Consider the following 60,046-nt stretch of genomic DNA (forward strand, 5'->3'; position numbering starts at 1 on the left):
CTTTCGGCTTTAGCTACCATGTTGCTCCTTCCAGCTTTAGCTACCATGTTGCTCCTTTCGGCTTTAGCTACCATGTTGCTCCTTTCGGCTTTAGCTACCATGTTGCTCCTTTCGGCTTTAGCTACCATGTTGCTCTTTAACTTTTAGCTACCTTTTAGCTTCAGTTTCTGCTCTGCTCTATTTATCTTTATGCAACATTTCTGCTCTTCTGATCTTTAAGCTTTCGTTCCCTTTGTTTCACCAACTCAGCTTTAGCTCCTTTAGCTGTTATTTAGCTGCTGTTCGGCACTTAGCCTTCATACCTGCAGAAAACTCCAGTTTAAGCCACCATTTAAACAACAATAAGCAGAAAATAATCATCTTTATTATTATTTTCAGCTCATAAAAACATTAAGTGGCTCATGCTCCGCTCTTCCTAAACTCTGCGGTTCTTATTTTTTGCGCGCGCGGCCCGCAGAATTGCATTCTGGGCCGCGCTTGTTTTGTTTTCGTCACCCACGTCGTATCAGCCTCGGCTCGCTTTGCGCCGACCTTGGCAGCCGCCACCGCCGCCGCGTTTGTGATTCAATCTCACAATGAATATTTTCATCTCATCTTCAAACCTACCAATAAAACGCGTCGTTAGCAGCAGTTCAGGGAGCGAAAATGTACGTATTTTTTTTGTAATTTAGCGTCTCCAGCTTGTTGCAGCCCCGTCAGATTCAGGCTTCAGGTTTGAGGAGGACTCCGTTTGGTTTCAGGCTGAAATAATTAAAAATATTTCATATTTTCAGCTTGTGAACAGAACAGTTTGTCATCTATAAACATCCTCTTCAACACATTTAATAATACATGATCTGATTCTGCTGCTCTGTGCTGAGATCAGCAAAATATTAAACAATAAATCAATTATTGACTAATATTACTGAGTTAAAGTATTATTTGTTAAAGAGCAAAGTCAGCTCTAGTTGGGGGGGTGTTTAACCATTCGCTCGCCTTCAAAACAAAGTTCTAACGTCTTTAATAATAAAGTCAGATAAATCCAGACGTTTCCATCTTCGCTGCAGTCAGAGGACCTGAAAGGCGTCACATAAACACAGCCGGGGAGCAGAAAGCCCTCGCCGTCCGCAGCAATTAAGACTCCAGCTCATCTAATAAACAGCGAGAGATTCAGACTCCGGGGGAAAAAACAGAACCAAAAGCAGCCTCGGCTCGGAGATAATTTCACAACATAAACAGAAGGAAGTGCTCGTCGTCCATCCCCCCCCCTTCCGTCAGACGATATGAGATTTACAGCAGAGCACCAATAAACCACTTCATCACCCAGAAAAAGGGTTCGAATCCAGATTTGTTTATCGAATTATTCAGCGTTCAGGCTGTGAAAACTTCTGCTGACTCTGAATAAACAGAATATTGTTGTTAAAAAGATTTTCAGACAATAATGTTTTAAATTTAACTTCACAGCCGACATGCAGCCACTTCTTTAATGTGTAACTTGTGGACTTTGACTCCAGGTGAGAAACACTGCAGCCGTAAACCTTAAAGTTACGGGAAGTCGTGCTCGCAGTACGTGTTGCGAACGACTCTCAGCTACGACCACATCAGGTTTCAGATCGATTTCTGCAAAAACAAACGAGTTTTTGACGATTTCCAGCTGTTGACGTACATCCAGTCGTTGCTTTCTGAAAGTTTAATTAACAGCTGGTTCGTGAGGTGTTCTGAGAACAAAAACATGATTGCCCTCCCGCCTTCAGAAGGAACGATAACATTCTTACACGACGATCGAATCGAACCAAACAGCAGCGTCGTTAATATCTGCAGGGCTTCGATTTGATCATAACTTCTACTTTGTGTCGTTTCTAAGAAAAACAACTAATCTTTAGCTTTTTGCTCACTAATCAGGTGATAAACACGACTGATATTTAACAATAAAACCCTAAGAAATGCTGGTATGGGTTAAAAGAACGAACAACAAACAAAGAGATGCAAATTAAATGTTAGGAAGTTTGTTTTGAGTTGTTTTCTTATGAAACAGTATATTATTCAAACACTTAAAGCTAACCATGACACTTACTTTTGATTTAGTCTGTTTTTGTGTCTGTATTTTATCGAACGATGCAGCTTGTATGTTTTTAATCGCACCAATAAACGTGACATAAAACTGCTTGATACCTTGCCAGCATGACAACAAGGAAGCTCAGGCGATAAAATATTACAAAAAAAAAAGTGAAGTCAGTTTATTGAGTGCATCTGAAAGCAAGCACAGACCAAAGTGCTGCACAGATTATAGATAAAACAATAAAAATCAAAGCTGAGAGTAGAAAATAATCACGTTAAAGCGCTGATGTTGTTGCTTTCAGCACCAGATATTGGCTGAAATGGTCTGATTTTAGAAATTTACCACCTTCATTGGAGTAAATGGGGTTACGTAATGATTAAAAACCAAGGGCTTCCAGCTTTGTTAGTAATTCAAAAAGTAAATAAATAGACATAATCTGATAGCACAACTACTGTTTGGTTCAGGAGGAGGAAATGAGATCTAATCTTTTGGTTTTGGACACTGAGCCAAACTATTATCTAACAACAGCTGATATGTTGGCGCCGTATTAACAAATTACTGCAGGTGAGAGTCACAGATTTAAATAAATCATGGTCCAAATCACTGTAAATGACAATGAGGCTTCAATAAAAAAGGACCTATTATTCCCCTGAGGGTTTACACAATGCACAAAAACACTTTGGTTTTACTTTATATGATTAATGTGGATGTATTTGGAAAAAACTGCAACAATCCAGTCAGCTGTTGTGTTTTATATGAGCTAAAAATGACCGGATTTGTTAGTTTTCTCCCCCATCCAGAATCCACTGGAGAGCCCCGGCTGGGCGGCAGCCACCGTCCCCACCAGACTCCATTCAGATTTTGGCGAATTTAAGGTTTTCTGGGATTTCCAGCGCCGCGGCGACGTGTGGCCAAACCCGAAGCCGATAAGACGCGAGTGCTCCCGGGTGGGTGTTTAACATCAGCCCTAATCGTAATTAACACCGCGGGACAAAGGGGTATTAATCGGTGAGGTTGCCGTTCGGGGGTGTAAACGCTGCTAGCCGAACCTGATATCCCACATAAAAAATAATTACCTCAAATTTAAGCGTTAAGGAATGAAAAATAAGCGATTTTTTTTTCGTTTTGATACTCACCAATTACGACATATAACGTAAATCCAGCCCATAAAACACGCCTGCATACGTTATTCAGCCATCTGGGCTCCATTATGTTGTTGTAAACAGGAGTAATTCCTATGATTTTTTTTTTCCTCCACCTTTACCGTCCCAGTCTTCTCTTCTTCGAACTGCACATGCGCCGTTCTGAGAGCGACTGCTGCCCCCCGCAGGTCAGCCCGGGAACTGCAGCCGCCTCATTCAACCACACGGGAGGAGGAAGATGCTGCTGAAGATGCTCAGAAAAAAGAAATAATAAAGTTACATAACATTTACCGTACATGTAGGCTGCATCAGATTGTGCAGTACTGTGAGAAAGTTTTAAAACTATTCTAATTTCTAATTTACAGGTCTTTATCAACAGCTCTCTAGGCTCTAGGGAAGCTCTTTCAACATTTATAAACAGCAGATATTAATTGTTCATTAACTTTCCACGGAGCCCCACTTCAAAAGATCAAAGCTATTGCTTTAATCTCAATAAAGTTGAATTTAAATCATCATTAATGAAAATTTAAATTGAACATAAATGCACTGGTGCAGTATTTTACATGTTTTTACTTCTTCCTGCACCAGTTCAAACATATCCGAGTTGTTTTCATGTAAATAATGTGTATTTTTTGAACACTCTGCTGTTTTAGACATTTATATATCAAAACCTTCAGCTCATTCAGGAGATAGGTGCTGTAACTTTTGGGTTTCTGTAACTTTTATACGTTTTAAAAATATTTAACTTTAATTACAACTAATTTCCCCATAGAAATGCATTCAGATCTCTTGAATTCCTGAAAAAACATCTAAAATCTGCTTCTAAACTAATTTTCTCTAGTCTCTAGTTTATTTTTATTTTCTACTTCTTTTATTGTTTTTTTCATACCACGTTTAAACAAAACTAATCAGATAACGATGGTTTCAGTTTAACCTGAACAGCTTTTATATAAAAGAAATATTTATATTACATCGTGTAGAAATAAATAACTCAGGTTTTCTCTCTCAAACCTTCAACATAACTTCTGATTTCAGGTGAAAAAGCAAAATGTTTTTTTTCTAAATGTCTCCACTCAAACACGGACACAAGAAAACACTGTTTACCTACTTACAATTAATTAAAAAACAATTAAATAATTGGTTTATAACACATATCTGTCAACATGCTGAATAATAAGCACCTCCTAATTCCACCCATAAAAATGAACAAATTATTTAATTTAAGTTAATTAAATTGATTTTTTTAATGGTAATTGTGTTGTGGTTCCCTGTAATGTATTTATCGTTGTATTGATTGTATTCTCATTTTATAAAATTGTGTAGTTATTCTAATTTTGCTGCATAACCTTTGTTTTTAGCAACACAAATTAAGTTTTTTCCAGGGACAACAGATGAAAAATAGCCTTTTGGCCGATTCTGGTGCATTTACAGAATGTTATTTAATGTGAATTGTCCCGACCAAATAAATAAATAAATACCAAAAATAATTTCAGAGAAAAAGGAACAAATATAAAACCTTTATCTAATAAAACATGATCAACTTCTTGTACCTTTCATGGAGCTTTTAGGAAACCAGCTCAGAATCAGACCCAGTTTTTCACAGTTCTGGAGAGAAACGATCCGTTTTCCGTCCCGACGGCGAACACAGAAACCCAGACACTTTGAGGTCATTTAATTCAAATCAATTCACAGATAACACAAGTTCTTGTAGTGATGAACAAATCATTTCATGACAGTTTAGTCAAGACAGAAGTCAGAGGAAGGGGAAACAAACTTCTTTTTGGGTTTTAAAAGCTGCCCACTAAGATTTAAGATCTTCAGAAAGACATTAAGATCCTCAGTTCAAGGCCAATTTTAATTTGTTCAAACTCACCCGAAAAATAAACATGAACTAGCATCTCTGATTATTCTTCGACAGTCAGGAAAAATAAAAAAATAAATGTTTTCACAGCCTTAAAAAGTGGAGGGTTGGGCTTCTGTTAGAGCAACAAAACGAGCAGAAAGCAGTTTAGGATGTTTCAGAAATGGAAGGTATTGCTTGCGTTGTGTTAAATAATGTGCAAGTATTTTTCCGTCCTTCATCGTGTGGTTTTTTTGTCGCGGGGAAAGGAAAAAGGCGAGCCAGCGGGTGGACCGGAGCGATTATCCGCCGCTTTGAGCGTGGTGGCGGCGGGGAGAAAATTTGAAAAAGTGCTTCAGATGACAAAAACATTTTTGGTAGAGCTAATACAGACGGTCGTATCTACAGTAGAAACAAGACACAGGAAAACCACCGCGGAGGGGGCGGGGCCTCCACCCCCTCAATCCACAGTCAGACATTTTGGTTATTTACATTTTTTTTTTTTTTTTTTTTTTTTTAGTGTTCTTCTTCATTATTCTATTCAGGATGTGTTTAGAGACTTGAAATGTACACAACTCGTGCCGGGTCCGTCTGTTTCCTTCTTCCACAGTGGTCCTGGGGGGGGGTCAGATAATAAGGTCACCGGGTCAGGAGAGAGAAAAGAGAGGCGTGGGTGGATGGAGGGGTGGAGGCAGGCTTCATAGGTCAGAGGTCATCATGTGTCTGGAAGCTGGTTGATGTCAGTCAGGTTGGTGTCGTTGAGGATCGCTTTGATCCGGTCCAGTGACTCCGCCTGTCGTATTCGCTCCAGCTGTACCTGGGAGCGGAAACACACACACACGCGCGCGCGCGCGCGCGGTCACACATCTGCCCTGCTGGTGCTCGGGCTGTGCGTTTGGGATGACTCTCAGCTGACTCCACACCCAGCTTCAGCTCAGTATCTCCTCAAAGCCGTTTGAAAACTTATTTTTACTCTCTGGACTTTAACCCAACAGAGACTTGATTTTATCTGTTTAACTGCGTCGTTTTTTTATTTTTATGCTTATTTTATTCATTACTGATGTTCAGCACTTTGTTTCAGCCGTGGCTGGTGTTAAATTAAAGCGCTATATAAATAAAGTCGATGATGTGGCGGCCATCTTGAACTGGGCCGACTCCAAATGCTAAGGACTTTAGGACGTACATGCAGTGATTACTTCCTGGTAGCGTCATTAAAAATCTGTCCAGTGGTTCACAGGATATTTTGCTGACAGACAGACACAAACAGTTTATACGTGTGGTGCTCAGGGCACGTGTTGGCGTTGACTCTCGGCTACTACCACACCAAATCTGACCTCAATAACTGCGAAACTGACTGCGTTATGGACAATTATGTGTTAGCTGAGGCGGCCATCTTGAATTGGGTTGGTTCCAAAAGGGAATCAGTTGTAGACGCACATTAAATGATTGCTTCCTGGTAGTTTCACTAAAATCCACCCAGTGGTTCATGAGATATTTTGCTAACAAACAGTCATTTTTATCCGTATTAGGACCCTGTATTGTCTTCCACTCTAACCCTTGACCCTAAACCTAACCTAAAAATGACGTTCCACCACATTAGAACCGGGCTTTGGTCCCCAAAAGGACTACTGGTGTGTATACCAGGGAACAGAACCAGAACCACACAAGCAAACACAGACGGGAGCTAAACATCACCTTTCAGAGGCGGGCGGTAAAAAAAAAAAACGTAACACCGTAATTCCCGCTGACCTGAAGAGTCTGAGAGAGTTTGACGAAGTCCTTCTGAACGTGCTCGCTGACGTCCAGCTCCGTCTGCAGCCGCTGGGCTTTGTCCTTCTCATCGAGGACCTGGCTTTCCAGCGCGCCCTGCGGCGGACAAAACACAAAACAGCTAAATCAGTGGTGTCCGTCACTTTCTCATCAAATAATCAGCTCGACTCGTGATGCAGAACGGTCTTTGCTTCACAGCAGCTGTCGTGACACATTTAGTTTGTGAGTTAGTCGAACTATAACAGGTGGATTAGATGCTGTAAATGATATAATAATCTCAGGTTTTTATATTTTTTTTGTTTTTACCTGCGTGTCCAAACCCTGACACTGACCTTCGCACTGGTGACCTCTTTAAGCTGCTGCTCTAGGCTCGTCTTCAGGCTCTGGATGCTCGCCAGAGTCTCCGTCTTCTCAGCTAAACTGCTCTGCAGCTACACACACACACACACACACACACACACACACACACACACACACATTAACGATGATAGTCAGTTTATAGCTGAAGAGCAGGCCAGCAGGCAGAGATCAACTCGGCTTCTTCTGACTTGTTCAAAGCATTCGGAGCACTTCAGAAGCACAACATAAATAAATAAAAACGGCACAACTGGTTTTAAGCATGTTTATAAGAACAGAAGCCAGTTTTCTCCTCCTTTCTGAGACGATAAAAGCGAAAAAATACCTGCTCCTTTTCTGCTTTTATTCTCTCTAGCTCCGTCTTCAGACTGGAGAAGGACGCTGTGGAGAACGGAGATGAGGTTAGAGGATCACTCGACTCATCCGGAGCCTAAAAACTTTGTTGCTCTCTCTGGGACAATCATTCGGGAGCGTCAGTCTCGAACAGAGAGACGAAGCTGCTCTGCTGAGAGACGCCGCGTGCTCGGCCCAGAAAGAGATCTAAACGGACCGAAACGACAACAGTCCGAATATTTAGTCCCTTTAAAAGACAAGAGAACTGATGCCACAGTCATCAGCTGTATATCATTTCATAGAAAACCTTTAAAAAGTCAGAATTTTCCTCATTGTTTCCAGAAAAAGGTAACTTCAGCAGCTAAAACAGATCAAATTTATTGAATTTCTTACTTTTCCCACCTAAATACAGATTAATTTACAGTCTGTCATGACCGCAAAGATTCACAGCATCTACATATCACCTAAATATCTGCGTCTTAGACCAAAAAATGATGTTAATTAATTAGTTAATAATCGCAGAATACCACGTGTGATTTGTATGATGTTGACTGAAAGGTTGGAGCACAGATTTGGACCGAAATGATGCGTAAAAAACAGCCAACTGTGCTTGTTTTAAAGCTTATTTGAGCAGCACAGAAAAAGTCCTGCTACTTGTTACACCTTTAAATGCTTTGGCTGTAATTAACAAATTATAGGGAGTAAAAACTCCCGAGTTATGCTTTAATTACAGAACAAAGGAGAAGTATAAAGGTGTCTTATTGTTGTAAAGTCTGATTTATGACTCTCCTAAATGAGATTTTTAATCTCAGTGAGTTTTCTCCTGGTAAAATAAAGGATATTATAATAATATATACAATATTTAGATTCGTTCAGATACCCTGAAAGGCCATCAAACCCCATCCTCAGCTGCTCTGTTACTCGTCAGCAGGACAAACAAAAACATGAAGTAAATCGAAGAATAAGAACTTTCTAACAGCTACATAACAGCTGTCAAAAAACACACATTTTTTGCATGTGTATCATCTGTGATAATAAATAACCACTAAATACTCATTTGCTACCAAAAATCCACCAAATAATTTGTTAATAAATGAGCAAAATCAGCAGTCGGGTTTTGTTGACAACAATTACGCATCGTTTGTTTACATCCGAGTTCATTGGACGAATATCGAGTCGGTGAAATAATCGCTGGATGTAAAACAGAGTCGGAGGGAGAACGATGGATTCGGAGACGCCAGGTGGGAGGAGAAAAGGTGAAGTTCTTCTTCTACTGAAAGGAAGCGGCGACTAAAAGCTTTGAGGACGAGAGGAGACAGGAGAGCGTTAAAGCTGAGATATTCTGAACTCTAACAGGAGAATTTAATAATTTAATGATGTAGAAGTTGATAATTCAAGTCCAAAACATTGAAAAAGTGCGTATTTTGACAGCAGTTATGGCTTTAAAGAACGTGTGAGGGGAAAACCAAGCTCTATGTTATTTTATTTTATTCTCTCTGCAGTCGTTAGTCTAACAGCAGCGCTATTAATTACCACACGCAGGCAGGTTTTCATACCTTCCAGGATGTCTGTAAGACAGTGATCAGTAGAGATAAAACAGGCAGAAAAAGAGAAGAAATTTAAAAAAAAAAAAAGCCATTAGAAAATAAATCTTGAAGATGTTTTTCCTCGGCGCTCACCGATTTCCTCCTTACAGCCCTCGATCTCCAGCTGCAGCGTGTCCTCCAGGTTCTCCTTCAGGCACTGCTCCGCCTGGATCTGCTCCTTCAGGAACAGGATCTCGGCCTTCAGCTTCTCCTCCACGTGATCCGCCGACGTCCGCAGCGCCACCGTGTCGTCGCGCAGCTGCAGCACCAGGCCCTGCAGCTCCTGCGGAACCGTCACACCGAGCTTCACAAACCAGCGACCAAAAAAAAAAAAAAAAAAAAAAAAAAAAACACAGATTGGATCGGCCGTACGGTCGATGCGATTGAAGCCACCTGCACAGCGTTGGGCATCTGGAAGTCCTCTTGCTGCTGAAGCTCCACGTGCAGCCGGTGTTTCCCCTGCAGGCTCTCGTTGTCTCTCTGCAGTCGACTGAGCTCGTCTGCCACCTGCTCTCTGGACTTCACCAGCACCGCCTGAACACAAGCAGATCACCTCAACTCACCGCGCCGTCGTTCCCTGAACACCGTTTGAACAGAAGCCAGGCAGAGCCGGCGTTTTTAATAACTTTCCACACAGTGTGAGATTAAAACATCTTAAATAAAGCATCCAGCATCTTAAACAAATCAACGCAGCAGAATATTTAGTACGAAAACAAGTGTTTCGTATAATATTGTCTTTTTTTGGGGGGATAACGAGCTTTAAAAATGGTAAGAGAGCTCATTTCTTTTTCTTAAATTTACTTTTAGGATGTTTTAGGGAAAGGGAAACGACTGAGATGAGATGAGTCATAAAAAGCACCGAGTATCGGGTCAGAACCTCGAGCCGCTGAGGACCAAACGGAGTATTTTAGGTGACGTGAACTAGAAACAGAGGAGCTGCCTGCATTTATTTACTTATTTATTTATTTGTTTTATTAGCTTGTTGGTTTTTCTAAAAAAAAAAAGTGACTCTTATTCACTTTATTTCTTGGATTTAAAAAAGAAATAACACAGCAAACCTGATAAATCTGTACCGATTAAGACAAAAGTGGAAAATAAAAAGATAAAACTTTAACTTCTCTGAGTTTCTGAATGCTTTCAAACAGGAAACCTAATTGTACGATTGTTAGACTTTATTAACGCATTTAATCCTGTTGTTTTACCTCTGGTAGTAATATCATGTTTTAGTAGTTTAGATGTCCTGTACCTTTGTCATGTTTTAGCTTAGTTATCTTGTCATGTTCTGTAACTCTGTAATTTTGTTCTTGTGTTGTAAAGCACTTTGAGTCGCCTCGTGCTGAAAAGTGCTATATAAATAAATGTACCTACCTACCTACCTCTGATTTGTAGTGTTTTCCATATTTGTACTCATATTTTCAGTCTGCCTTTTAATCTGATATCAATCATTTCTGAGATCAGATGGTTTTATGGATTTCAAGCCTTGTTTTTAAACTGTATCATGACTCCGTCTGTCTTTTTACTGACATTCAAACGTATTTTATAAACAATGTCTTCAGTCAACCAGAGCACAATCCTTCCAGCACACTCCATTTAGTTTCTGATGTTTTAAAGCGCTTTACGTCTCTATAAGTAAAGGCGTTACAGTGAATATAACACCCAGGAAGCCACGAGCGCCATCTTGTCAGCTTATGTTTCTGGTTTGTGAGGGGCAGTGATGGGAGAACACCAGCAGGCAGGCTGCAGCCCACAAGCTGCCACGTTTTGTTTTTTTTAAAAGAAGAAACCGACGTTGCTTTCTGAACAGGCTGCAGCCCTGACGCTTTGTTTGTGAGGATATATTTATTAAAAAAAAGCAACAAACAAACCGATCCGGACGCGTCTGCTCACCATCTGCTCCTGCGTGTTCCTTTTAGCCTCGCCGAAGGCCTGCTGTAGTGTGCTGAGCAGCGTTTCTGATTCCTGGACTCTCTGCATGAGGCCCGACACCTTCGACACGCAGGGAGAGAAACAACAGTTAGACAAAAAGTATTCACACAGCGAGGCCGGCTGAAGAGAAAGCCTCCGGTTTGAGCCAGGTGTGAACAGCTTCTGACTAAAATTAACCTCTGATTTAGGAAGTGACAAAAGGCTCTCTTACGCTATTTGGTTAATGTGGCCGCGTGAACGAGCTAAAACTCTGACACAAAAGTATATCATGGCAGAAACATCTGCAGCTTCCTGATTCCTGAAACTGTTTTAATGAAGACAAAAAAAAAATGAAACACAGGTTTGCAATAAAACGTTATGACAGAAAGGTTTGGCTTTTTGTTTTGCCGGAGGCCCGACCCACCGGAACGAGGCTGGATCGGGAAAAGCCATTATCGCAAACTGTCTGTGGGCTCGTCGGTGGTTTTAGGGGCAATTAACGATGAAGAGCGACGCCACCGGCTCCCCTCATCCCATTTTAAAGCACCTCTCTTCAACACTGTGAAAACTCTGACTCTGTCACTGTTTACAAAAGCTCCTTCAAAACTGCAAATTATGTCAGTCGGACCTTAATTAAGTTCAGACTCCTCAAACACAGTCCTGAAAGCACCTGAACGAAGAGCTCAGGAACCAAATAATCTGCCGCTCCTGGACGCCACGGAAAAGCTTTCAAGGTCTCTGCATCGCTGATCAGATTTTATTTAGCACAGTGCAGAGTCGTCCACAGAGAGTCCAGGACTTAACGACAATAAGCACGGGAGTCTTTCAATTAATCACAGCAACATTCGATTTAATTCAGCTATGCCACCATTAGTCCTCATCACTCATCACATTCATGCATCCAAACCAGGTGTGTCACAGCAGAGAAACACCTGATAATATAGATTCTTTGACACACCCGATTCAGATGTTTTCTCTGATTTTCAAACAGCAGATCCCCCCCCCCATCCAGCCGTCGAGCACCGCTGATGTAAACAGAGAAATACGATGCTTCAGGCTCCATTTTTTCTTTTCCTTCACTGACCAGCTAGAGAATATAAGTCGTGCTGCTGTTGCCACGGTAACCTGCAGTTTGCTGCATGCGGAGAGTCGACCGACGGGGACGGAAGTTCCTGACTGACGGACTTTCTCGCTGCGACACGACGTTTACGCCAAGTTACATCGTTCGATATACCACCAGCAGATCCGACGGGCAGCGAAACCCCGACGGTGACGCTGGAGAGGCTGGACATCCCCTATCTGCAAATATTTTTATATAAAACAATCTTTGTTCTGCTTTTCAGCAGTTAAAAATAAAAGAAACAGTTCATTTTTGTTAAAAATGTTCCAGCGTCACTGAGCAAATGTGAGCATTTAACACATAAATTAATTACAAACGCATTAAAACGCTGCTTCTTGCAGCTTCTGATCAAACGACGAAGTGATAACTGCTGGCTCCAATCATCAGAGTGAATTTTAGTCTCAGATTAATGTGACGTGAACACCAATCAGTGAAAGCAACGACAGCATGAGTTTACAGCAGGTCCACTCGGCTAATTGCTCTGACAACAACACAGTTAGGAAATCAGAATAATTAACAATGAGCCCAGTGTTTCTGTGGCCTTTAGGTAACGCACCTGCAGGCAGAGCTCGTGTCCTCAACAAACAGGAAGTTAATAAATTCAAAAGTGAGGCTGACAGATGCTTCCTCGCTCTCACTGAGTCACGGCACCGTCAGACAAAAGAGGAACCAGGCTTCAAGGCCCCGTGTTAGCCTGGAAATCTAAGCTTTTAACTCTGAATACGGAACAATTCAAGGTAAAACACACCTCCAAATCACAAACAAGCATGAATTATTCAGCCTGAATGTGAAGAGACGAGTCAAACATCAGTCCTGATGAGTCTGAGCAGAAAAAAACAAAACTGTTGCATCTTTCTGTGCCGTGCAGATCGCGCTGATAACCAAGGAAATTATGAAAAAGCAACTCTGGTAACGCCGGAATCCGCCCACCGAGCAGAAATGATCTCAGCCAACATGGAGATGAGCCCATTCGGTCCAACAAGTGGTTTTAATCACAGCTTCAACAGGTTCCTCGCGCCACCAAAACACGTTCATTCCAGAAAATAAAACAATCACTTTGTGGAGAAACTGAACGCAGAATAAAAATGTGTTAAAGTAACCTGGTTGCAGAAACATTTAAGCCGAAAATGACAGACTTTAAGTTCGCTGCTAATTAAAAATCAGCATTTTAAATGTTAAAAAAGTACAGCATGAGGTCTTCAATCCAAACTGTTAGTAACTTTAGATGTTTTTTCTTATTTAAACAAAATAAATACAATGAAATGCAAACATTGGGCCACTAGATGGTGAGAACGTCTACATGAACGACAAATAAAAACACAAGAAGAACATTCTCAGCTAAAGATCGGCCCAGAACAACTGCAGCTTGTTTTGCTGTTTTGATGCTGTTTTTAAGTTCCTCTATTGTTATAAACCGTTGCAGAATTTGATTAAAGTTTGACAACGACGGGATCGAGATGAAGTGAGACGGACGCTCCACATGGATCCACCAGAAACAGGAGTTTTAAATAAATCTCTGCTTTGGAAGCGTTTCTAAAAGCATCAGTTTTTTCCCACTAAAAGTAGTTTGGATGACGGCCTCAGCCCTGAACTAGACATCAGTGTAGTCGTTTCATTTTCAGCTCTTTAAAAGTTTGAACGGCACAGACCTTAGCGGCGGTTTCCTCGTTCCCTGCTTTCACCGATTCTTCCAGATTCTGTTTCTCCGTCATCGTCCTCTCCAGCTGATCGTTGGCCTGACGCAGCATGACCTGCAGCTTCTTCACCTGGGGGAGGACAACGGCAGACATTTGCCTCCTGTCAAACGGCTGATCACACACACACAGTGCCTTGTTGCTGCTGCTGCTGTAAATGCAGCGACACACACCTGGTCTCGCGTCTCGGCCTCCTGTCCCTGAATGGCCTGCAGCTGCTTCTCGTAGTTCGAGCACATGTCGCAGCGCCGGCCAAGCTTCCTGCCCGCATTTTTCACCTGGTAACGCACCGAGAAGCACAACCACACGGCACCAGTTCACAATCGTTTCTCAGCACCTTCAGCACGGTTCACGTTTGGAGTTCCTCAAGGCTCCATTCTGGGAACCGCCCTGTTTTCATTATTTATGTGGCATAAAACAGACAAATATATTTCACCTTTCGCCTTTACTGAATCATCTTAATGACATCAAAGCATAAATAATAGGTACTTACTTTGTTTAATCAACTTCCTGTATTATAAAAAAAAACAGTGTAACTTACGACAGCCTTTTAAAACTGATAGCAGATGAGAGATAACTTAGATTACAAAGGTGCTCCTACAGAACTGCCTAAGTTAATGAAATTATTCCTCTTTTCTTCCTAAAATAAATATTTATAAATGCAAACAGATAATTAGGTGATTTTGTATTGGATTAAATGTTTAGTGAAGAGAAAGGTTCTGGTGCACCTCTTGCTGCAGCAGGTTCCACTCGGTGTCGCTGACGAGCCGGTAGCCTGCAGGCGGTAAGTAAGCGCTGTCCGGAGCGTGAGAGATGCTGGACAGCAGCGACGCCGTCTCCTCCTGCTCCGGCGTCATGGCTTTGATCGCCTTCTCCTGGTCTTTAGTCAGCAGGAAGTGACTCGCCGTCAGCTTGATGGAGCTGATGGACGAAGTCTCACCAAAACTAGTGTCCGTCGCCCCGCAGTCGGCCCCGACCAGGGGCCCAAAGTCCGACTCGTCCAGGTTGCTGGCCGACTTGGCCTTGTGGTTGTGACCGCCGAGGCCCTGCTGGGAAGACAGCGACGAGCCGAGGCTGTCCGTGGACTGGACCCTCCGCAGGTTGTCCTTGTAGGTGTCCGTGGGGCCCCCGGCCACGACGTCAGCGTCTAACGAGTGCATTGAACCGTGGGCGCTGTGGTTGGTGTGAGGCTGGAAGAGAAAAAAAGAATAACTGCTAAGAGCTCCGAGGAAAGTGTAACAAATGTGAGTCTATAACACAGAGGCAAAAGAACAAGGTAGGGAGGTAAATAAAAAACAGTTTGTGTTGCATACATGCAAAAATAAATGAATAGGAACTACAGGAAACGGTTACAAGAACTAAGAAAAAGACTCAAACAGCAAAAGCAGAAATCACTGCAAGAACTAAAATTGAAAAAAGGCTCCCATGATCCAAAAGCATTACTAGAAAGGGTTAGAGCAGGGGTGTCCAATCCTGGTCCTCAAGGGCCATCATCCTGCATGTTTTCCTTGTTTCTCTGCTCCAACACACCTGATTCAGAGGTTAAACCACCTCTTCTTGTTCTGCAGAAGCCTGTTAATCAGCCATTGATTCAAATCAGGTGTGTTGGAGCAGAGAAACAAGGAAAACCTGCAGGATGGTGGCCCTCCAGGACCAGGATTGGCCACCACTGGGTTAGAGGAACAAAGAAAAGGCTCCTGTGGTCCTAAAGGACTACCAGAAATGATTATATGAACAAACAGCACCACGATAAAAAAAACTAAAGAAAAGGTTCAAGTCATCCTAAAGAATTAAAAATGGTTCTCATGACCTGAAAGCACTGCTGGAAATTCAAATAAGAACCAAGAAAAGGTTCCTGTGGTCTTAAAGCGCCTATTCTCTTATAGAGGGTGTATTTTAGAGTCTGCAAAAATGTTGATTTCCATCAGCAGGAAGTGACAAATAATATCATGTGAATGCCGGATTGCAGGTCTTATATTTGCTCCAAGAGGATCGATGTCACTCATCCTACATGTTAAAATGTGACGGCTTGATAACAAAATCTGCATCATTTATTTAGGTTAAATACAGAAAAATAAAATAATTGATTTTCTTCTCCAGTCAGCTTTTCAACACAAAGCACATTTGTAGAAAATCCAGGACTCCCGAGCGACGGAAACAGAACATCTGTGAGGATTTGAGCCACAAAAATATGTTTTTTTTTCCAGTTTCGAGCTGCGGGAAACACGTCACACAAGGACGAGCGTGAAGGTCAGGCTCGCGTTACTCCCCGGGGAATAAAATATGACGTAACACGGAGACGAAGCGTCGGATTACAGGAAACACGAACCTCCTCGATGCTCAGCCGGAGGAAGTCCTCCAGAGGCTCGGTGTTGTCTCCGCCGTCGTCCTCCTGCAGGTCCTTCACCTGGCTCAGACGCTCCTTCTCGTCCTCCTCCTTCAACGCAGGAAAGAAAACTTCTGTCAGAACTTGTTGCATTTTTTATTCCATCCAGTAACTCAGATTTACCCTCAGTGGAGCGATTATTAGATAAAACTGGGAGTGAGACACAAAATCTGCTTTTATAACGACATTAATCTGTGGTTTAATCTAACAGAAGGTGGGAATTTCTAAAAGATTAAACAGTTTCTTACAATCCAGGTATTTCTTTTAATTCATTTTTACATAAATAAGTAACTGTTAATGTTGAAGCAACACTTTTTAAAAATCCACACACTTTTATAAACGTTATAAATGCTCTTTTCTTTGTTAAAACTAATTAAAGAAATGTGTAGTTTAGCAACACATGATTTATTAGCAAATAAAAGTGTGGCAGGTGAAGGTATTCCACTTTATTTTAGTAATAATGTATTGATGAATAATTTAAAGGGACGGTGCACATTAACCCACAGAAACGCTTCAGTATCGTGTAAATACGTCAGATTTAATCATTCATTTGCACCTCTGGACTAAATCAGGGTATAAATTAAATTAAATCCACAATGAAGTGAATGTTTTTTGTCTTGCAAGAGCAAAATTTAAAACATCAAAACGAAACAGTGCCTTTTACAACTGCAAACCTGATTCTTTTCTGTATCAAATACATAATTAACAAAAATAAAACTATATTTTGGCAGTTCAGTTTACGACACGGCTCCGACTAGAACCACAAAACATTTTATTTCAGGGCTTTAACTTTGACTTTGGTGCCGTTTTCAGAGAATCAAACTGTGGAAAACTTCTGAAGGTGCCCCGTGGAGTCAGGATATCAGCAGCGAATCGTTCGGTTTTTAATTCGCCTCCTCTCAGATTACAGCCATCAGGCGCTCGCTCCGCCTCGACCAGGAGCCTCGGCTTCCTGGAAACGTTCCACCCCGTTTCATCGCTGCCCCCAGAGACGACCGGCCTCGTGTTTTTAAGAGTTGGAGGCTGAGAACGAGTCAAACCACCAGCCTTCCAGCAGCTCGGTTTATTTCCTCCAACCTCTCTTTGGGAACAGAAATTAATAAATCGCCTGTGGAACCTGTCGGATTTGAAACCTGAAAGCACGTTGTCCGGAGGACGTAGACCCACATCCTGTCTGTAATCGTGCCGAGCTGCCGTTACCTGGTCTTTCTTCTTCATCTCCTCCACCTGGCGGAGCTGCTCGGAGGACAGGACGCTCTCTATCCTCTGCATGTCCCTCATGAGGAGGCGCTGGGACTCCAGGAACTGGTCGTTGGCTCGCTGCCACGTCTGTTTCAGCTGGTTGTGCTGCTGCCGCTCCAGCTCCAACTTGTGGCAGACTGAAAAGCGTCAGAGAGGCGTGGAAGGACTTTAATCTGGATTCAACAGGATTCCAGTAATAGTGTTTGCATGAGCTGCACAGAAAATATTCAATCAATAAGTCGTGCCCAAGTTACATTCCTCTGCGCCACGCCAGTGTTTGCGCTTATCCAAACAATGAATAACTTCCTTATCTCCCAGAACGTGTTTTTCTCTCGTCCCAAAAGTCTGTTTTCTCTTTATCTGCAACAATACAGTTCTGGACTGGCTGACCCTCCGGAAGCAGCCAGGACTCAAAAATAGACTCGGAGCAAGGCATCTTAATAAAGATGTGCTGAAAGTGGGTGTTTATTGTAAGGAGGCGAGTTCTGTCAGGATGAAATGGTGCAAAAACACTAAGGTTTATGTGTTCACATGACGCAAATCAAACAGGACCACTACACCTCAGAAAGACTTATCCTAAAGGTTAGTTTTCATTTTAAACGTGAACTTCCTGCCGTAGTTCACACAGGAAGCTTTAGAGGTTACCATCATGAAGCTCTTTCCGTAGTTTCTCAGCGTCTTCCTGCAGGACGGACTTCTGGGTGTTCAGCACAGCCACGTACATCTCCAGGTCCGTACGACACGACTTCTCAGCCTCCAGGACGTGATTCAGCTCCTTCACCTGACAAAACAAAACAAAAGCAAGCTCCGGGTTATTCAGCCGCCAGAAGTGACCACATCTGGACAAAAGAGTGGAGCAGTGGAGTGAGACGGAAACCTTATTGGACAAATATTTAGATAATTGAAGCCTTATATCTACTGAATATTAGAATTAGGTGTAAAATGACTGTCCGCGCACCAATCAGAGGAAGCAAATTGAGCTAATGAGACCATAAAGACCTAAAGGAAAAACATTCTTCACCGTTTCACGACGTTTTATTTCTAAATGAGACACGTTTTAGAGCCAGGTGACAGCAATCAATACATTTAAAGCCACCGTTTGTGTGAATAACCTCCGAAGAACGCAAATCCACCACGACACGATCAGATCAACTAAACTAGAGCTGAGACCTGAATGACGGCTGAAAGAGCAGAACTAAAGCCGGCAGAGCCAGAGCTAAAAGCTAAAAGAGGCAAAACAGTGGCTAAAAGCTAAGGGTAGCAGCTTTCTTCCTTCGGCTGCTCCCGGCTGAAGGGGTCGCCACAGCGGGCGAACTCGCCGGATGCTGTTCCTAACGCAACCTGGGCCTCGAACCCGCAGCCTCGGGATTACAAAACCGAGGCGATAACCGCCGTCCGACCGCTCCTCAGCAGACAAAAAGCCTTCAGCTAAAATTACCTCAACTGTAGCTGAAAGCTAAAACGGAGCAGTGTTAAATGTAGCATAAAAAGTCAGAAACAGAGCGAAAGATTTCAAACAGCACCGAAGGAACTCAAGTATTTCGACGAGGAATTCTGTTTAAAATAAACCCAAATATTTTGAAAACTATAAAAGCTACAAAAATAAAAGCTCATAGCATTTCATTCCTAATCTAGCTGAACGTTTTAATGGTTAAAAAAAAAAACAAAGCATAAGGAAAATATTTTATGTCCAAAAAACTCTAAACAGAAAAACAAGGATTTGAGCTGAAGCCACTGAAACGCTGCAGACTGTCAGCAGACGTCTGCTTCTAGTTTTAATAATAAAATCACCAATTTCACATTATTATTACCACTGAAAGAAATTAAATCTATAACTATCAGCTTTGATGAAAGTGTAGGAACAGTCTTCTTGTTGTCTAATCAATCGGTTTGATTTGTCAGAAAGAGAAAGAGAGGCTGCGGAGAACGAGTTTGACGACTAACCTTCGAGGCCTCCAGCTCCTTCACCCTCTCCTCGGCGGTGCTCAGCTTCGCCTTCAGGGCGGTGATCTCCTGCTCCATGGGCATGACCACCGAGCGGAGCTTCTCCGCGTCCTCCTGAGCCTGAGGAGAACGTCACGCCGTGAGACGCCGAAGCAGACGGCAGCTGCAGAGATCGCTCGTTTCTCCGGGAACACGGTCACCCGGCGCGATGACGAATCGAACCCAGCGAGTCACTAACCTCGGGCCTTTTGTTTGCATTTTCAGCACAGACTCGAGTCACTTCAGAAAGACTCGTTTGAAGTTACACAATGCTCTATAAAACATCTTTAATCCTTTAAAAGAGGAATCCAAACTGCCCACAAACGGATGCTGATGTGCAAAATGTCAGATCAAATCCTAAATCTGAGTCTGTGTCGAAGAGTTGAGTGAAATTTATTCACATATTTCCACTTTTCCTGCCTGGAACAGACGACACTTCAGAGTTCGCATTAATATTTCTAAAAATAAAAATAAAACCTTGATGGTTGTCGTATCAGGTTAAATTAAATCAAATTATCTGGAGTTTGGAGCTCGTTGGGGTCCGTCTTCTCCGTCCTCCACAGCTCAGGGTAACAGGATGAGTGAAGGTGGTGTGGGTGGAAAACAACAATCCGATAAGAATCTCCCTATTCTGCAAATCTTTCCGTGTGTTTTCTGCAGACTTTATCTTGTATCGAATTGTTCAGCTCATTCTGGGAATCGATGATCTGACTTTTGGTTTTTGTCACTTTTATACTTTTTTAAAATATTCACTTTATTTTCAAATATTTTGCTCGAAGAAACATAAAGATCTTGATTCCTTCAGAAACATTGTTCTCCTCGGAACAAACCGGCTCTATTATGCTACTGTTAGCTATTAGCTACAGTTCTGTTACTGTTAGCAAACATTCTGCTAAACTTAGCTTTCAGCTAGAACTTTTGCTACTTTTAGTACTTCCCTACCATTCTTCCATGTTTAGCTTTTAGCTATATTCCGCTAATTTCAGCTTGTAGCTAGCCTTGTGCTACTTTTAGCTTTTTGCAAGGTTTTTGGCAGCATTTACCTGTAGCTACTTTTAACTTTTAGCTGGTGTTTACCTACTGTTAGCTAGCATTTTGCTCCAAAAATACTGTTCTGCATATTTTAGCTTTAAGCTACAGTACTGCTAAACTTAGCTTTTAGCAACCATTCTGCCAAATTTAGCTTTCAGCTAGCTTTTTGCTTCTTTTAGCTCACAGCTACAGTTCTGCTACTTCTGGCTTTTAGCTCGAACTTTTGCTACTTTTAGTTCTTTGCTACCATTCTGCCATGTTTAGCTTTTAGCTACAATCCACTACTTTCAGCTTCTAGCTAGTCTGGTGCTACCTTAAGCTTTTAACAACATTTACCTTCACCTACTTTTAACTTTTAGCTGGTGTTTCCTGCTGTTAGCTAGCATTTTGTTACTTGTAGCTCTTAGCTAGTGTTTTGCTCCAAAAATACTGTTCTGTATCTTTTAGCTTTTAGCTAATGTCCTGCTCCTTTTAGCGTTAACGACCCAGTTTCAGATTCTTCAGCAGTCGTTCGGCGTTCTCCGTATTTTCACAGAAAACGTAATTTCTCTGGTTAAACGTAGCAGCAGCTGCCAGCAGCTGAGAGCCTCAGACTTCAGCTGCGAATGTTTTCTGAAACATTCAAACCGGTCGACCGTTCGGCTCGATCATTCAGTAATTTATGTTCTTATCTCTGGACTTCGTCTTGTTTTTCTTTTCTAAACTTAGAAGAAAAAAACAAGAAAGTCGTAACTCAGTTCTCCGTCTCGGAGTAAAACAGGAGCTAAGAATTTAAAAAGTCTCGTACTTTCTTCATCTCGTCCTCCAGGTTCTCCTCCTCCTGACCCTCAGTGAGGCGCCGCCTCAGGTCTCCCAGCTCCCGCTCCATGGCCTCTCGGTACTGGTTCCACTGGGCTCGCTCCTGCTCCAGGCGCTGGTGGAACTGGACCTCATATTCGCACACCGTGTCTGTGAGGGAGACGCACAACGAAGCCGCGCTGACACAAAAAATCAACCCCGAACTGCCAACTGTGCAATAACTGAAAGGTTAAAGACGCTCCGCCGTGCGTTCGCTCCAATAAAGTCAGATTGTGCAACATAATCATATAAAACCTAACTTACTGTTTATGGGATGTAACAGCAAAATTTAACTTTTATATAATAAAAAATTCTCACTGCTAAACTCCAGGGTCAGCTAGGTTTTAATCCCACTAAAGTTGTGACAGTTTTTGCCTTGTTAATGAAACTCTCACTGGATGAAAATCTACAACTGATAAACTTTTAAGAGCACATAAATGGCCGTGACTCGGTAAAATCTACGTACATCGAGCTGAAGTTTGTCATGGTAGTAGCTGAGAGTCGCAGCTCATGCTCTGAGCGTGACATCTTGAAATATCGCGTGAGATCAGGCGTAAGGTTTGAAGTGTTAAATGCGAAGTAAAAGAAATCAGCTTCACGTTTAAATCAAACAAACTGAAACACCTTTGCCGTGAGTTCATTTGGACACTTTAAGGCAAACCCATTTTCTTCTGATCTTCGGTGAGCAGAAATTTAGGAACAAAACAAGAAGTCGGGCAAAGATTTAAACCCGAAAAGAGGAGCCGACGGTTCGAAGTAACTGACGTGTTTTTTCCAGCCACCTACGCCGTCGACACACACGTCACACAAACAGCGTAGCCTGAAAACGTCACACTCCGACAACAGGAACCAGTAAAACTACAAGCAGACGACTGTGGTTAGGACTATAACTGTGATTCAGAACTGGAACACGTTTCTGACGCTTGTTTTGGCAGTTTTTTGCTCCAAAGGGCAGACTGTAGAGCAGCTCAGGAAAGAAATCTGTGCAGTTATTATTATTTTACAACCAGTAATGATTCAGTGAGACAAACAGACATATTCTGGAGCTCCACTGCGGCGGCAGCAGCTCTGATCACCTTTCATGATGGCCTGCAGAGAAGCCACTTCCTCCTGCCACTGGCTGCGGACCTGGTCGATCGCCTCCTGCTTGGTGTTTTCCGACACAGTCGCCACGGCTTTGATGGTCTCGATCTCGGCCCGGGCCTGAGCCAGCTGGGCCTCAACCGAGCTCAGCTCGGTATGGGAGTTCTCCAGCGCCAATTTCTGCCTCTTCAGCTCCTCTGAAGGGGGGGGAAGGAGACGGATCAGAGAGCAGAAGTGTAAGAAAAGACATCAGGGTGGACAGAAGACGAGTGCAAAGGGTCAAACGTCGCAGCGTGGAAGGAGGAGCCGCTTGTTTATGTGAACTTTACGAGTTTTTAAGACTTCAGCAGAACCAGAAAACTAGAATTTCTAGCTACTCTGTGCCCTTTTGTGAATGATTTATCAAAGCCAAGATGCTGGCTGACAAAGTTTTAAGACTTGCCTTCCTAAAAAAAGAGAAGGGTGGAATGGGTCTTCCCTGTTTACAGGATTATTACCATGCAGCCCAACTGAGGCCTTTAGTCTGCTTGTGTTCACCATCTTACACGGCAGCATGGAAGGAAATAGAAGGAACAGCAATAAGAGGAATCCCAATAGCAGCCCTACTGAGCGATCATAAGTTACAGGAAGAACTACAGATCCCTGAAGACTCCATATCAGGGAGCTTCCTCAAACCCTGGCAGGAAATAGCTAAAATTTGCAGAATAGGAGAAGTATCTAAATTTCTGAGGTGGTGTGCCTATGATTCAGATTTTACTCCAAATAAAATTGACAACAGATTTAAGACATGGGTCTCAAAAGGCTTGACTAATTATTATTCATTTGTCCACAAAGGAATATTTAAGAGTTTTGAGGCCTTACAGAAAGATCACGGACTGGAAAAAGAGGATTTTTTTAGGTACCTGCAGGTGAGGCATTATTTTAATAAAAATTTGAAAGATCTTTTGGGGAGAAGTGGTTCAAGTTTCATGGAGGCATTTCTATCACTAATTAAGCCAAGATCAGATTGCAAAATTATTTCCAAATTATATCAGGCTACACAACTTTGTAAGCAGGAGAATACGGAATATATAAAGAAAAAATGGGAAAAAGAAATGAATGTAATAATCTCACAAGAAGGTTGGGAAGAAATATGTCAGCTGCCGTGGGTCTCGACCGGATCAAACACTTGGCGGGAGTTTTGCTGGAAAAACGTCACGCGATTTTTTGTTACACCTGTTCAGAGACGATTTACAACCAACGGGGATGCCTGCTGGAGACTGTGTGGGTTCAACGGAGCCGACCACCTCCATGTTTTTTGGGACTGCCAGGTATTGAGACCATATTGGGAAGAGATCCACAAACATATTGGGAATGTCTTCAATGTGAACCTCCAATTCAAATGTGAAACACTGTACCTGGGCAACCTACAGTTGAACACATGGACCAATAAGGACAAGAAACTGTTGGCTATTTTGCTGGCAGCCAGTAAGAAAGCCATCACCAGGAAATGGCTGAAGTCAGACCCGCCCACAGTGGATGAATGGATTGAAATTGTTTATCAGATTTATGTTATGGAAAAGATCACCTTTTCCCTCCGTGTGGAAAGAGAGAAATTTTACAAGATCTGGTCCAAATGGACTGAGTATGTGAAACCAGTAAGATCCGAGTTTATATGATTGTACTTGCGAATCGTGTCGATCCCCTTTATGTTCTTTTAGCTTTAATTGTAATTCAACAAAGTGGTGCAGTCCCCATTCTATTTTATTTGTTTTTCCTTTTTTGTTTTTTGTTCAATTTTGTTAATTCCTGTTATTGTTTAAATGTGTAACATGTAAAAATATTAGAAAGGCAATAAGGAGGATCTGAAATGGAGGAAGTTGTAACTAACAAATGTGATTGGAATTTGTCTTTCTCAATAAAAAGATAATTACAAAAAAAAAAGACTTGCCTTCCTTGGACAGGTACAGCTCTTTGAATTTGGCTCGTTTCTGGTTGAACTCGGCCTCCAGCTGCTGCTTGAGTTTGATGAACTCGGTCCTCTCCTGCTCCAGAGCTGCCACTCGCTGCTGGAGCAACTCTTAGACGACGAAGAAAAACAAAACAGAAATAAAAATTTAAAAATGAACAGAGGGGCTGGTAATCAGCTGTTGATTGCATGTAATTAAAGACGTAACAAATCAGCAACACAGCCCGCAAATTCAATGTATTTAATCACCTTATTAAGCTCAGTAATCAGGTAAAATTAGCAAGACTGTGAATTAAAGAAAGGACACTGATAAATAATCCCTAATATAAAACCAATTACTCAGAAAACAAACATAAATTATCTTTTTTTCTGCCATTTCGTTCCTGTTAAGGTAGAAAACTGAAAATATTCAACATCTAAACATTGTTAGGGTGACAGTTTGGCTTTCTTATTAAGCTTAAAAATACATTTTTATTTATGTAGACTAATAAACAACCTAAAAAGCAGCATATATATTTCATTAGGGCTGTATATAATGAAGGTTTTTATTACTGGTTGCTATAATCCAACAAAAAAAGAGCTTTACAAAACTTTAAACCACAACAGTTATTTCAAAAAAGCAGAAAAAAATTGTAATAAGAATTCAAAACAACTTACTGTTCATGGTTACTTAAATCAGACAAAACAAATCCCTAATTTTATTTGTTCCCTGTATTGTTTAAAGTTTAAAATAAAGCATTGGTGGCTCTCTAATATACCTGTAGGGTCAGACAGCAGCTCGAACCTGATTCAGTTCATCTGTTATTTAAAAGCAGACAGACGGCGACGTCCTGCAAAAAACCCAGACGGACAAACGGAAACATTCACAAGCAACGAGCAGCAGCACGGCTCGGTCACCGTCATGTGACAGCTGAGCCAAACTCGGCAGAAATTCCTTCTCTGGATTCACGTTGACGCTCCTTCCCAACGTCTCACAAGTGAACTGAACCTTATTTTTATAGCTACAAACACAAGCTGGCTGTTCTGAAAGGTTTAATTAAATCATACTAAAAAAAACACTAACATCATATAAATAAAAACTTTGTAAACAAGTAAAGCCCTGAATGACCCGAAGGTCGACCGACACCGATTTGTCAAGATGTAAACGCTGATAAAACTTCGTATAACTTGACTTTCCAGCCGCTCAGAAACACATTAACGTCTAAAACCAATCAGCTGAAGCACAGGATGAAAAACGAGAACTTTTAGTCTTTAAAAAAAACACTTTCAAGCGAATTTAAAAAGGTGCTTGAAGTCAAACACAAAAGGTTTATCTGCAGTTTGAAAGAGTAGTTTTTCCATTTAAATTGATCTGCAATCCTGAAACGCGGGTATGCACTCAATGTAAACAAAGCACTTTTATCTTTGTGTGCTTCACTCAACATATATGAGCGTGAATAATAACACCCAAACGCCGTTGTTGACCTGTTTTCAGTCACTTCGGCCGCTTCTGGTCGCTGACAGCTGCTCACAAACTTGAATTTAAGGACACATTAACTATCGTTGTGAGAAAATAAAATGTCCAGGTTTTGTTTCTTCTTTAAGAATCCATTTGACCGGTTTTCATGACTTTGCACAAATTAGATCAAACATATGCTGTAATTTTAACCTACGTTTATTACTGTGGTGTCAGAGATCATTTACCCTGTTTAATCTGTGAAACACGAGTTCTTAAAAACAACAAAACACTGCAGAAAAACGACATCTTTAGTTAAAAACTCGACATTTTGTTGTTCATAGGAGCCTAATAGTGTCATATGCTGAAAGAGCTGCAGTTTATTTGTCATATATATATGTGTTAGGGAGTTTAAAAAAAATAAACTGAGATATTAAACTCCCTAAAATAAACTCACAACTTCAAAAGTATTACGTTAGCAGTCCTTTCTGTCACAAACATCACACCGTCAGCTGATTTTGTATTAACCTGAATAAAAACAGATAAAGAAAACTAACAGAAACTATACATGTTTACCCCGGTTTCTGTACCCTTCTACGATTTTATGGAAGCGTTTATCAGGAGGTAACTAATATCTAACAGCTGCTTACTGATGTGTTTTGGAGATGATAAAAATCACAGATTTAGATGCTAAACTGCACACAGCAACAGCTGCGGCTGCAAGTTTGGAAAACTGCATGAAAATGCAAAGTGGCGTTAATTTGAGGAGGTGGGTTTTGGAGGATTTGCAGTAAAATGTTGTCAAGGGAGCTGCTAAATTGGACAGGAAAATCTGTGCTTTTAATGCAAAGGTGTGAAAACTTACAGGACATTTTACAAAACAAAACTTCTCAGCCAATAAGACATGAAGAAGTTGGTCCCTGATGTCCAAACTCTGGAAGTTTAAATGTTGTATAATGAATATCTTGAGAGATTAACTGGTTTCAACAGGAGCTTTGAAGTTACCTAAATAAATGTCTTAAAGAATCTGAAGCTTGATTAATGCATGATTTCCCTGCAAAACAAACACAAGGTAAATAAATGTGTTGGGTCGAGCCTCCAAGGTAGGACATAACAAATAAAACAGGGCTGAAATGATCCATAAAACCCGCTTTATAGGCTGTCAATCCAGGACCAAACCCACCTTTGGATTAAACTAGTCATCTAGCTCAAGCTACCAGCTAAAACAAGGCTTTGTTTTGTTGTTAAATATGACAAGACTGCTGCTCAGCAGCTCACAGCCTCGGCAACTCCAGCCTGGTTTAAGTAATATTCTTAAACGCACACAGTGCGTGATAATAAATGTTCAATAAGAGCCAGTGACAGCAGTGACACGTCGCCCTGATGATGCTAACTGGCTAATGTTGTCAAGGATGCAGAGGCCGCTGCCATCAGGGCTGCCAACCTTCAGGCTCTCCCGCCCCGAAAGGCGTCAAAAGCGGGACATTTACCGTCATGTCGGGACGACGGAGGGGATCCCGAGGCCTCCTCGGCCATGGTTTCCAAAGGAGGGCTTACGGGGTATTACCAGAAAGATGGAAAAAGAGCTAGGAGTGTCCAAGAAAACAGGCTAACATCACAACCCCTGTTAAGCTAGCGCGAGAGGGGAAAGCGCTTTCCGGTTGTAGTTTCAAAATAAAACAGGCGTTCGCATTGAGGGGGCATTCGTTACGAACTATGACGAAACCCTATAAAACAGCATAAAACCTACAAAATATTTAAGCTCAGCTGCGATGTTTTAAAGTTAATAATAAACCTTTGGAAGCGATTTTTATTACTTCGCGCCTTTAATGTATTATTTTTTTATTTTGAAAACAACAAACGCACTTCCTGTTTGCGTCCGAATAACACAAGTTTCTCTGTTTCCGGTGCCGTCGTTCAAAATAAAAGCAGACACTTTTGACATTTTTACATTCAAAATCAAGTCTGCTCCTTCAGGCACAGAAATATGTTTCATTTACTTGCTTTAAATTAATCTAAAAAGCCCACGCTGTTCAAAAATTACTTTATGACATATTTGCAGCTGTACATAAAACACATTTTCAAATCCCTAAAAAGTAGTGAAACATCAAACTGAAATAAGCAACTGCCAATAGGAGCTACCTGGACGTTTATGCAATATCCTGTGCTGGTATAGACACTATTTTCTTTGTTCTGTGGAAATTATGTATGCATACACCTTTAAAAAGGATATTAGATGGTATTAAATTTTACAGATGAAGATTGTTTAATTTTCAACCGTCCATTATAGCAAGTAAATGTACAGCAGTTGACAAAAATGGTCATATCTGGACTTTATTTATTTTCAGTACAACAGTCCAAAAAATCATCATTGTTGTGGTTTAAAATTACAAATAGCTAATAAGTTATTTGTAATAATAAATTCACAAATAAGTTCAGGTATCTGGGAGTCTTGTTTCCAGTAATGGGGGCGTTGCTTCGATTGGTCGTAGTGAAGAAAGAGTTGAGTCAAAAGACAAAACTCTGGATTTCCTGCTCCATCTACGTTCCAACCCTCACCTGTGGTCCTGAGGTTTGGATTAGGACTGAAAGAAGGAGATCCTGGATCCAAGCGGCTGAAATGAGCTTCCTTCGTAGGGCGGCCGGGCTCAGCCTTAGCGATGAGGGGAGGTGATCCGTCATCCAGGAGGAGCTCGGAGTAGAGCTGCTGCTCCTTCGCATCGAAAGAAGCCAGCTGAGGTGGTTCCGGCATCTGGACACCACCCTTTGGAGGAGACCTCAGAGCAGATCCAGAACCTTCACCTGATTTATTTAAACAAAATTATGCTAAAAAATAGTTCAAAAGTATTTGTTTAGGTGTGATTCAGATGCTACATTTGATTCGTTTTAGCTCAAAAATCTTGGTAATAATCGAGTTGTGGCATCAGTTTTATTGGTTAGACTTCAACAGCTCATTTTTACGGTGCATCTTTAGCTTCTCTGAGCCATAAAGAAAGTTGTGTTCAGGGTTGTGCAGATTTACTTCACCTCAAACAGACATGTGGTCACCGAAGCATGGCGGAGGGTGGGGGTGGGATGTTTCAGCCACTGCGTTTCTTCAGTTACCAAAGAAAATCAGAAGCAGTTATTCAAAGTTTCAGTACACGATGACTGCTGCCGTTCACTGATATCCTACTTTCAGCTCTAATTTCCTGAAACCGCTGCCGGATTTTAGCTCAACTTTGGAGCCATCAGCTGCTTTCTAAAGGAGGTAGGGCGTGCGCTCATCATGTTTGTAGTTTTGTGTGAGGAAAATAAGACTTTGACATCCACTTCATGACCAGAAAAAGTTAAAACATTCTGGAAGATGTCATTCTGAGAATCGCAGTATCTGTGTTAGGAAGTTGTCAGGCAGCTGCAGACAGAGGATGTGGGGCAAAAAGAAAGATAAACAGAAGAACAAGCATTTTGATCCATCTGCTCATGGAGATATGTGGCAGAAATGTGTTGTTCCAGTTATAACGACCAGCTGAATCGAAAGTATCCCCCCGTTTTCATGTTCCTGTCAAGCTCTGTGTCACATTTTTATTGCTGGCAGTGCAGGCAGCAGACTTCCTCCTCAGAAGAAAAGTCCCTAGAGATTGTCAGGAGGCTCGTTTGAGTCTCTCAGAGCAAAAATTAACACCAAAATAACCTTAAGACTTAGTCAACGCCCCGAAAAGAGGAAGTGGTCAGCGCTTTTCTTTCCAATCTCCAGCTTTTTATACTGAAAAGCAACTCATCAAATGTTGTTTTACCAAACTGTGAGTGATTAATCTCTCTTTCTCTTATTTTTTATTGTTCGTTTTCTGTTTATTTTTATCCAAGGCATCCAGCATGACTCTGTTACGCAGATACATCTGGGTGATAGTGATAATCGGAATGATTTTTTGCTCTTTGGTGGTCAGTCTCATCTTCCTTATTATCAACAAATGCATATCCAGAAAAGGTAAGCTGAATGTCTTTGCTGCACATTTACCAGAAGTTGTATTTGCATAACAGCCTCTAAAATACTTATTACTATTTCCTCTTTTTGCCCTCACACCTTCTGTTTCACTTATTATTTTATGACACAAACTTCAGGTTAGACAGCTGCCAGAAGGACTTTTAAAGTTCGGCACCTTTTCAACCTCGGTGACACAACTCTAGCACAGCGGTGCGGAAACTTTCTGGCTTTTGACCCACAGAGCGTTAGTGGCAGAGGCTTGTGACAAACCTGTCGCTGTTCAAAGTGAACAGACTTCACCAACAACTCGTTTGAATCGGTTTAACGACGACACGAACAGAATATCATTTTTATTTATCAGATCAATCTTAGCAAAGACAAAAAAAATGGCTACAACTCAGCCAGCTTTACAGATATTGGGCTAAAATTTAGTGTGGTGGTAGCTGAGAGTCATTCACAACACATACTCTGAGTCCTAACTGATCAGACAAGATGGCCGCCACAGCCAGCTGACCTTAAGAAACACAAAAATGGCTATAACTCTTATATTGAACTACAATTTGGCGCGGTAGTAATTGAGAATCGTCCTCAACGCGGTCTTTGAAGGCGTTAAAAACCTTGACGTCAACTTTTACAGTCAGCTCTGTTTGTCTGTTAGCAAAATATCTCACGAGCAACTGGACAGATTTCAATAAAACATCTCAGAAAGTAATCGCTGGCTGTTCACCTACAGCTGATTCGCTTTTGGAGTTTATCCGATTCAAAATGGCCACAGCGGCTAATCAATTGTAGCGTAAACGAGAAATGGCTACAACTCAGTCAGTTTTATAGATAATGAGCTAAAATCAGGAGTGGTAGTAGCTGAGAGTCATTCAGGACACAGACTCTGAGCTCTAACAGATCCAAACACCTTTTGTGTTTCAGGTTTTATGGTGATGTGAAGCCAAAGGCAAAATTCCACATTAGTTTCTCATCTTTGTTTTCATATTCGTAGGGTTTTTTTTTAGTTTAGACCAAAACAGTCACAACTGTGAGTGATATGCATTCCTTCAAGGAACAGTTATGGTGAAAATGAGCCATAAGCAGCCATTTTTAAATGTACGGTAAGTTGATATCTGCAGTTTATCTGAGGACCCACACCGGGTCCCGACCCCGACTTTGAAAACCACGCTACAAAGTATTTATATCGCTGTGATGAACCATATATTGGACAAAGAAATTAAACAGGAAATAGATATTAAAAATGTTTGAATTTTGAGTCCAAGTTCTTATTTTTGGTCAAAATCTGCAGCAAATTGCATTGAAGATTCTTCTAAACACTTTCTGAATTCAGAAAGAAATATATTTACAGACACTGAAGTAAATACTTTTGTTAAGATTTCCTGTATGTGTAAAGATACAGATGTGCAAAATACAGTAATTAAAATATATCTTAGTACTTCATAACAAGCTTATTTTACAGCTTTATTTATAGACAGATTATAAATAAATTATATGCAGTAAAATAATTTATGATACCAAAGATAAATAAAAGAAGTTTTTAGCACTTTGTGAAAGTTTTGGCTTTGAAATGACTCAGAGGTGAATCAGTCGCACTCGGAGGATGTGTTCTGAGTGACTCTCAGCTACTACCACACCGAAGTTTATATCAATGTCTGTAAATCCGGCTGAGTTATAGAAATGTTTGTGTTTTTGGCGTTGTTTGGATTGGGCTGGCTCCTGAAGTTAATCAGCCGCCGATGCAGATCCAGTAATCATTTTCTGAAAGTCTTGATTAAAATCCGTCTGGTGGTTCACACACACACACACACACACACACACACACACACTCCTACAGATTACAGCAGGTAAATCTCCGCACTCAAAGTCCTGTTTGTGTAAAAGGCAGAAACATAATGAGCAAAACACACCAGACATTTTATCACATGTGATGTCAGGGGAGGTGTGTGTGTGTGTGTGTGTGTGTGTGTGTGTGTGTGTGTGTGTGTGTGAATCTGACTCCTCCTGCTCAGATCACCTGGTTTTAGGAGCCCTGAAGTCGGCTTCAGTCGCTGATTAACCAACATTTACCCCAAACTGATGTAAACAGGGCAGCTGATCTATATTTACAGTGTTTATATATAAAAAATAAAAGCATAAATGTGTGACTGATATTAGTTTAAATACTTTATAAACTACAGTTTAGTGCAGTCCTTTTTTTAAACCTTCCCAGATAAACGGATAGATTATCAAATATTGAAAACCTTTCTCTTCAGACCCAGAGTGAGTCGTCGTCTGTGTTTTAACCTTTACCCTTTTAACTTGTAATATTTGAAAATTTTTTGTAGCTCCTTTATATCACCTTATAGCTGCTTTGCTGTTTTTAAAGTGCTTTAGAAATAAAGTGGTTTGGTATGAGTGAATCATGCCTCCTCTGCCTTTTAAAGGTCATGTTGTTGGTTTTTTAAACAAAGTTGGCGCCAATTGAAAACCAGTACAAGTGGTTGGAGAAATACTTTTTTATCCGCTCGAATACTCAAATAAACTTTCTGTTCTGTTCAAAACACGTTTTGATCCGTGGATGTAGGATTTGTTGCCGTAGAATTAAAATCGTTTGAGCAGCGTTTAACTCTCTGATTTGTGTCAAAGTTGTTTGTGTGGGCGTATTAATAGCATGGAATGAGAATAAAGCGGTGACGTTACTTTCAAGCGGATGCATGAACCTAAAAAACTAAACGCTTACTTCACTGTCATATTTAACCAGAGGCAGTTTCATGGACAAAAAAAAAACATCAAGCAGAAAAAGAGAAGTAGACACAGTTTCATTTTCACTCTTAATAACTACCTGGTTTTTTAGGTTAACTTGAAAACCAAAACATGAACTTTTTCCACCAAAATGAGAATCTAGAAGAGGAAGAAGGAACATCCTCATCCTGTCGCTGCAGCTGGGAGAGTACATCTCACTGCAGCCCCGAAGAAAAGTTATTATAATTGTATGAATTGCTATAATTAGGGACACCCTGTGGATTTGATTGGCTTAGATGAAACTTTAACGATCCCTGCGGTGAAACTGGGCTGCAGCGGCGCGGAGTTGGCCTCTGCTCCGGTTCAGTGTATAAACGAACAGAAAGCAAATAAAGGGAACAAAATATTGCATCAAAGCTTCAGCGTTAAGTCATTTGGAGACTAAATAAGTCATGTTTTTTAAAGACGTGAACACCGAGGGTCATTTTAAAATGTCAACATGCAGTACGAGTCTGTTTTGTTTACGCTTTCCACCATTGCTTTTGTGTTTTTTTGTCATTTTACCTTTGTTTAGAATTAATAATATCTGTACTTGCTGCTTTTGTTCTCCTGTTTGTAACGTCTCCCAGTCATCACAACTCTTAAATGTGTTTTTCCAAGATTTAAATTTGTCTTTGGTTTTATATAAGTCACAACTAACTTCTCTTTCTTTTCTTTTCTTTTTTTTTTTTTACAGGGAAACACAGAATTTTGCGTCTTCAGGAAAGATCTGACACCAACATCGAGTAATGTTTTTATATTTTCTACACGTTTCTTGTTTTGTTTTTGGTAGCAAACTGGTCTGTGGTCTACTGAAAACAGGAACGGTTCTGCGTTTACAGAAAAACAATCCTGACGAGTTCCATTTACCGTAATGTACATATGGCATCATTTTAGAGTGGCTTGAATCTTAGACGATGATGCAGCGCATATGCTAATTATATTTTCACACCTTGCATTTCACAAGTTCGACTGCAGCCTTCTCGTGCAATTCTGCGCAAGAAAGCATTTTCCAAGGATGAAGAACTGGTCATCAACGAGGCTTGAGAAATAAACGACAATATTTTCTTGTTTTTTTGCAACGTTTCAGGAGCAACAAATATCACGAGAGGAACCTGGATTCCAGTGGTCCTGCACCGTCTCTACCTCCTCGGACGCAGTTTCTCACAGCAGGTGAGACTCCACTGGGTCAGCTGGATCTGAAACATCTACTCACTCTGCTGATTAACTCAAGAAGGTTTAACTTATAACAGCCAATGACAGCAAATTCTTCAAGGCTCTCAGGCAAAGAGAAACCCAACATGGCTGCTTCTTTTCATTGGCCTTTTACCAAATTATTCATCTTGCACCTTTTTCAGATGATTACATGCTTTTTTTTCACAAGATGTCATGATTTCTAGTATTCTTGAGTTTATTCTTAGTTATTTTTTATTTTAAAATAAATCACTCAGTTTTGAAATGAGTCTGCACTCCGGGTTTGCCTCCTTCTCCACCGCCATTGACACGAGACTTTCAAATGAGAGGAGTTGATCAATGAACCAATCAAACTGCAACAAACTTTAACCAAACCACCGTTCTGTTATAAGAGGTCATTACGAACTGCCTCAACAGGAAGTCTGTTGTTTCAGATACCCCGGGCTTCGAGCAGGCGGATGATGAACACGACTACGAGCAGATGCCCGACTGCGAGCAGAGCACGGACCAACAGCCTGATTACGTGAAGATGGAAGAAGAAACAAAGACGATGTCTCCTTCTTCACTCTGCAATCATCCAAATCCACACAAAGGAGATCCTGCTTCGTTGGGTCAAAGCTACGAAAACCTGGCCGGGGAAAACGACTACGAGGAGTGCATGGACCAGCAGCCTGACTACGTGAAGGTGGAAGAAGAAACAAGCCTCCTCCCTCCTCCTCCTGCTTTTTACAATGATCCGAGTCCACAGATAAAACTCGATGCTTCGTTGGGTCAAAGCTACGAAAACCTGGCTGAGGAAAACGACTACGAGGAGAGCACGGACCAGCAGCCTGATTACGTGACGGCGGACGATGAGGCTGAAATTTTCCCTCCTCCTCCGCCGCCGCCATTCTCCAATGATCCAGATATGAAATCTGATGGTTCATTGGCTCAAAGCTATGAAAACTTGGCTGGGGAACATGATTACGAGGAGAGTACGGACCTGCAGCCTGAGAAGGAGGCAGCAGATCCTGCAGCAGACGACTCCTCTGAGGACTACGATGATATCAGGAGCGAAAACGAGGAGGACTACGATGATATCGGGAGCGAAAACGAGGAGGACTACGATGATATCGGGAGCGAAAACGAGGAGGACTACGATGATATCGCCTAAGACGACATGAGACAAGGATGTTTGGGACTCTTCTTAAACCTGCTGAGCGGAGATTTCCTTCGTTATGAAACAGTTTTTTAAACTGTCCTTCAACGAAACAAGAATAAGAGATCCATCGAGAACTGCTGGTGGTGTTAAGGCACCCATTTTTAAAAAATGTAATCAATGGTTTGTCAAAATAAAATGGCACTTTTTTCTGTTTCTTCAAATTTTTAACCTTGTTTTTAGTAAACTATTTGGAATTCTTTTTGGTAAACATAGCCAGGCTGATATTGAGAACAGTGTTCCTTTATTAATGTAACCGACAGCTATTTGTTGTGTGTTTAAATCTTTTTCTGACATCACTGAGATATTGATAGTACAGGCATAAATCCACAACTAAAAATGTAAATATTTATAAATAAAAATACACAAGAAAAAGCTTACATTTTTTTGAGATGTTAGTGGTTTTCTGAGTTTTTCTCATTGAGTATTTTTGGCTTTTTGAATCAATTCTTTTTTAAAAAGATGCATTTTTTTTGATAATTCTGGCATCAAGACTTGGATAAGAGATTTTTTGTTTTTTCGTGTGATCCTAAAACTCACCCATTCTTTGTTTAATGTGACCAGTTGTGTAAAAAGCAGCATTATCGTCACCTGCCTTTAATATCAGGGCTTCAAACTCGTGTGTAACGAGTAGGAGACATAAGGTTTGTTTTTACTGTGTGACCCAGAACTATTTAATCTGGTAATTCTTCAGGCTCTCCCGGTAATTTCAGCCCTGTTGGTAATAATCAACATATTATATTAATAGACTGATCTCCCTGCCTTCTCTCATTGTTGGGAATGGATGCCAGCAGAACCTAATGTATGGGAGCTGCCATCTTATATTTTTGGAACCAGAGTCTGTGCACCAGGAGTTAGAGGATTTAAGTCCCGCCCACCTCCCTGCACACAATCACTGTGTTGCATGACTTTTATTTTAAGCATGAAATAAGTACAAGTATCCAAAGTGTATTTTATTTATGTTATTTTACCAAAAGCAACATCTGGTTTGTTTACAAGGAAGGGAACTGACAGACAGGGAAGGTTTGTCTAATGGACACAGGAAACACACACAGAAAAACAAGAGTGACAAGAACACACAGAAACACAACGACACGAAACCAGGCTCCACTACGAGACGGTATTAATAAGAAAACAAGGAACAAGCTAAACGCATCACAAACATGAAATCAAATACAGAAAAATAACTCAAATCAAGGCAGCAGGTCCATCACAGGGCCATGTTTAAACCAGCCCTGATCGGCTGAAGGAACCCTCTCCTCGACACGCACGCCTAGCTGCACAAATGAACCAACCGCCGATGGATGGGGGTCACTCAGAGTGGCTGATCCAGGGTCAGACAGTCCTGATCATAAAGTCAGAGGTAGCCAAAAACCAGCTGCTGGCCAGAACCATTGTTCAAGACTGTAAAACTTGTCACACATCCTGGCATCAACAGGACACTGAGCTTCTGGTTTTTACCATCTGCCACCTGAACCCTCAGATGTTCATAAATCCCCTGAATGCAGTGAAGTAAAGCCTTCCCAATCGAGCGTTTCCTCCTCAGACTCTGAAAAATGCTCCGCTTCAGACACATTTAGTGTTTTATTAATGAGCCGAGGGATTAGTGAGAAGATTAGGAAAAATGTTTCTGGTGGATTTAGTCTGAAATAATTAGTTAGGTGGAAGCAGAAACTCTTAGCGGCATTTACCCAGTGAATTTTAAACCTGAGTTATTATTTGGTGCGAACAAGGGAACACATTTATTTATTGTAGTGACGCAAACTGCACGGCAAGAACCTGCAGCTGCATTAGTTTAGTCCTCTGAGTCATGACGTTTTATTTTTATTAACCCAACAGTGATTCACCACTGTCTGTACTCAATATCACTACATTAAATGTTATTCAATTTCAGTTTTTCCCACAGAAATTCTGCTGTGCTCCTATGAATACTAAATGTGGTGTTACACCTGGAGCTGTTTTTCCGACTCTTGTTTAAATACGCTGTCTTACAGAGCGCTGCCGTTCAAGCGAATCATTGACAATGAGTATCAGTGACCGTTTTCTAAAACTCTGAGCTGGTTTAAAGTTATAGACCAGAAAAGGAAGAAGAAAAAAAGTTTGCAGGAAACTGGGTTAGTGCAAGCCGAACCATCATCCTTCAATGGAAGTCCTTAAATAACAACCAAAACCACTCACCAAAAACACAACATTACAAACATTCATTATATTTTCTTTGTCATGGGTGCAGCAGGCAGTGAATTCTTGTTAAGATGCCTTTTTGTGACTCATTTCCAGGAGACAAAGATAAAGCTTTTAGGTCATATGTGACTCTGAGAGCTGGAAATAAAAACATTTCCAGTTATGGTAAAAAGGCATTCTTGTTCCACAGATCTAAAGAAGACACCCACTGCTCCATTTATACATAAAATTATCCATAAAATGTAAAGTTGACTCTGAATTATCATGCCACTCTGAGGAGGAGTAAAGAGTCAACAGCATCTTCTATCATTTCAGTTTGGATCTCAAAATAAAACCTCTGTCAGCAAAACCTTTTTGTTTTGAACAACAGGAGTCGTCTCATAAATTCTGTCAGAGGTTTCTCGGGCAGAAAGACAGAACTTTCTAGTCACGACAGGCTCGACCTCAGTCCGCATGAAAAAGAAAGAGATCTTTGTCTGCTCCGAACCAAAGTTCACCGCTGTTTGGCAAAGATCGAGCAGATGTGGTGAAGTTGGTCTCCTGCTGCCAAAGAACCCAAACCGGTTCGTTTTCTGACTCCTGTGAGGTCAGCAGTACTTTCAGACCCAGTTAGCCTGAGATGATTTCTAAAAACAGACATTTATGTGATGGAGGAGGCCTAAAAAAGGCACATCAGAAGAGATTTAAACTATTTTCTGCTGAGAAGTGATAGACTTTTGGTCAAACCTTGTAAATGATTCAGAAATGTGAGATTTTGAGAAATGTGTCTCAGCTCAGCTTCTTCATTTTTGTTTTTCAGCTCTTCCCTTTATAGGTGTCCTCCTCCATCTAACTCTGTCCTCTGTGTCCTCTGTCCTCCAACTCCCTCCATGTCCTCTCTAACTACATCCATATATTTCCTCTTTGTCTCTAACATCCTTCTGTCCCTCCTCTGGACATGTCCAAACTGTCTCAGTCTGTCCTCTCTAACTTTATCTCCCAGTCCTCCAACCTGTGCTGGACCTCTGATGACCTCATTCCTAATCCTGTCCATCCCCGTCCCTCCCAAGGAGAACCTCAACCTCTTAAGCTCTGCCACTTCCTGTCCTGTCTCCTGTCTTTTTGTCTCCAAACCAAACAACATAGCAAACGTCTGCTTGACTCTCAGCTACTACCACTCTAATATTAGCTCAATATCTATAGAATCATCTGAGTTATATCCAGTGTTGGCTAATGTTCACTCTGAATGTAAATCAGCTATAGAGGAATGTCCGATGGTTTGTGAGATATTTAATAATAAAAGGATAAAAGGGAGGTAAAAAAAATAGTTCAGTTTAGTATTTAAAAAAGAACAAGAACCAACAATGGTCTTGGGGGCCCCCTGGTGGCTGCAGGGCCCTCAACACAGGTGAGTTACAGCTAACCAATTAACCAACTAACTAAAGAAAGAAAGAAAATGTGATAAAAGCAAATAAATAACCAAACCAGAGTTCTTTAAACGGTAACTTTTCCATCTCAGTGACCACATAACAGCATCGTGCCAGGTGTCGATCACATCTCACTCCGGGTTTAAATAGTTAATAAAAACTTTATAAAAATAAGTTGATTTCCCCTCAGTCATAAACGAGAAGTCAGTTTGATCCCTTTCAGCCTGTTTTACTCACTCCTGCAGCCATAAACACCATAATAAAGATTATTTTGTCAAATTAAACCCTTATTGTGACTTCAAATGGTTGATTTAATCATTTAGGGCTGGTTTCAAATGAAAGCCGGACATTTTATGAGTCCTTGAACCATATAGAAGACACATCCTGGGCGATGGACAGCCTCACACGGTTTATATTCCAGCGTTAGTCTTTGTTTAATAAGATTAACACACACCAACCCCGGGGCGGCATATTCCTCATTAGATTATTCTGAACATAATGCATGGAGACAGGAGGAGGGGGTGAATAAAAGGGGCCTGGGGAGTCTCTTTGTTCATGACGGCAGCATAATCCCATTTTGTCTGAGTCCATGTGTCTGTTAGCGAAATATCTCATGAGCCACAAGACAAACTGTAATGAAACTTTCATACTTTAACCATTAGATGAACTTCTATAAATTAACATTTTGAAACAACCATCTGACCACAGAAAACACAAAAAAATGGCAAGAATTCAGTCAATAATGCATGTAATCATCTAAAATTTGGTGTGGTTGTAGCTGAGAGTCATTCACAATTTACAGTCCAAGTGCTATTCGGAGTCAACCCTGTCTGTTAGCAAAATATCTCAGATTTGAGTGAGTAAATGCACATGGATGTATGTCTGCAACTCATTATTTTTTAGGGCAATCCAGTTTAAGATGGCCGTCACAACTGATGGACTCCAGCCAACACAGAAATGGCTCAGTTTCACAGATACTGAGGTGAATTTTGGCGTGGTAGTAGCTGGAGAGTCATCCCCAACACACACTCTGAGGTTGATATCTCCCGATGTTATTTTCAAGGTTTGACCACAACTTTGTCATTTCTCATTGTCAGATGATTGTTTCAAAACTGTGGCATAAAAGACAATGCAGTTTGACATCATTACCTCCGCCGAGGAGGTGATGTTATTGATAGCGTTGGTCTGTCTGCCTGTGGACAAGATTTCTCAAAAAGTTACAAACATATTTTCATGAAATTTTCAGGAAACGTCAAACATGGAACAAAGAAGACGTGATTAAAGTTTGGTGGCGATCCGGTCAAGGTCCAACTCTGCAGCTGTATAACAGGAATATTAAACTCCACAGCTCGACACCTCATGGGTCAAGGGTGATCACTGTTGATTTCATGGTCATGGGGTCAAAGATCAATATCACAGCTGACCTAGTGTTCTGACTCTGCAGCGGTGCAATGTAGGAACGTCAAACTCCACAGCTTGACACCTCGTGGGTCAAGGGTGACGCCTGTTGATTTCAGGGTTCGTGGGGTCAAAGGTCACAGGTAACCCATATTTGTTAAAATCTTGTCTGTGCTCCTAGATGTGACCCTTCTGTTTCCGGTTGTGTCCTTTGGTTTGTCTGTCTGTCAGAAAAAGATCTGGTAAAAACTAAAGGTTTTTTAATCACCTTCAAGTTATTATTATTATTATTATTATTATTATTATTATTATTATTATTATTATTATTATTATTATTATTATTTAATTTTTTAATTTTTTAAAAGTCTGGTTGCCCATTCTGACCCCTGCCTGCAGTTCAGGTGGTGGAGTTTTATTTTGAAGGCGGCGCGGACCGGAAGCGCAACTGCAGCCCGCTCGCGGCTGAGGTCGCGCGCAGATCGCGGCGCATTCCAACGCGATCGAGAATGTGACGGCGGCCGTGCGGAGCGGACCGACATTCGTGCTTCCAGCCCCGCGTTCAGGCGCGCTTCGAGCGGACAAAATGTCCACCGTGAAGGAGCCGAACAGTTGTCCCGACGGGTACCGGGCTCTGAGCACCGCGGAGCTGCGCGAGCTCCTTCAGGACGACGACAAAATGGACAAAATCATCCGACTCAATGAGAAGGTAGGTGTCCTCCTCCTTCTCCTCTTCTTCTTCTTCTGTCAGCCTCGCGACCTAAAAGTGCCGTGAGAAATTTGCGTTAAATGTCTCTCAGCTTTTTACTTTTTAATTTAACCCCCCCCCAAAACGTGTCTTTTTTTTGTTGTTGTTGTTGTTTTCGGTCCATCGTGGCTCATTGATCGATCGTCTTCGTGGCGAGCCGTTCGGGTTCTCCCCATTCATAAAATCCTATTTAAAATAAAAATAAATAAATAATATGCGAGGAGGAATTATTCACGACCTAAATGAGGTTAAAACTATTAGCAACTATTAATGTGTGCAGGAAGCATCGATCCATGCATAAGAAGGGACAGTTAAATCCGTCTTAATCAAATCTTATGAATAATAATGAGCCCGAACTTTGGCGAGATCTCGCGAGACCTGTCAGCGGTCGGACTATCTGTTGGGAATCAGTCTCAGCTACTATCACACCAAATCTCAGCCCAGTTGCTGCAAAACTGACTGAATTACAGACGTTTTTGTGTTTCCTGAGATGAGTTGGCTGTGGCGGCCATTTTGAATCGTGTTGGCTCCAAACGTTATTGGGTGGTAGATGTGCATCATGTTATTGCTGTCTGAGAGTTTCATTAAAATCCGTCCCATGGTTTGTGAGATATTTTGCTAACAGACGGAACAGCGTTGGCGGCAGTGGTAAAAGCCAACATTTTATGGCGAAATTTTCATCCACCGTCGAGCGCTCGGAGTACTTGTTGGGAGTCAGTCTCAGCTACTACCACGCCGAATTTTAGCTCAAAATCTTCAAAATTGACTAAATTACAGCCAAATTCATGTTTACTGTGATCTGCTGGCTGTGGCGGCCATGTTGAATTGGATTGACCCCAAAAGGTCAGGGGTTGAAGACGCAGAGATTAGTTTCTGAAAGACTCATTAAAACCCGCCCAGTGGTTAATGAGATATTTTGCTAACAGAGACTCAGGATCGATTAGCTCTCAAAGTATAAGTTGGGGGTGACTCTCAGCTACTGCCGCGCCAAATTTTAGCTCAACACCAGTAAAAGGTGTAGTTTGCTTTGCTGTGGCAGCCATCTTGACTAGGATTGCCTCCAAAAGTTAATTCAGTGTGAGTTTCACTGAAATCTGTCCTCTGGTTTAAAAGATATTTTGCTAATGCTGCAGTCAAACAAACACAGAGGTGCAGGAAAGAGGTGTTTCATTTCACATTTATTCCAGTATGTTAAGGAACGCATGTTTGGGTAATTTTGCATTTAAATAAATAATTTTAAAAAACTGCATGTTTTCTAAGTGAATCCTCCTCGCCGCAGCCGCCGCCGCCGCTCCTCTGACCCCAAACTTTGTCATGAGCTCCATTTCTGAGGTTTCCCCCGGACAATAAGAGGCATTCAGCCGGCTGCGGGGCTGAAGGTTTGCTCGCAGCGATAACCGCAGCCTGTGCAGCGAAACCTAACCAGCGGTGGTTAGTCATCCTGCAGTTCTGTGACGACGAAAGATTTAAGAAAATCCTCTTTGTGCTGCTGCCGGGCGCCGTGCCTGATTCACCTTTCATGAAAATTAAGAGCTTGTCCATCTTTGGAGTTGCTGTTTCTTAAAAGAGAATCAGTGGTGGGGGTTAAGAGGGCTGGGTGTGATTATAAAACTCTTACCGATGCCTCCGTGAGCGCAAAATCTGTCAAGAAACTAAATATTTTCCTCTGCACTGCAGTTTAAAACTAAATTAAAGCCATACTGGCTGCCAAAACATGCCGTTTCTTTATATGTGCGAAATCTAAATAATGATAATCTAAATATAAATCATGGTCTACCAAAAGTCTGCAGCATAAATGAGAGAAATCAGCAGTCAGGTTTTGTTGCCAACAATTACGAGTTGTTTGTTTATTGAGGCGGTAAAATAATCCCCGGGTGTAAACAGAGTCGGATGGAGAACGACAGAGTCGGAGACGCCAGGTGGGAGGAGAAAAGGTGAAGTTTTTCTTCTTCTACTGAAAGGAAACGGGGACTAAAAGCTGCGAGGACGAGAGGATACAGGAGGGCGTTAGAGCTGAGATATTCTGAACTCTAACAGATCATCAAATTTAGATGTAAAGAAAGGAATATTTACTGTTTTCTAACCCTGAAGAGTTTGGGTTAAATTAACCCACAATCTTAAAAACTCAAATCAAAAACATTGAAAAATTGCGTATTTTGACAGATGTTGTGGCTTCAACATAAAATGAGTGAAAGTGCTGACGTAAGATTCTGTGGCGTGGATGTCTTGATGACGTCATGTGACCCGCTTTCCTCGGCGTTTCCTGTTTCTGGTCCTGTTGGAGAGCGTGGGAACGGCCGTCTGCGTCTTCATGGTGTCCGACTGGACTGCTCCTGCTGGGGACTCAGAGTTGCAATTTTTTAATTTAGTCTCACACGACCAGCGAGCCGTGAAATTGGTCAGTTTTGGAAAATAACATCCCCCTTTTTTTTGTGCGTTCACGGCTCGAGAAGCTGTATTATTCATTTTGGAGACTCCCTCGCGGACTCCAGCAACAACCGTCAGGTTTCTTTTTTTCTTCGCCTTGCATTCAACATCATCTCCCTGCTGCGTTTCCCCTGGCGTTATCCAAACCCTCCCCCCCTCGAAGGTCGTGGCATCCTGTGAATTATTAAAAGTCTGAAGGAGTTCGCAGCCGCTCTGAGGGCTCCTAACACGCTGTTTCTGTGTGGACGCCATGCTGAAACGATCGTCCACACGAGAGCTAAAACCAGATCTGATATTAGAAACTGACTCGCCGGAGGAGGTCGCATGAATGTGACTCAGAGCTGTTTTATTTATCCGTCTTTGTTGAATAAACCGGAACCTGTGTGGATCCGATCAGCTGGATCACTCCGGGCCGACACGTGGAAACGGACTGGATGAAGCCGTGTTTCCGTCCTGATCCTCTCGTCTCATTAGCCGCGGCAGCAGAACACTTCATTAGTCGTGTTAATTATGAACGTTATGTAAGCCTCCAAGTTTTAATCACAGACGGTGAATCAGAACCACGACTGCTGCAGTAAAACTGGCTGCTGCTGATGCACCCAGCAGCACTTCACTCATCCTCCTTCTGATTTCTTTTATTCCCCGAGGAGCATAATTAAGACCTAATAGTTTTTAACGCCCGCTGCTGGAAGGTGAAATGTTCTGTGTGTCTGTTGCCATGATACCTCCTGAACCAACAGACTTGATTTTAATGAAACTTTCAGAAAGTCATCGTTGGACGTCTACGACTGGTTAGCTTTTAGAGTCGGTCCCATTCAAAATGTCTGCCACGGCCAACTGATCTTAGAAAGCACAAGTTTTACAAATAATGAGCTAATATTTGTGGTTGCAGCTGACTGGCATGAGGTCACACAAAGATATTTTTAAAGTTTGACCAAAACAGGTAAAACTCTTAGTCTGAAACTCTGACATGAAAGGCAGTGGGTGATAGAGTTTTAAAGTTTTTATCTTTTATTATCATGTAAGTCAGACCTTGTTTCTAAAAGACGCTGATACTCGGCTCTGGATTTCTGCCACGTGACAAATTCTCTTTCTCTGAGGAGATTCTTGGGCTTCCAGGCTGTTTTAATTGACGGTTTCAGACTCCGGAAGGCTCGTTAGGCTGCAGACTCGTTTACGGCGAAAGAGAAATGCCTTTTTAGTGAATTTCACGAGGCCAGACGAGTTGAACCACCCTGAACAACAGCACAGTGCTGCGCCTCGTCTAACTGGGGGAGGGCATTATTTGTCCTTTCTGGCCCCATAACTGCAAATAAGTAAAGAAAACTGGGAATGAATCACCAAAAACCATTTTAAATTCCATTTAAAAGAGTCCAAATAATTGAAAATGCACGGCGAGGTAAATGAAGAGGAAGTACTTTGTGGGGCTGAATGTTTTTCTGTTTGTTTTGTTTTTATGGACCCGCCACGCCTTTCAGGGATTATAATAAATGCTGTCAGATTTCCCCTCTCAGTCCTTAGTCTGAGGACACTCCATCCCTAAAGACAGTCGTTGTCTGATAAACTCGTTGGACCAGAAAAGACAGGAAACGGAGTGTCTGCTTTAATTCCTGCCGAAGGAAAATGGGCCGGAAAAATAGGATGCAATTCTGACACAATCCGTATCATCTTTATTTTATTTGAAAGGACATCAGATCAGTAGTATTTTATTTTATTTTCTTTCTTTTTTTTTTTTTTTTTTTTTTTTCTTTTTCTGAAGGCAGAAATGTCCCTGCAGGGGACATTGTGCAAATTCCTCCAAACTTGGGACTCATCCGTCGTCTTAACGACCCGTAAAAATGTGAGACAGATGCACCGTACCGCAGCAGACTCAATGAAACGGCCTTTAGGCAGAAAAGTGACTGACTCTCAAAGGGAGGCGGTCGAGTAGGAAAAGTATCCGTCTGAGCTGTCTCGCAGGAATGCTGAGACCGATGGAACAGAAGAAGATTCAGATTTTTTTTTTTGCTTTGCGACGCTCCCGACGTGGTTTCGTCTCTGCGTTTAGGAGACGAGCCGACTCCATTGTTTAGCAGGACCTCGGGGAAAGGCATTCGTTTTAATTATTTATGGGTTTTTTTATGGTCTAGTGACAGTGTGACATGCTGCACCCTTCCCCCCAGAAATCCCAATATTCGAATCCCCCCCCCGGCAGCGTTACAGCTGCGTTTATCTCCACATTCCCAAAAAATGATCTCCTTTTCACCCTTTTTAAAAATTCTTCCTGTTTCGGACATTAGATGCATTTGTCTTCAGAAGCTACAGGCGGGCTTAAAGTAAATCTTTCTGTTCTTTAAGCCAGCTTGGCTTAATGGGCGGTGATTTTAACAAGAACCAACAAGGCTTTATGTTGGTGTCTTTGTTCTGTCTGCAGGCCGGACTTTCCAAACGGCTTATCGGGGCATTAGCCAGGGCCCCAGAATAATATTATTGCTTTTAATGAACGGGTGTTTCCCCAACACTTTATTTTGCTTTTTTTAATGATTGCTTGGACACAATCCTGAAAACAAAACCCTCTTTTTTTCAGAACCTGTATTTGTCTGCCATAACAAACACACGTAGCTGAAATAATCTGATACTTTCCCCCGTTTTTAACCACTTACACACTGATCTTTGCTTTCCTCCCGACAACCTGCAGACTGATGAAAAGATTTATTATTTACCATAAAATCAGGTCCATCATTATCTGTTTGAACCACATTTGTTCCAGTTTTCTTCCTATGAAATCAGCAAGTATTTGTGGAGACAAATGATGTAAAAATATCAGCGAAAAACAAATTCCAACTCAATTACAATTCATTTATCTTCATTTGGAAACGTGGGAATAACCTACTTGTGTTCTGCACTGATGCTGCATCTTTATAAAGTACTTGTACATCATGTATGTAGTACTTATACCTGATTGGCGTGTTTTCAAGGGTTAATAGCTGTAATTTTATGAAAGTCAATGCATCAGGATACATTTGTGTCTAAAGTAGACAAATGTGGAAAAATGTGTCAGGCTGACATTGTGTTTGTAAAGTTTTGCTAACTGTGGGGAAAAAAGAAAACATTTTAGTGTGTATGCAATCATAAAAAGTAATTTATTGGAGCCAATAAGCTTTAGGTTTTCCATTAAAGCAAATAGCAGCGCTGCTCTGTGTGACGAGAAACCTTAAATATAAGGTGCTCAGTGTTTTAATTGGTATGCATTATAAAAATAATGTTGATAGAGTCCCAAAAAAAGCTTTAGCCTAAGGGCCAGGACACCTAAATCCTGTCCTGAGCACATTTCTGATTACCTAATAAAATACTTCTTTACTACAGTGCTTAATAGCTGCAGCTGTAAGTTCATTATAAACAAAAAAAAAACCAAGAGGATCCAGACTTGTTGATGCTTTTAAAGCGGCGTCAGTATCTTTATAGTTTGTGGGTCTTGTATGAAGAGCGATGTTCGTTTTTTATCACACTTCACCTCTCCTCACACGTTCACGAGCAGAGAGGGTGAGAGAAACGTTAAAGAAAACGAGAAATGGCTTCGTTACGCTTCACGTTTCACAGCCGGATCAGCTGGGCTTAGTTTCACAGCCCACTGCTGCATTTTATTGTCTTTGACCCAGCAGCAACTATGTTAATATTAGCTTTTAATTCAGTTTACGACTTCCTGAATGGTCATAAATTGCCCCTGGAAAGTAGCAGCAACTTTGCACGCTGGTGTGAAGACGGGCGGTGGTTTGATAGGATAAGGAGCGTGACCCTCCTTCCCTCCTCCAGCTGTCGAGGTGCTCCTCAGCTGGTTGACGTTTAGAAGATGATGCGACTAGTTTTCCACCCGCCAGCAGCCGGTGATAAGGCTGTGAGTTTATCAGGCAGCTCCGGGTACCCTCACACATTTCCGTCTTTGAATGCGAGCAGCTGCAGCAGGTTTTCCTGTGTGTTGGGCTGCAAGGGGCACAGATAGCTCTACAGCTTGTTTTTCATCCGTTTCCTGTCAGACACCATCGTGACTTTCCTGTACCTGTACAGATGAGCTTCACAGGATATGGTTTGTCGCTCGTAAATCTGTTTGCATGAGCAGAGTCACAGAGTATCCTAAATGGAGGTGCTCAGCAGAAAAGTTTTTCAACTCTGGCTGAAACATTTAAGGACAATCTTGTGTCATTTATTACAGATCTACAAACCAATCTGACAAGGAGCACTTTTTAGTATTATAAACCATGAAATCAGACATAAAAAGGTTATCCTGAACTTAGCAGTTTTCCAGATATATTCATAAGCAATTCTGAAACGTGGGTACGTACTCAATGCAAACAAAGCACTTTTATCTGCATACTTTACTCAACAAATCTGAGCATAAATGTGTACTAACACACCAAAACTGTTTGACTTCTCGGTCTGAAACAGCTCCTCCATAGCCGTCTTCATAGATGACCTATTTTCAGTCACTTTGGCTGTTTTTGCAGGTAAACAAACACACGTGGTAGCTGGCAGCCAGTCACAAATTTAGCTTACAAGTTTGGACTCATTACTTGTTGTGAGACAAAAAAAAAAGGTGCAGATTTTTACTTTCTGATTTGTTTTGACTGGTCTGGTCTTTATGATATTCCAATGAGCCCCTTTATTCTCCGAAACTCCTTCTTGTTGTTTCAGGCTGGAGATGATCTGCAACAAACACTTTTGGATTAAAAAAATACATATTTTAGCTGGTATAAATATGTGTGGAATTTACAAGATAAAATTACCCAGATTGTAATTTAATGGAACTATCTTTGAACATTTGTGATGAAAGTGTCAGAAACGGGTTTCAGCCACATCAAACCGGTATTTACCGCATTTAATTTAATCACTGTTTGCCTTTAGAACAGCTTTAGGTACGGCTGTAGGTGCTCTGAAGACATGTTCCTTCAAGAATCAGACGATTGCCACGGAAGCCTTTATCGCCTTGTGAATATGTGTCTGTTAGCAAAATATCTATTTAAATATGAAATGAAACTCCCAGACGGACAACCACTCTGATCTACTTCAGCAGACACACATAAATGTTTTAATCTTTGTCTGGTAGTAGCTGAGAGTCATTCCAAATGCATGCTCTTATTGCATGTTATGGCATGTGGGATGACGGGCGATATGCATTCCTTCACGAAATTCTGTTTTTATTGAGTTTGAACAGATTCGAGGCTTTTTAGATTCAGGCATGATATTATTATTTATTGGGTAAATGATCTTCTTATAGATGGTTTTATATATTAAACAGTAAAAAATAATAAATATTTAGTGTTATTTACACTGACTTGACCTTATGAAGCTGGAGAATGATCATCGGAATAGTTGCAGGTTTCCTTTTTTTTTTTTGTTTTGTGTATTTTTACGTGGCAGGGTTTTATAATCTCTGCTGCTACTGCACAGATGTGTCTCACGCATGGCAGACTCCTCATATGAACGCGTGTCACGCTGGTAGGAGGAAACAAACGGAAGCTGATCTGACATTTTCTGCTTCTTTTTGTCCAGTTTCAGGATCTTCAAGTGGACAGGGAGATGCTGCAGACCTCCAACCGGAGCCTGGCCGAGGAGAGCCTCGCTCGACGGCCCCGCCTCAACAACGGCAAACTCCAGCTGGCAGAGAAATACAGGAAGCTGTCCAACCTTGTAACCACATGCTGGGAAAAACAGAGTCAACTGGGTAAGTTCACCTCACCGCCGGGGAGCCAGGGAGGGGGAGGTGTTTCAGGTTTCATGTCGCTCTGCAGACTCCTGCCATGATGGCAGATTCTAAAACCGGACTGATTAACAGATTTTCTAAAACCCCAGTCTCAAAAATTGTGTAAAATGTAAATAAAACCAGAATACTATGATTTGCAAATTTCAGAAACTTATATTTAATTCACAATAGAACATAATAAACATATTAAATGTTTTAACTAAGAAAAAAAACACCCAGAATTTTAGAATTTTATGGCAGCAAAACATCTAAAAAATGTGGCAACAAAAGGTGTAAAAGTAAGGAAACAGCTGGAGGAGCATTCTGACACTAATTAGGTTAATTATCATCCAGTCAGTAAGAGGACTGGGTATAAAAAGGAGTAAAGATGTGCAGAGGTGTGGGCAAAAAACTGTCTAAAATAGTGGAACAGTTTCAGAGGGAACATTGAGAAGACTTTAATGTCCCATCATCTACAGTTCATTGATTAAAACTTTTCAAGAATCTGTAGAAACCTCTGAGGTCAAAGGTCAAGGCTGGATGTTGGTGATCAGGTTCTGGTTCTGGTTCTGCTCAGGAACACTTCCACTGATCATCGTCTGTAAACACAGTTCACCGTGCCGTCCACAGATGCTGCTTAAAGCTCTATCAGGCAAAGAAGAGCCAGATGTGAACAGATGTGTCTCCTCTGGACCAAAGAGGAGAACTGTTCTGAGGTCTGCCTGCCTCTCTGATGGTATGGGGGTGCTGTAGTGCCTCTGGAAAGGATCTCCAGGTTTTAGAACAACATCTGCTCCCATCCAGGACTGTTGAACAGACAGAATCCTCTAAAACCTCCAGCAGCTGCTCTCCTCATTTGGTGCCATAAAATTCAAATTTATCTCTTTTTTTTTTTTTTTAATTGGATGCTTTCTTAGTTTCCACATTTGTTGCTGTTAATAATAAATAAGGGCTTATGAGATTCGAAAGTCGTTGCTTTCTGTTTTTATCTACTTTTTACTCAACATCCCACCTTTTTCTTTGGGTTTGTAAGTAAATTCATGCGGCTGTTCCTTCGGTTCCCAGGCCACAGAGGTCTGAAAGGATTCTGTGAAATCACTCAAAGAGAAGGTTGTGTCCCAACCACTCAAGGTTCAAACTAATTACACATCCCGCAGCGGCTCCTCGTTGTCTTCCCTTCTAATTGCAGATAGACACTCAGCCAGGATTCCTCAGTTTGAGGCGTCGAAAGCACAACTATGTTTGACTGTCTGACTGGTTTGGAGGACGGGGGGAAGTTTCACATCAGAGTACAGAAAAGCTTCGGAGTGTCAGAGAGACGAGCTTTCATCTGCTCAGTGAACGCCTCAGCATGACTTGGGTTTGGTCATGGGAATGAGACGGAGCATATCAAATGCCAGCAGGAAGCTTACAGCAGTTGTCAAGGAATTTGTGTGTGTGTGTGGGGGTGGGGGTGNCGCCTTTGTTTCGTGAAGTCATGCTTCAGATGGAGCAGCTAGCTATAGGGCAGCAGAGGATGTCTTCTAATCCTTGGTACTAAATTTAAGACCTAATGTTTAAGCTGTTTATATTCTCACACCGTAACACAAATCAAGAACAGGTGCTGCAGTGAATTTTTTTAATTTTTACAGTTAAAATGTAAAAATGCAAAGGCCTTGCCAGTTTTTTTTTTTTTTTTCTGCCTCGGCTGCAGGCCAGTGATGGAAGTTGGGTGGAATGTTAAACTTCCTGTCAACGTGTGCGCAGATGCTGTCCCACCTCCCCCCAGCGGAGCAGGATGGGTGGGGGTCCGTCCTTCCTGCGCAAAACATCTGATTCTTATTTGGCGCTGAAAAGATGAATGAGTCGGGTTTCTGTGACGCAGAAAGAGCTGGTCTCGTCTGAAGCGTCCTGCTGTTCTGTTGGAGGCCTGAGTGAGATGTTCTCCCCAGGTGGAGCAGAAGCTTTTCTGCCTTAAACAGATTTCATGACAGAAACTACTGGTGTCGGTTTTCACAGACCTCTTCTTTTCCTGTTGTTTTCCTGTGACTTAAAACGAGGGCTGCAGAATATTAGATGAGATCTTGTTGACAGTATCAGCTGCAGTTAAACCACTTTCTGTCATCACAGCGTTCACAACATTCCCCACGTGAGTCTGGGTCCGTCTGAGTGTCAAATCTGCATTATTTTATTTTTGCACACAGTTTGTATGCGGCTGTTTGGAATCGTTTGCGATGTTTGATATTGCAGATACAGATATTGCAGATATTACAGTGGCCCCAAATGTGTACCCATATTATAGGGAATTTATAATATCTGTCTGTATTTTAAGAATTAAGCTTCTTTCTTATTTCTTTACCAGTTTTGTAAGCAGGTCTGTGGTTGAAGGTTGGTGCACAAATCCCACAACCTTTCTTAGTCTTAAAGTTCCTGGTAATTTTTTCTAACAATAATTTAAGTATTTGCAGGTACATAAACGTTAAGCAACCCGTAGACATGTCTGGTGACAAGCGAAAGGTTTGTTGACGGGGTTATTTTAGGTAAATAAACTCCTGATGTTCCAACAGGCTGGAGCAGGTATTTCTGTTTGTTCTTCTGAGGTCTGGTTTCCAAGTCAGAACAGCTCAGATGGTGACGAATTCAGATCGTCTGACCTATTTCAGGCGCAGCTGCTATTTTAAACATCAACGCTCAGATGTGTTGTCAGGAAAGAGCTGAAGTTCACTGGTGCTTTTCTAAAGTTAGCACTTTGTCTTTATTTTAATAAAAATAGCACGCAGATACAAGAAATGACAGCTGCTTTAATTAACAACACAAAGTGTTTGTAGTTATTTTAAGAGTTACGTCTCTGATGACAAATACATTAAAAACTATTTCTGTTTACGTTTAACATGTTTAAAATGAACTCAGAGTTCCCGGCTCTGTTTGATTTACGCGTCAGCAGTTATTACTGTTACCTGAGACACTTTCACGTTTTATAAACGAATTATTTCGACCACATCCTGATGGCCTTTTCTGCTGCGACGCTGAAGTCGAGCAGGTTTTAAATTTCCTGCTCGAGTCGGTGTAAAAGAAAACAAAACGTGTTTGCTTATTATTTAGCCTTTTTTGTTTTTTTGCATGAGCTGGAGAAAAGCCTGGTTCAAGTCTTCGATGCTTTACTCTTGAAACAGGAACCTTCCTGGTGTGTTTATGGGATTATTTATTATTTTTTTAATATTGCATCAGATCAGGAAATTCAAACTCCGATTTTCTTTAAATGAATCTGAGTGACGGAGACTTTGAACAAAAGGTTTTTTTGTTCTCTTTCTTTCGAAACTGGCTGCACACATGATGTCTTTTTGTTTGGGACTTTCCATCTTCAGATTTGAATGAAGGGATTACGGCCTTTGACTTACAATCAGCGAGGAACTTGTGGGTTTAAAAGATCAGAATACGTGCTCGTATTTCTCCTTGTGTGCCGTTTTACTCTCCGAGTGTGTGAGCTGGCTCAGGGATCCATATTTTATTAATTCAGAGTGGTAGAAGAGGATACAAAGCGAGTAAAGATGCTGAGGGTGTTGCTGACAGTTGGCAACACTTCAGTTAAACTGCAGACCATCTGTGAGTCCATCTCTAAAGACTAAGATATGAAGTTAGCTGAAGGCGCTTCCAGCTTATTGTTTGCAGGGATTAAAGCTTCGTTGTTTGACTTTAAAGCAAAGCAGCTGCACGGTTTGTGGTGAAATTACTTTGATATTAAACCACGAGAGGAAACACGACAGGTTAAACGTTTCACCTGCTTATTATTTATAAAACCAGTGTCTTTGAAAAGGGATAGCTCAGATCTTTTACCTGCTGCAGGTTGCTCTTTGTACCTCGGTTTGGAGAAAGTTTCGTTCTGATCAGATCGACTGAACGAGGGGGAAAGACCAAAAAGAGGACAAATAAAAGTTATTTACATAGAATTTTATGATTATTTGCCAGCACCAACAGTGTCACTTCCAGGGCAGACTGCAGGAATATCATATTTCTGCAGGAATAATTGTGTAATACAAAACTGACAGTGATGTGAAGGTTTATAAGGTGAGAAATCATCTCTATTTCTCCATACACAAACCCTAACTTTAAAAAGTCTGAACTTTTGCTTTAAACGGATAGTTTGGCCATTTTTGAAATGAGAAGAAAAGGGCAGAAGTCTTCATCCAGGACCATTTAAATCATTTTTCAGCCTTTTAAACTAACATATGGACACCGTTTGTTTAGTTTGTTGTTGCTTTTTTTTTAACTGCTGGTTTTGTAAAGTCTTATCTTATATTCTGCAACGAGAAAGCTGTGTCTGATGAAGCTTAAAGGTTTTCTCGGGGAGCACAATAAGCTGCGGTTTCAGCTGCTGATTCCTGACAGTAAATGAGCGGTTTGTCTGCAGTCAAAGCTGCGACTGTCTGTGTCAGTTCAGGCCGTATAAGAAGTTTATCAGTAAGACAGGGGAGAAACAAACAAGCGCGTTGTTTAAGCTTCTAAAAGGGGAAACTGGAGAAAACCCTGACTATAGATTCGATAAGAAAGAGTTTTCTGTTTGTAGATAAATGAGTTGTGTCGACTGTAAGCTGCCTTAAAGCCAGCATTAACCTTGTTAGAAGTAAACACTGGGGCTCAGTGTGCTGAAATAAAATCATCTGCTAATGCAAAGACAAGAAAAAAACCTTTGGGCACAAAATATTTCAATACTGTTGATTTGAAATGTTGTGTTTTGTTCTGCGACGTGAACCCGTTACCTTCAGTCGGTGGGGTTTCATCAGAAGCTGTGAAGCTGTTATCACACGTTTTGTTGGGTGTTGTTTCAGAAAGGCGCTGCAGGGCTATAATTCACTGCTGACGTGTTTGTTGATTTTTTTTTTTTTTCGAGCCTCGGGTGCATCCACGTCCGTTTGGAGCCCGTGTGACCTCCTTCTGTGTGTAAACAGCAGCTTATTGCTCACATTTCTCCTCGTAGCCCTGTCCGTGCAGTAGAGTTGGCAGGCTCTCGGGCGGAAACAACCGCGGTCATTATCATCGACCGATGGTATCTCTGCGCCGTTTCCAGCTGCTGCTCCATCAGCGAGCCTCGTTGGTATTCAGCTGCCTCTCGACCGGAGACGGTGTCACCGGCAGTTCAAGCGTGCAGCTCTGTCGTGTTTCTGAGGCAGAAAACCTGATGTGCTGCTGATCTTTTATCCACATTCCTGCTGCTTGCATGCAGCACTCCAACCCGCTGACCTTCTGCATTGGCTTGGCTTTGATCTCAGATTGCAAAACTGTAAGTTGTTTTTGCCCACCGCCAAAGGCAAAAGGGTGATAATGTTTTTACCTGAGTGTGCGTCAGGGTTACCAAGATATCTCATGAACCAGCGGAAAAATGTTAAAGAAGCTCGCGCAAAGTGATCATTTCGCATACATGGAGTCAATCTGATTCAAAGAACAAACCAACAAAAACAACTGATCTGATCTTCATAAATCACCTGAAACGTGAATTCATCTCAATCCAGTAACAATTTACAAATACCAAATAGGCTAAAATCAGCAATTTAAAAGAAAAAAGGAATAAATTTTACTGAAATGTCAGTGAATAGGAACAGGAATGTTCTCATTCTTTAGTATTTTCAGTCCGCGGCAGCTCTGGCTGGTAGAAAAACGCAGCTTTTTCTTCTTCAGGTTCTTAAATCTCTGCAGCTGTTGGACGATAAATCTTAAACCTCATATCTGTGAAGTGCTGCGTCGAAGCCTGGTGCCATTATTCACACGTATACGCCGTGTTTACCTGCATTAAATCACATGCAAATGAAAGGCAAGAAAAACTACACACACACACACATACTGCAGTTAAATCTCAGTGCTCAGATGTTCACAGTCTGCAAACTGTACGTATCAGGCCGGGTGAGGAAATAAAAAGCTTTGTGGAAATTCGTTTTTCTCCGTTTATCAACCGTGCGCTCATTTTCATAATCCATGCCCTCAAGATCACAAACCACGAGCGTGGATTTCCAGATTTACAACCAGACTTCACTCCGTTCAGTTCAGGTTTCAGTAAATGGACTCACCTCGAAGGTTAGAAGCTCCTAACAGGTGAGCTGTTAGATGTTCAACATCACCTCCTTCTCAGCACTGAAACAAAAAGGACAAATAATAATAATGATGTTTTTGTGCATCCAGCTGTGATATGAGTGCTTATAGATCAGGGGTCTCCAATCCTGGTCCTCAGGGCCACCATCCTGCAGGTTTTACTTGTTCCTCTGCTCCAACACACCTGATCTGAATCAATGGGTGATTAACAGGCTTCTGCAGAACATGAAGAGGTGATTTAATCATTGAATCAGGTGTGTTGGAGCAGGGAAACCCCTGCTATCGATTTTCCACGAAGTCTATCATCAGACTAAATATTCCGCACTATAGGGTGCACTGGATTATAAGACGCACTGTCAATAAATGGTCCATTTTCAAACTTTTGTCATATATAAGGCACATTAAGCGAAACAAAACAGCCCCGTCTTTTCGGAGAATACTGCATCGACGTAAGCATCAAGTATAAACGCCTCCACCGCTCGCCGTGCGCGACTATAACTGAGCCTTAATGCTGCGAGCGCCGCGGTTTTGTAGTTTAACCAAAGTTGTACTAAAACATCACGACTTCTTACATATATAAGGCGCTCCGGATTATGAGGCGCACTGTCGTGTTTTGAGAAAATTGAAGGCTTTTAAGTTCGCCTTATAGTCCGGAAAATACGTTAACTTTATTAGAAATGACCAGTTCTTTTTTTAGTGATATTAAAACCCTTCGAAATGACAGTTTTCTTCAAATAAGGTTGTGATTTAACAACACTTCACTCAGGAGCTTTTCAAAATGTTGAAATCTGTCCAACTTGATGAACCTGAAACAATTTATTCCTTATTACTGACCATTTATTAACTAAGAGCCGATGTTTTATTTTCTATTTTATTTACACATTTGTTGAACTATTTTCCTCCTTTATGGTGGAGTTGTTGTTGCTTTGAAGGTGCCTGTAGAAGACGGATGATCGTCTCATCCCCCGCCGGAGGGCTGTGGTGTCCTCAGCAGGTTTTTAACATGTCTGCGTCGGCTGTTTGCTCAGCCCACACAGCGGCGCCGTCACATCCATCAGTGTTCTCACGGTGCCGGTTCTGTTCGGTGTTTTGGCTCCACATCATCTCGAATCACTGTAAAGGGTTTTACTGCTGACCGTGAACCTTCCCGGACGAGACCTCTCTGGGTTCAGGATGTCGGCGCCGACAGTTGAGCCGATTGTTCCGTTGTGGTGCTTCGGCGTTCGCCGCGGAGCCGTTCTGCAGCAGAGGTTCTGAAACACGCCCGGCCGTCTGGTCAGCATGAAGCCAGAGCTGGGAGACGACTTAGAGGACTTAGAGGGAGGTTCAACTCAAAAAAAAAAAGAAAAATAGAACTTGAAATTTCAGCCGAAATTTCAGATTTATCGTTTTAATATGAGTATTGTCCAACTAAAATAATGAAATGACAACCTTTACTTGTATAAATGTTAGTAACTAACTCTTTTCTTTATGGAAAAACACACATATTTAATAAAATTACTGAATAAATGGAAAAAAAAAGACAAAGCATATGATTTTCTACGTTGCTGATTTTTTTAAAGTCAATTCGATTCAACCAAACTTCAACATTAAAAACTGGAAGAAGCAAATGTTGGGTATTAGTTAAGGTCTACAAAAGCCTAATTTGTAAATAATTAATGAAATTTCTAATCAATCAACATCCTAATATTCTGTAATTTGTTAGTTTTTGGTATAAATCAGCGAATAAGTTCACGTGTTTCCAACGTTTTTGGTTTCATTCGTCTGTGAGGTTTCATATCTACCTCAACAAACTTTAACATTAGTTTGCTCTATTATAATTCCTCCACGCTGTCGTCAGTTGGTTTTTTTAGTAGTTAAAATGTGAACTATAAGGCTACGATACAGCCATTAACATTTATTAGTTAGAAACTTTATTTTCTGCTTCCTGTGGACGTCCTGACTGAGCTGAACGTCGTTCTGTTCGTCTGTCTGATGAAAGTCGAGGCTTCAGAGGAGCTTTGCTGACCTGCTGGGATCTTTTAACAAAAGGATTTTAATATTTACATCAAACTTACTGTGAATATTTATGATTCCCAGAGGCTAGATCTCTCTGTCTGCCTTTTTTTTCTCCGATCAGTGTTGTTTTTCCTAACGTGCACTTAGACTTGATGCTGTTTAAATGATGGTCTGAAGGGATTTAAACTTTGACTGTAGTGCTGGGCGATATGGGAAAAAATTTTATATCACGATATGGATAATTTTATTTCACGATAACGATATATATCACGATATACCCCAATTACGTTCGTTGTCAGTTATTCTCTGAAAAATATGAAAAAATAATCTAATTTCTTACCTTTTTCAAGCTTTATTTCGAAGTGACATTTAACTGAACTTTCACAAATGAGATCTGCTGCATTTTAGTGCAGCAATATATAAGTACCAAATGACAACAGACTCTTATCTTCGGGAGGCTATAGTTTCACTTTTCACAACTTTCCCGGCTCTTTTACAACTTGTTTGTTTGCACTTTTTGGATTGTTAAATATTCTTTTTCGTGGTTCTTCTTTAAGTGATAGAAGAGGTTTGTTGTGTTGGCGTCNAGTTAGCATTAGCATTAGCAGAGTTAGCATATTAGCTTTTTCTGCTCCATGTCGGACTTCTTGAACCAAATCACAGACGTCCCCCTGGTTTTGGTAAAAGTCTTTCTTCTTGGGCTGCCTGCTAGCTGTCTGTACTTGTTGCGACCCCGGGTTTGATACTTCCTGCGTCTCCATCTTTCAGCACTTATGGTGAAAACACGGCGCCGCACAGAAAGCCGCTGCCGTAAAGCAGCGTCATGTCACAAAACGGAGGTTCTTCGCAAAATAGTTATTTTTTCTTATTATTTATCACTTATATAAAGTGAATTTATGCAAAGTGACAACACTAATACATTCGTCGTAGCCTACGTTATGAAATATTTACATGAATCATTGATACAATTATGATAGAGACGATAGAAGAAAATATATCACGGTAGACACTTTTCTATCGTCCCCACGATATATATCGTTATATCGCCCAGCACTATTTGACTGTTTTTCAACTTTATGCCTCCATGAATAACAGCAACAATGCTTTTATTGCTTTCCAAAAAACAAAACCTGAGTGTTTGAATGCACCAAATCAATACGTCAAAACATAAAAACTTGAATCCTAAATGAATGTCTGTGAAGCTTTTATAAAAGTTTACTTGTTGGTTTTTTAAAAACGTATCGTTTGCTGTTCCGACAACTTGGGGCGAGTTATTTCAAATCGATGAGCTGTGACAATAAAGGCTCTGTTATCTCTGCGTTTAGATGTTGGAAGAAAAGAAGTAATCAGTTTGAAAAGCCAGTAACTACGCCGTTCACGGGTGGCAGGATGAATGAGATGCAGTTTTTCCTTTCAAATCTCTGAAGGTTGAGTTGGAAATCTGTTTTAAACGGAGACATTTGAAGACATGAGGTCACGCTATGTTTATCACTCCTCTAAATCCTGCATTTATAAAATTATACTCCGCACAGAGTGATAAACAACTTGTGGTTTCAACAACGTTAATGTGACGAGTGCAGCTTTTATGTCGTTAATCACGTCGCACAAAGTGTAAATCAGTCTTCCTGCGTGAGTTGGCTCCACATCTGATCATAAAACTGTCACATTTGTCAAGATTTAAATAACAGGATATTAAAATATCAACAAACACAAAACTAAAAGCCATAAAAAGATCATTTTGTTCCTGCGGGAACTTCCTTCCACTAGTTTTAGAGATAATACAGTAAGGAACACAGAGTTCCCACAGATCTCAGTCAGAAGACGATATTTTCACCATGTTGGTAGGGAAGATGGCTTCAAAGCTAAATAAATCCAGATATTTTTTTACTTTTAATCAATGAGTTAGGGAACGATATCTGCAGAAGATCTCTGCTGTCGGGATTGACCCGTATGAGGTGAAAAAAGGAAGAAATGCCAGACGAGCGACAATTTGCCGCCTTACGAGTCCTTAAATGGACTCAAACAATCAGTGTTTCAACGGATTTATAACAGATATCTGAACTCTCCGTCTAAATAAAGCTCTGGTGACTGGCAGGATAAGGAATAATAATATAATGAAGGCGTATAGTGTCGACTGTGTTTATGGATTAGAATCAGACCAAAAATGGCGCCAGCGCTTTATTTGTAGCTATCATTTAACCGTAACAGTTTATTGTTGTGCTATTTGTTATTTAATTGACAAAATCTTTTAACTTTTATTTTAAATTTTTAATGGTGATGTTAGCTTTGGGGTTCAGCTGAGTTATTTACAGTAGAGATGTGCTAAATCATACAATTCTACTCTGATGTTACTTAACAGAACGTTTATTCTTTTTAAATGTTAATAAAAGCAGATTCTGGACGCCTTCCAAGGCTGATCCCTGTGGTTGATGTTCTCCAGCTCCCTTTGAGGTCCTTGAAGTTTCCTGATTTTTCAGAACGTAGTGAAAACTACGCTTTGTTGAACCGTGAACATCCTTTAACCCAGTGGTTCCCAAAGTGTGGGGCGCGCCCCCTAGAGGGAGCGCAGTGCCATTGCAGGGGGTGCGCGAAAAGCGGTATGGATGAATGAAAAACAAAACAAACAGTGCCTGACTAAGCATCATGGACAGGTTTTTAACCCTATTTTACACAGAGGCTTTTTTAAAATGTATTGATGATAGCAAAGTTGAATATTGTTACAAATAAAAAAAAGAAATATGTTTGAAAAAACACTGACAGCAAAGAATCCTCTTCTACAGTATAGAACTAAAAAAATAAAAGTTTCACTGAAGTGTGAAATAAACTTCAGTGGACTTTGAAAACAAAATATGTGTTGATGTCTGGTTGAACGATGTGTATGCCCAGTTGATTTTTTCATATTTTTTTTCTTGGGGGGCAGATTTTATTGTAAGCCATAGGGGGGCCCAGAAGAAAGTCTTTGGGAACCACTGCTTTAACATGACATGAAACAACCATTACGACTACAGTAAAAAGAAGCGTCTGATGGCGTCACATGGGAACTCTGTATGCTATAAGTGCGGTAAGACTGAGCTGAACTGGATAAAGCTGAACTGCAGCTGGCGTCCAAAAAGCGTCCGAACCATGACAGAAACGCTCCGGTTTCACCTGAGAACAGGGCCTCCACGCCTCTTTGTCTCATAGCAGCTCTCAGACACAATGTGTGACTCCAACACCGACACCATTCACTTGTTAAGTAAATTTTGTTCAGCGCTGAGCACCCCCC

At 41.2% G+C, this 60,046-nt stretch overlaps 4 protein-coding genes across 6 annotated transcripts in view; 2 read left to right on the forward strand and 2 right to left on the reverse strand.

Annotated features, from left to right (window-relative positions):
* mpzl1l (myelin protein zero-like 1 like) overlaps positions 1–3,336 on the reverse strand; it is a 17,035-nt gene extending 13,699 nt beyond the window's left edge. The window contains exon 1 of the mRNA XM_017429187.3: positions 3,175–3,336. Within this exon, the coding sequence (XP_017284676.1) occupies positions 3,175–3,247 (73 nt within the window). The 5' untranslated portion in view covers positions 3,248–3,336. The remainder of the gene's footprint in view (positions 1–3,174) is intronic.
* A 2,161-nt stretch (positions 3,337–5,497) lies between these two features.
* rabep1 (rabaptin, RAB GTPase binding effector protein 1) lies at positions 5,498–27,376 on the reverse strand. Of its 2 annotated transcripts, XM_017429190.3 has the most exons (19): positions 27,222–27,376; positions 24,279–24,407; positions 22,342–22,545; positions 21,216–21,376; positions 19,358–19,477; positions 18,059–18,194; positions 17,372–17,550; positions 16,115–16,222; positions 14,514–14,975; positions 13,959–14,063; positions 13,741–13,857; positions 10,954–11,052; positions 9,460–9,600; positions 9,160–9,349; positions 9,037–9,048; positions 7,473–7,528; positions 7,123–7,221; positions 6,770–6,886; positions 5,498–5,837 (listed from the first exon to the last, which is right to left on the reverse strand). In XM_017429190.3, exons 1-19 carry the CDS (start codon positions 27,265–27,267, stop codon positions 5,736–5,738), a joined length of 2,583 nt encoding a protein of 860 aa, XP_017284679.1. In that variant the 5' UTR covers positions 27,268–27,376; the 3' UTR covers positions 5,498–5,735. The 2 variants fall into 2 exon arrangements, with proteins under 2 accessions (XP_017284679.1, XP_017284680.1); XM_017429191.3 differs by lacking the exon at positions 9,037–9,048.
* Positions 27,377–28,858: 1,482 nt separating this feature from the next.
* LOC108243593 (GRIP and coiled-coil domain-containing protein PFC0235w-like) lies at positions 28,859–35,230 on the forward strand. 2 transcript variants are annotated; one of them, XM_017429157.3, is made up of 5 exons: positions 28,859–28,981; positions 29,578–29,698; positions 33,156–33,204; positions 33,549–33,631; positions 34,087–35,230. In XM_017429157.3, exons 2-5 carry the CDS (start codon positions 29,587–29,589, stop codon positions 34,803–34,805), a joined length of 963 nt encoding a protein of 320 aa, XP_017284646.1. In that variant the 5' UTR covers positions 28,859–28,981; positions 29,578–29,586; the 3' UTR covers positions 34,806–35,230. The 2 variants fall into 2 exon arrangements, with proteins under 2 accessions (XP_017284646.1, XP_017284645.1); XM_017429156.3 differs by lacking the exon at positions 28,859–28,981 and having other exon boundaries at positions 29,006–29,698.
* Positions 35,231–40,288: 5,058 nt separating this feature from the next.
* vps37d (VPS37D subunit of ESCRT-I) overlaps positions 40,289–60,046 on the forward strand; it is a 36,376-nt gene continuing 16,618 nt past the window's right edge. Inside the window, exons 1-2 of the mRNA XM_017429203.3 lie at positions 40,289–40,541; positions 48,534–48,705. Of these exons, the coding sequence (XP_017284692.1) occupies positions 40,419–40,541; positions 48,534–48,705 (295 nt within the window). The 5' untranslated portion in view covers positions 40,289–40,418. The remainder of the gene's footprint in view (positions 40,542–48,533; positions 48,706–60,046) is intronic.

The sequence above is a fragment of the Kryptolebias marmoratus genome, linkage group LG13 (assembly GCF_001649575.2).
Source record: "Kryptolebias marmoratus isolate JLee-2015 linkage group LG13, ASM164957v2, whole genome shotgun sequence".
Taxonomy (NCBI): domain Eukaryota; kingdom Metazoa; phylum Chordata; class Actinopteri; order Cyprinodontiformes; family Rivulidae; genus Kryptolebias; species Kryptolebias marmoratus.

What these genes read in the sequence shown, in the direction of transcription:
- LOC108243593 (XM_017429157.3), top strand. Translation starts at nt 29,587, where the DNA reads ATGACTCTGTTACGCAGATACATCTGGGTGATAGTGATAATCGGAATG. An exon ending in AGATCTGACACCAACATCGA is followed by an intron (nt 33,205 to 33,548) that starts GTAATGTTTTTA and finishes GCAACGTTTCAG; the next exon opens with GAGCAACAAATATCACGAGA. An exon ending in GACGCAGTTTCTCACAGCAG is followed by an intron (nt 33,632 to 34,086) that starts GTGAGACTCCAC and finishes CTGTTGTTTCAG; the next exon opens with ATACCCCGGGCTTCGAGCAG.
- rabep1 (XM_017429190.3), bottom strand. Translation starts at nt 27,267, where the DNA reads ATGGCCGAGGAGGCCTCGGGATCCCCTCCGTCGTCCCGACATGACG. An exon ending in TCCGTCGTCCCGACATGACG is followed by an intron (nt 24,408 to 27,221) that starts GTAAATGTCCCG and finishes TCGTCGTCTAAG; the next exon opens with AGTTGCTCCAGCAGCGAGTG. An exon ending in TCTGCAGGCCATCATGAAAG is followed by an intron (nt 21,377 to 22,341) that starts GTGATCAGAGCT and finishes TCTCCCTCACAG; the next exon opens with ACACGGTGTGCGAATATGAG.